This window comes from Hypanus sabinus, chromosome 13 (assembly GCF_030144855.1).
Source record: "Hypanus sabinus isolate sHypSab1 chromosome 13, sHypSab1.hap1, whole genome shotgun sequence".
Classification (NCBI taxonomy): domain Eukaryota; kingdom Metazoa; phylum Chordata; class Chondrichthyes; order Myliobatiformes; family Dasyatidae; genus Hypanus; species Hypanus sabinus.
This window is the reverse complement of record NC_082718.1, coordinates 51,996,667-52,068,755: the sequence shown is the minus strand read 5'-3', so window position 1 is coordinate 52,068,755 and position 72,089 is coordinate 51,996,667. Positions and strand designations below refer to the sequence as shown.

Sequence of the window (72,089 nt, the reverse complement as noted above, 5' to 3'; positions counted from 1 at the left end):
GGGTCATAATGGGGTGGATGTGAAGAGAGAGCATTCTTCCTCCTGTGATTGTGGTTTCTTCACACATTTAAGACAGAGGTGAGAATTTTTTTCTCACTGAGAATCATGATTCTCTGGAGAATTCTTCCTTAAAAGACAGTGGAGCAGAGTCTGACTATTTTAAAAGCAGAAATAAATAGATCCAGGATAGGGAATGAGATGTAAAGTTGCCTTGGGTAAAATAGAATTGCAGAGGAGAAATCAGAATAGTCACCATCTCCCTGAATAGTGGAGCAACACACACACACACACACACACACACACACACACACACACACACACACACACACACACACACACACACCTGGAGTAACTCATCAGGTTACGCAGCATCTATGGAAAGGAATAAAGAGACGTTATTTGGGACCGAGATCTGTCATGACCTGATGAAAAGTCTTGGCCTGAAACGTTAACTGTTTATTCCTTTCCGTAGATGTTGGCTGGCCAACTGCGTACCTCCAGCAATTTGTATGGGTTACTCTGGATTTCCTGCATCTGCAGAATTTTGTGTATGTATGAATGGTGGAGCAGACTGAGAGTAGAGATCTGTGGTTTATATGAAGCAGAGTGAAGAGTTTTAGACAATAGGTGAAAGAATTAGGAATATGGTAAATCTAAATGCCCTTAATAAACAAGCAATTGAAGCGCATGTACAGAAAAATGACATCTGATCTTGATTGCAAGGAAATGTTTTAAGATCTCAATACAGTTCAGACTTGCAGTGCTACATCAGGTAACTCAGTAACAAGGCAGGACAAGTCTGGAAGAAAGCTGAGTGAGATTCCCTGGAGGAGGGAGCCTCATTCTGGTTTATCTTAGAGTTGGTGCAGTATCCTGTTTCCATTCCAAGTGTGACACTGGTGTGAAACGGTTTTGACTTCACAATAATACTACACTTGCAGAATGTAGCTGCCTTTCATTTAATCCAGGACATGCTAGAAATAATACTAAGCACTCAGAATAAAATAAACTCCAGGATGAATTAAGCTAAGCTCCTTATACAGAGTATAATTATTTTCATTAATATATCATAAAAGTGGTTTAAAATCATTCCGTTGCAAATGTTTTCATGCTCATATCATGAAAAGACATTTTATTCTTTAACTCACAAGCACTTGACCTGTCTTGAATGCAACTGGTTGGCCAACCACAATAATTTTTGATGGTAACATTTTAATGTGTAAATCCCCTGTATGAGAATTGATAGTTGGGAAAGAGGATGAATCCACACTTGGCAGGTAAAATAGAGTAACATCTGTGCAATCAATCAGTCGAGACAGAAAAACACATAACCTTAATTAAATCGCATTACAATTATGAGGAATAAATGAGATATGTGGAAAGCACACCAAGCCAAACTGAAGGAATGAGCTTTCAGACAACTGAGGCAAATCATTTAGTATTCCATTTGCAAAATAACTCAAAGAGATGACTAATTCTATGCATTTTATGTCTTTCCCATTTTGAAATACTGTGAGTATGTTTTTAAGAGAATTTAAGATTACACAGTGCAGAGGTCTGTGATTGGCAAGGATTGACCAAAATAGTAACCGAGGAACCTGCCTACAATCAGAGGCACCAAATGAAATATTAACAGCATGATTCAGCAGCTCATGAAGAGCATTGTGTGAGACAAATGATTGTATGATATGTTGATAGCTAATTATATTATATGGTATGTTATCATATCAGAGGGTCAATCCTGAGAGCAGAACATGAAAAGGGCACAACAATACCTCTACTTTCTTAGAAGCCTTTGTAGATTCGGCATGTCATCTAAAACTTTGACAAACTTTTATAGATGCACAGTGGAGAATATCCTGACTGGTTGCATCATGGCCCAGTATGGAAGCACGAATGCCCAGCAACAGAAAAGTCTACAGAAAATGTTGGATACAGGACAAACCCTTGCCACCATTAAGCACATTTACAGGGGGCACTGCCACAAGAAAGCAGCATCCAACATGCCCCCCCCCTCAAACCCCACCATCTAGGGAGGCCATATCTTTTCTCGTTGCAGCCATTGAGCAGCAAGTCCAGGAGCCTTAAGTCCCACACAACCGGGTTTAGAAATGGTTATTATCCTACAAACATCAGGCTCATGAAACAACATGGATAACTTCATTCACCACAATTCTGAACTGGTTCCCACAACCTGCAGACTTACTTTCAAGGACTCTAAAATTCTTTCTCAATATTACTTATTTTTTCATTTACACAATTTGTCTTTTGCACATTGGTTGTTTCTCAGTCTTTATTTATTCATAGTTTTTCATAAATTCTACTGCGTTTCTTTATTTTCTTTTAAATGCCTGGAAGAAAATGAATCTCAGCATAGTATTTGGTGACATATATGTACTTTGATAATAGATTTGAGTTTACTTTGACTTTATTTGTATGAGCTAAATTCACCTAATTCCTTGTGAATTTTTGAGGAGTGTATCAGTAAATCAGCGTTTGCACTGTCACTCAACAGTAGTTTCTGAGCAGTGCTAATAACAACTGGATATACAGCAAGAAGTTATCTGTAACATTAATGAGGCCCTCCGGTGTTTGGGTCAACCATGCATGTAGTGTCCTAGCTGCCTATGAGATATTCAAGCCAGGGCAGTATATGGAGAGCAAGCTATTGCCCATGCAGCTGGCTCCCCCTCTCCACGCAGCCAATGAATCCAAAGGAATGACAGAAACTGATACATTTTGGCTCCAGTGGCATCGCAGGAGTTGCCAGTCAGTGTTGAACTCAACGTAGGATAGCCTTGGAGACTCCAGTTCTGGGTTTTTGCTCAGGGTTTACTCCCGAAGATTTCTCCATAAGTGGGTATAGCCACAAGGTAATGGAGGATTGAGATCAGAGTTTTCCTTCTCCTAGATGAGCTGCCAACCATGGCTGATGAGTCTCATCTGCCCTAAGTGATTAACTTTAAGATGCCGGTAACCTGCCTTTGCCACTTCTGTCCGTAGAAATGGTTCTGCTCGGCTTAGTAACTAGGCCACATGTGAAAGCCAGGAGCTAGATTTGGTTGTCAGAAGCTATTTGAGATGCACATCATTGCTAGGTTTTTAATAGGTAGTGGGAGATTATCCGCATTACCACCCCCTGGCTATGCCAACCTTAAGAAACCAACGTCTATGATGCATTACATAAATTAGTTACAGTTTTCTGAAATGCAGATTAATGATTGGGGAGCAGGGCTACACCAATTAGGGAGGGAAAGAACACACATGCTGGTGATTCAGCCCATCTTGTTATTCATGCAGTATGAAAGAACAATTCAGTTCACCACACTTCCCCTGCCCTTTCTCTATGGATTAATAGTTTCTCCTTCAAAATACTTACCCGATTTCCTTTTGAAAACTGCAATCGAACCCACCACTGCATCCATATCAGGCAACTTATTCTAGATTATAAGCTTCAAAATGATAAAGTGATCACAATGTCTTGGTCACTGTGTAAAACCTAGTTTCAGCACTGGAGATAATAATTCATCCAACAACAGTGTGATGCAGATGAGTGAAACACGACAGAAGCAAACAGTTTGATCCAATCAGGTCAGGTTTGATTGCCTGCTCAATAGTCAGTAGCCAGCAGGCAGATAAGCATCACAAATCTCTGAATAATTCTGCTTGCTGCTGCCATCAGGAAGGAGGTGGATGAGCCTCAGGACTCACACCACCAGATTCAGGAACTGTTACTACCCCTCAACCATCAGACTCTTGAACCAAAGGGGATAACTTCACCCAGCTTCACTTGCCCCATCATTGTATTGTTCCCACAACCTATGGACTCACTTTCAAGGACTTTTCATCTCATGTTCTCAATATTTATTGCTTATTTATGTATTATTATTACTTTTTTCTTTATTTTTGTATTGGCACTGTTTGTTGTCTTTTGCTCACTGCTTATCCACCCTGTTGGTGCAGTCTTTCATTGATTCTATTGTGGCTTTTGGATGTATTGAGTATGCCCACAAGAAAATTAATCTCAGGGTAGTCTATGGTTACATTTATGCACTTTGATGATAAACCTACTTTGAATTCTGAATTATTTGCTTTGCTTCTACATTAATCATTCACAACTATCAGCTGACCTTCAAGCCCTCTGTGAGTTTTAACAAGGAGCTGGTACTTAATTATTGTTACGAATGTGCCACAGTTCTGAGGGGCCGAAGGGTGCGGGGTAGCCCCCTCCTTTGTGAGAATTGAAAGATCACTATTAAGTCAGTTCAGGAGACCCAGGAAATGAGAGAAAGACATGCAGAATCCACAAAGAGCTTGGAATGTGTCCAGGCCTCCGAAAGGCAGAACCATTGATAACGGCTATTGTCTCTTGGAGACGGAATTGTGTATTGAATCCTGTACGATGTATCGAAGCCCCCAGGCAATGAACTGAGGGGAGGTTGGTGGAGGGATTGCATCATCCCAACCTGATTGACATCTGAGACCCTGTGAGTCAGGATAAAAGAGGGTCTGTGGGAACAGCCCCTCAGACGCACCAGAAGAAACGCTAGCGATCCCGTAATAGCAAAAGCTGGTGGGAAGGCCACGTGTGTCCGTTTCCATTTACCCCAGAATCGGTGAGCCTTTACCACGGAAGAACGGTCTTTAGCTAACAAAGGGGAAATCAACTCCCAACGACTCTCAAAGGATTGATATCATAAAAGGAATGGGCAAGTTTTAACCCGTCTTTCTCTCCAACCAGAAAGCTGCAGCTTGAATGAACTAAAGTGACTTTTATATTTCCATCGGACAATACATTATCCCCTAGACAACGATAGAGCTATTTCTTATTGATTATTATTATACCCGCGCTTTTAGATTTAGTATTGACGACGTATATTATCTGTATGTTTGCATTGATATTATTTTTATCAATAAGTACTGTTAAAAATAGTACCATCAGACTTCAATGGACCTCTCTATCTTTGCTGGTAAGTCACCCAGTTACGGGATACGTAACAATTGGGGTTCTCGTCTCAGGATTTGACAGCAAATTGGGAGGCCAGTGAATCGGGCTTGTAAGTCCAAACTTGGATCTGGTTACGCGGGTAGCCAGACGGGAAACCAGCAAAGATGGACGTGGATGAATTTATAGAAAACCCAACTCTAGAGGCGCTAGAGGCAGCCACCAAATCAGACTTGATAAGTTTGGCGAAGGGGTTAAACCTCGCAGGGGTGAGGTTGTCAATGAAAAAGTGGGAGGTGCAAAGGGTAATAACTCAGTATTATATTGGGAAGAATGTGTTTGCAGCTGAGGTATTGGAAAATATCCCTGAAAAGGTACCAGCTAGTGGGACGGCTCAGTTAGAGTTGGAGAAATTAAGGTTGGAACATGCAATTAAGTTAAAGCAGCTGAGAAGGAGAATGAAAGAACCGAGAGAGGGAGAGGGAGAGGGAGAGGGGGAGGGGGAGAGAGAGAGAGAGAGAGAGCTGAGAAACAAAGAGAGCACAAAATTCAGTTAAAACAGCTGGAAGCAGCTGAAAAAGAGTAGGAAAGGGTTGAGAAGGAGAAGGAAAGGGCCGAGAAGGAGAGGGAGAGGAAACATGACTTGAAGATGGAGAAGTTAAGGCAAGAGCAACAAGTTCAGGGGTCAGACCGAGAGGAGCGGTTTCATGTTAGTTGGGAGTTGAGGTTAGTACCTCCGTTAGAGGAGACGGATGTTGATAGTTATTTCTTGCTTTTTGAAAAGGTGGCAGTGAATCAGAAGTGGCCCTGAGATCAGTGGGTGGCATTGTTACAAAGTGTGTTAAAAGGGAAGGCACAGTGGGCATATACGGCGTTGTCCATGGAGGAGGAAGAGGAAGAGAGTTATGACAAAGGCGGCCATTCTCCAGAGTTATGAGTTAGTACCTGAAGCATATAGACAAAAGTTCAGAAATTTAAAGAAAGGGCGGAATCAGATGTATACCAAGTTTGCCTATGAGAAGGGTGTGCTCTTGGACTGTTGGTGTACAGCAGAAATAGTGGACAAGGATTATTGGCGTCTCAGGGAATTAATTCTGATTGAGGAATTTAAAGGTTGTGTTTCGGAGGATAGCCAGATGTATTTGAATGAGAAGCCAAATAAGTCCATCTCAGAATTTGCTAGGTTTGCAGATGAATATGCCCTAACCCACAAGGCAAAGTTTTCCTCAAATAAAAGTTACCCGAGAGACCGTGGGAACGGTAGAGAAAGCCCGCCGGCTAAGGGAGAAACTCAGCCGGGAGCTAGCGGTAAAATTGAGGAGGAGAGGCCAGAAGCCAGGAGATTTCCTGGCTTGACCTGTTTTAGTTGTGGAAAGGTGGGTCATATTGCATCTAAGTGCCTTGCTCTGAGGAAGGAGCCAGGAAAAGGGAAAGCAGCTATCCCTACAGGCTGTATTGCATCGATTGGAAAATCGATGAGAGAGCCCCTGGTAGATGGAGTACAGGAGGGGCGTGAGACGTTTCGTTCAGAAGGAACCGTGTCTGTGAGAGAGGGAGGCACACCAGTTCCAGTACGGATCTGGAGAGACACGGGGGCTGAGCAGTCATTGATTAGCAGTAAGGTGCTAGATTTTGGTCCTCAGACGGGAGAGGTAGCCCTGAGAGGAATAGGAAAATGGACCGAAGTGGTGCCCTTGCATAGGGTCATTCTGAATTGTGAGCTGGTATCTGGACCAGTGGAATTGGAGGTACTGTCGGAATTGCCGGGGGAAAGCGTGGACGTCCTTCTTAGTAACGACTTAACGGGTGGAAAAATGGGTGAAGCCGTGAAGCTGACAAACAAGCCTGTGAGGGTTGAGGCCCCGCCCCTAGATTCCAAGATCTATCCCACATGTGCGGTCATTCGCAGCATGTCGAGAAAGGCAGCTGAGACCCAGAGCAGTTTAAATCAGGCCAGTATCGATTTAGCCGAGATGTTTGTGCCGATTCTGTACCAACGAGGGTTAGAGGGGGGTAAAACGGAGAGTAGGGAGGAAAAAGAGAGTAAACGGGAGGAGGTAGATCTACCCTTAGCAAGAAGAAAGTTTGTGCGAGAACAGGAAGGTGACGAGGAGCTGGCAGCATTGAGAGAGTCAGTCCTTTCTGAGACCGAGATTGAGACAGAGCCCGAGGTTTACTACCTGAAGGAGGGTGTGTTGATGAGAAAATGGAGGCCCCCCGCGGTGCCGGTCGATGAGGACTGGGCGGTGGTACATCAGATAGTAGTCCCGAAAGTGTATCGGGATGAAATTTTGAACTTAGCTCATAAGGGACCGTTAGGTGGGCATTTGGGAATAAAGAAGACAGTGGATCGGGTTATGAGAGAGTTCTATTGGCCAAACCTGAGAAAGGATATTACTGAGTATTGTAAAAGGTGTCATACATGTCAGGTGGTGGGTAAGCTGAACCAAGTTATCCCTAAGGCACCCCTCCGACCCATCCCCGCGTGCGAGGAGCCTTTCTCCCGAATCATTGTGGATTTTGTGGGTCCTTTACCTAAAACTGTGAGTGGATGGCAGTACGTCATGACCCTGATGTGTGCTGCGACATGATTTCCAGAGGCTGTGCCTCTGGGGAATATTAGGACCTCTGTGGTGGTAAAGGCCCTCATTAAATTCTTTACCACAGTGGGGCTGCCTAAGGAGATACAGTCAGATCAGGGGAGTACGTTTACATCCAGAGCATTTCAGCAGATGATGACCCAGCTGGGGGTCAAACAAATTTTAGCTTCTACATACCATCTGGAATCCTAAGGAGTGTTGGAAAGATTCCACGCTACACTCAAGACCATGATTAAAACCTATTGTCAGGAAAACGTTCGAGACTGGGATGATGCTTTACCCCTTCTGTTACTTGCAGTAAGGGATACAGTTCAGGGATCTCTGGGGTTCAGTCCGTTTGAGCTCGTTTTCGGTCACAGGCCCAGGGAGCCTCTAACCCTACTTAAAGAGAAGTGGTCTAGCCCGACCGTTCAAGTCAGTGTGGTCGATTATGTTCTGAAATTCCAGGAAAGGCTGCATAAGGTATACACCTTGGCAAGAGAAAACCTTAAAGACTCCCAGGAAAAAATGAGCCAGTGGTATAACCCAAGAACGAGAGAGCAAGAGTTTTACGTAGGCAACAAGGTTTTGGTCCTATTTCCAGTAGTTACCCACCCCCTTCAGGCGAGGTTTCAAGGACCTTATACAATGTGTAAGAAAATAGACTCGCTGAATTACGTGATTGAAACCCCCGATAGACGGAAACGACCCAGTTAGTTCACGTAAACATGATGAAAGGGTACCATGAAACAACCCCCGCGGTGGTCAGTGCAGTCCTGAAAACCGATGAGGTAGAGGGGGGTGGTAAGGAGGAACCAGAGCAGCTTGAAAAGGTAAGTATAGTACCCACCAGATTGGAGAACTCTGCTATTTTAGCAAGCCTTGCAGATAAAGTTAGTCACTTAGAGCCTGAACAGCGGGAGCAGGTAACACAGCTCATGAACCGGCTTACAGACTTACGTCCAGATGTCCCAAGAAGGTGTAGTGGGACAAAACATGATGTGATAGTTACCTCGACACCGCCTATTAAACAGGCCCCTTAACGGATGAATTCCAAAAAGAGCCAGCTAGTAGGAAAGGAGATTGAACATATGCTAGCTGCTGGGATAATCCGCAAATCCTCTTCTGCATGGGCTTCTCCTTGCGTGGTTGTCCCAAAACTGGACGGTACCATAAGATTCTGTACCGATTACAGAAAGGTAAACGCTGTCACTCAGACAGACGCTTACCCTGTCCCCAGGGTGGATGATTGCATTGATAAACTGTGGAAGGCGAGGTACATCACTAAAATTGACTTGTTAAAGGGGTACTAGTGCGTTCCTTTAATGGACAGGGCTCGGGAAATTTCAGCGTTCGTCACCCCATCTGGATTGTATGAGTACAATGTTATGCCGTTTGGAATGAAAAATGCACCAGGGACATTTCAGCGGATGATAGACGCAGTGATAAAGGGGTTAACCCACACCAAGGCTTATCTTGACGATGTGTTAGTTTGGAGTGACACCTGAGGGACATGGAGGCTGTAGAAAATCTGTTTAAGAGGATGTCGGCAGCCCACTTACAGTAAACCTCACAAAGAGTGAATTTGGTCATGCCACGATCACATACTTGGGGTATGTGGTGGGAGAGGGGCAGTTGGCTCCTGTGCAGGTGAAGGTACAGGCTATTTCTGAGGTCCCTGTACCCTCCAATAAAAGGGCCCTGAGGAGGTTTTTGGGCATGGTGGGATACTATTGGAAATTCTGTAGAAATTTCGCGGATATTGCCCTCCCACTTACAAAACTCCTACGGAAGGAGGAAAAATTTGAGTGGGGCCATTCTTGTCAGAGTGCTTTTGAAAAGTTAAAAGCCATATTGTGCCATCACCCTGTGGTAAAAGCACCCGATTTGTTAGCACCCTTCTCCCTGGCGACGGACGCGAGTGATGAGGCTGCAGGAGCGGTCCTCTTACAGCAAGCAGGGGATGGAGTGGAGCACCCGGTAGCATATTTCTCTCAGAAGTTCAATGTACACCAGAGGAATTACTCTACTGTGGAAAAAGAATTGTTGGCCCTTGTTTTGGTGATACAACATTTTGAAGTGTACATTTGTCCAGCGCAAAAATCCATAATTGTTTATACAGATCACAACCTGTTGGTATTCCTGGCCAATATGAAAAATAAAAACAGGAGGTTATTGAGTTGGAGTCTGATGCTGCAAGAGTTCGATATTAAGATACAGTATATTAAAGAAAGTGATAATGTGCTCGTGGACTATTTATCTAGATGCTGAATTGAATGTATACCTGTATTACTCTATAGAAAAAAAACTTTGGTGTGGTGTTAGATTCCAAAATCCTGTAAGACTCTGTACTACTTCGTTTTCACCGAAACGCTTTGAAGAAAGGGGGTGTTACGAATGTGCCACAGCTCTGAGGGGCCGAAGGGTGCGGGGTAGCCCCCTCCTTTGTGAGAATCGCAAGATCACTATTAAGTCAGTTCAGGAGACCCAGGAAATGAGAAAAAGACATGCAGACAGAATTGTGTATTGAATCCTGTATGATGCATCGAAGCCCCCAGGCAATGAACCGAGGGGGAGGTTGGTGGAGAGATTGCATCATCTCAAACTGATTGACTTCTGAGACCCTGTGAGTCTGGGTAAAAGAGAGTCTGTGGGAACAGCCCCTCAGACGCACCAGAAGAAACGCTAGCGATCCCGTAATAGCAAAAGCTGGTGTGAAGGCCACGTGCGTCCGTTTCCATCTGCCCCGGAATCGGTGAGCCTTTACCACGGAAGAACGGTCTTTAGCTAACAAAGGGGAAATCAACTCCCAACGACTCTCGAAGGATTGACATGATAAAAGGAATGGGCAAGTTTTAACCCGTCTTTCTCTCCAATCAATAAGCTGCAGCTTGAGTGAACTAAAGTGACTTTTATATTTCCATCAGACAATACATTATCCCCTAGACAACGATAGAGCTATTCCTTATCAATTATTATTATACCCGCTGTTACGTACCCGTGACGTGACAGTGAGGTACTTGTCACGTGACTGGGGTTGAAGCTATACTGGACTTGAGGTAATGGTCTTGTGATGGTGGAGTTACGTCATTTTCCCGCTAGTAGAGATCATGTGACAGGTTTTTTTTTACAGGGTATAAAAGGAGGACCCCTCCCTGTGAGGAGGGGCAGTTCGTGGCTGGATTTGCCATGTTGACTTCATGCCACTGTGTGATTTAATGTTATGACGCAATTTAGTTGAAAGATGAAGTTTTATCTAATGCCTAAAGTTTAAAAGGTCATTGCCAGCAGTTTCTTTACAATACTGTTAGTTGAGAATCAGTGGAGAGTGAAGATCAGAGTTCGGGAGTTAAAAGATCGAGTTTAATCGATTTCGACGGTAAAACCGGTTCGACCTTGTTTGATCCTCATTCAGAAGGAATTCGTTGACTGTTCTCATGTTAATCCCTGTGAAATAGCAGAAAGGATTGGGAACAGTTCTGTAAAGGAAAGGTCAGTGCCGTTCCATTTGTCTATCTACGTAAATTCTTCATGGGAAAAGCTCGATTTGGGAACCAAACAACACGACTTGAAAGAGAATTTAAATCGTCTTAAAAAGTCTCTCCCTTAAACGGACTGTGAGCATTTTGAACTTTTGCAATACTACTTTGAAGAACTGTTGTTGCAACATTGCTTTAAGAACTGTAAGCTTCATTGCTTTAAGATCTGTTTAAGCTGCCGCACAGCAGCTGATTTCTGGTTACGTTAGTGATTTTGGGGGGTTTGTTTTCAGTGTTTAATAAACATGTTATTTGTTATAAAAACCCCTGCCTAACTCATATATTTATTGCTGCCTGAATCTGTAACACCGCGCTTTTAGATTTAGTATTGACGACGTATATTATCTGTATGTTTGCATTGATATTATTTTTATGTATTTTTATCAATAAATACTGTTAAAAATAGTACCATCAGACTTTAACAGACCTCTCTATCTTTGCTGGTAAGTGACCCAGTTACGGGGTACGTAACAGTTATGTAAGGCGTTTATTTTTGGAATAAAAGTAAAGTTTCTTCAAGAACAACTGAAACTGCAGTCATCAAAAATGTCAAGATGTGCAATAACGTTATACATATAAATCACAAAATGTTGTATCTAAAATGCATGAGGTGTTTTTTAACAAGTTGAATGAATCATCAGCACAAATGTAATTACCACTGTGGAGATATGGCTGTAAGAGCTCAAGGCACACCAGTGGCTCTACTTACTAAGAAGACTAAAGAAATTCAGCAGGTCTCCAATGACTCTTACCAATTTTTTAGTGATTCACCACAAAAAGCATCCTATCTGGATGCATCACAGCTTGGTATAACAACTGTTCTGTCCAAAAACTGGAAGAAATTGCAGTGAGCTGTGAGCGCAGCCCTGTTGTGCCTTCCATTGACTCTGTATGCACTTCAAGGATCCTTCCCAGCATGGCCATCTGGTATACTCCCTTCTCCCAGCGAGCCGGATCGGATTCAGGATTATTATCACTGACATGTCGTGAAATCTGTTTTGTGGTTGCAGTACAGTTCAACACCTAAGAATTACTGTAAGTGACAAATAAATAAATGGTGCAAAACCATGAATAATGATGTAGAGCTCATGGGTTCATGTACCACTCAGAAATCTGATGGTGGAGCTATTCTTCAAACATTGAGAGTGAGTCCACAGGCTTCTGTACCTCCTCCCTAGTGGTAGTAAAGTGAAGCCACGTCCTGGAAGTTAATGGTCTTTATTGATGGATTGCTGCTGCCTTCTTAAAGCACCCAACCTTTGGAGATGTTCTCAACAGCTGGGAGTGTGGTCCCTGCAATGGAGCTGGCCAGACCTACAATCCTCTGCAGGCTCTTACAATCCTGAGCATCAGATTTCGTTGCACTTGAATGATGTATGTAAAAAACAGTCTGGCATAAAAATACAAAAAGCATAAGCAACTTAATCATGGGTAACAAAGGTAGTTAAGGATTGAATTAGTTACATCAAAGGGTCATATAAGATTGCCTGACAGAGCCACACGCCTGAGGATTGGGAGCAGTTTAAACTTCAGCAAAAACAAACAAAGAAATTTATTGTGAACAAAGATGCATGGAACATAAAAATGGATTTTAAATGATTCTGCATGTACGTAAAATAAAAAAAGACTGGATACATTAGGTATAGTCTGCTTACATTCAAAATAGATGAAGTCCAAGCCTCTTCCCTGTGGTACCCCATTAGTCACCGTCTACCACTTGGAACAAGGTCCATTTAGGAAATAGCAAAGCAATTAAACAGATACCTTGATTCTGCCCTCACAGAACTTATTACCAGAAATGTTAGGGAACCAAAGGTCCGGCGAAAGTGAGTAACTGAAGGAAATCAGAATGACTAAGAAAATAAGATTGAATAGTTACTGGCAATGTCAGCTGGTAAATCCCCAGAGCCTGATAATTTGCACGCTTATGTACTGGAAAATGTAATTGCCCAAATCGTGGATATACTGGTTCTCATTTTCCATAATTCTGCGTGTTATGGAATACTCCCTGCAAATTGGAAGATGGTAAATGGAATCTTACTGTTTAAAAAAAAAGGAGCAAGAAGACAGGAAACTGGAAATCAGCTAGACGAACATCAATAGTGATGAAAATGCTGAAACCTAATATCAAGGACAAGATATAATAGGACACTTGGAATTATTGAGAGTCAACATTAATTACGCAAAGTGAAATAATGCTTGACAAATCTTTTGATGTAAATGACAGAATAGAGAAGGGTAAAACAGTTGGTGTCGTGCATTTAGATATTCAGAAACCTGTGTGCAAATTTGAAATAAAATGCAATGCTATGGATTAAAGTTTAGTTGACAAACAGGAAACAGAGAATAGAAATAAACAGGATGTTTTTGGAGGATGGCACAGACTAGTGAGGTCCTGCGGAGATAAGATGAGGGCTGATGAGTTGGGTGCTCTTCTACACGGAAAGCAAATGTGCAGGTGAAGCCAACAGTTAAGGCAGCTGGCCTTCATTGCAAGAGGATTTAAGTGCAGGAGCAAGGGATTTTTGCTGTATTTTTCAAAGCCATGGCATGTTTACTCCTAGTGGACCAAAGAAAGGATATGGAAGCTTTGGAGAGAATGCAGCAAAAGATTACCAAGCTGACTCCAATGATGTTGAGCCAGTTGTATAAAAGGAGATTAAGTTGACAAGATTTATATTCATTAGAGTTTAGAAGAATGAGAAGAGATCTAATTGTAACATAAAAATTCTAACCTGGCAAGACAACCGGAATTCAAGAAGGATAATTCCACTGACTGGGTTCAGGTTACAACACAAGAGAGTCAGAACTGATTTCGGAAGAATTTTCTTCACCCAGATGGTGGTGAGCTGTGGAACTTACTCCCACAGACGCTATAGAGGGAAAGTCACTGAATATACTTGGGAAGGCAATTTCTACACACAGAAGGTATCAAGAATGAGCAGTAATTATCTTATTCAATTCTGGTGCTACTGATAGGGTCTCTCCATCTGAATCATCCATTCTCTTCTTTATGAGTGTTCAATGAAGGTTTGAGGTTTCACCCAGAAGTACCCATCTATGATGGCAGCAGAGTAAACATCCACAGCGCCACATCCAATAATGCACAAACGCATCATCATAGAACATAGAGATCACAGCAAAGGGAACAGGACCTTAGGCCCACAATGATGTGTCAAACTAATTAAGCTAATGATATCTAATTAAACTAATCCCTTTTGCCTGTTCATGGTCCATTTTCTGCATATTCATGTGCCTATGCCACCTGTGCTAATGTAATTAATGCACAGAATTGCACAGATCAGTTTCCCAGTTATGTAAACTTCACACAGAAATGATTACCAGCACCATTTGTCCTGAGTAAAATAATTTTTATGTATGAATTGATTTTTGAAAAAAATGAAGGGAAATGGATCCAGTTTCTGGGTTTTTACATCCTACTTATTATATTTAATTGATGTTCAAAAACTATTCCCAAGGAGATCTGGGAATAAAATATTTAGTCTACCATTTTTCCACGGCTAATCAGTAGTTCCAAACTACCCAGGGATCAAGGAAATAATGCAATGCATCTAGTTTAAGTAGTTAATTAAATGTTTATCCAAACGTGGTTACAAGTCTGTAATGTGGAAGCACAAAAAAACTTTCATTTCCGTCAACTGCAACATCTAGTAGAAAATGCCAATCTAATTGGACTGCATTTCAAAGCAGTTCTTTGGTTGTGAATTACTTTAGAGTGCCCTTAAAAGTGTGATTTATTGGTACATAATTATAAATTCTTGTGCAAGCTTTTAGTAGAGTTGTTTTAATGTTGTGAAAGGTTCCAACTGATCTCCAGACTTGTTAGTAGACAGACATTGAAAGAAATAGAAGAGCCAGAAATGGTAGCAGGTCAAGCAGCTTCACAAGATCACAAGACAAAGGATCAGAAGCAAGCTATTCGGCCCATCAAGTCTGCTCTGCCACTCCATGAACTAAACTATTCTCCCGTCTAGTTCCAATTTCCGGCTTTTTCCCATATCCCTTGATACCCTGACTAATTAGATACCTGTCAATCGCCTCCTTAAAAACCCTCAAGGATTGGGCTTCCACAGCTGTATGTGGCAACAAATTCCATAAATCCACCACCCTCTGGCTAAAAAAATTCTCCTCATTTCTGTTTTGAATGGGTACCCTCTAATTCTAAGACTGTGACCTCTTGTCCTGGACTCACCCACCAAGGGAAACAGCCTTTCCACATCTACTCTGTCCAACCCTTTCAGCGTTTAAAATGTTTCTATGAGATCCCCTCTCATTCTCCTATACTCTAATGAGTACAATCCAAGAGCCGACAAATGCTCCTCATATGTTAGTCCCTGCATTTCAGGAATCATCCTCGTGAATCTTTGAACTCTCTCCAACATCAGTACATCCTTTCTAAGATAGGGGGCCCAAAACTGCACACAGTATTCCAAATGGGGTCTCACCAGTGCCCCATAGAGCCTCAACAACACCTCCTTACTCTTATACACTATTCCTCTTGAAATGAATGCCAACATAGCATTCGCTTTCCTTACTGCTGATCCAACCTGGTGGTTAACCTTTAGGGTATCCTGCACTAAGATCCCCAAGTCCCATTGCACTTTCAATTTTTGAATTTTCTCCCTATCTAGCTAATAATCTGCCCGATTGTTTCTTCTTCCAAAATGTACAACCGTACATTTCTCAACATTGTATCTCATCTGCCATTTCTTTGCCCACTCTCCTAAACTGACCAAGTCTCTCTGTAACCTTTCTGTTGCTTCAACACTTCCTGCTCCTCCACCTATCTTGGTGTCATCTGCAAACTTAGCCACAAAACCATTTAATCCATATTCTAAATCATCGATATACAGGGTAAAAAGAAGAGGACCCAACACCGACCCCTGCGGAACACCACTAGTAACCAACAACCAACAGAATAGGATTCCTGTATTCCCACTCTTTGCTTTCTGCCTATCAGCCAATGCTCCACCCATTCCAATATCTTTCCTGTAATTCCATGGGCAGCCTCTTATTAAGCAGCCTCTTATGTGGCACCTTATCAAAGGCCTTTTGAAAATCCAAATGCACAACATCCACAGCCTCTCCCTTGTCAATCTTATTCGAGATTACCTCAAAAAATTCCAATAGGTTGGTGAGGCAGGACCTTCCCTTCATGAAACCATGCTGAATTGGGCCTATTTTGTCATGCACCTCAAGGTAATTCATAATCTCATCCTTGAGGATCGACTCCAATAATTTTCCAACTACCGATGTCAGACTAATAGGTCTGTAATTTTCTTTTTGCTGCCTCCCTCCTTTCTTAAACAACGGAACTACATTTGCGACCTTCCAGTCCTCCGGAACCATGCCAGAGTCAACTGATTCCTGGAAGATTATTTCCAATGCCTCCACAATCTCCAAAGCCACCTCCTTCAGAAACCATGGATGCACTTTGGAGAGAGAAAGAGTTAATGCCGTAGGTCAGTAACTTCACCAAGACTACAGGGCAGAGATATAAGATTAGTGGGGAGAGATTTAAAAGAAACATGAGAGGTAAGTTCTTTACGCAGAGGGTAGTGAGTAGCTGGGATGAGCTGACAGACAGATGCAGGTACAATTGCAACACTTGAGACATTTAGATAGGTACGTGGAGGGGAGGGCTTGGAGGAATGTGGATCAAATGTGAGCAAATGGGATGAGCAGGGAGGATGCTGTGCCCAGCATTGACAAGTTGGGTCAATGGACCTGTTTCCATGCTGTATTACTCTTTGATTAAGTGAGAGAAGAAATGTGATTTAATTTTAAGACAGGTGTTGGAGAATGGGAAGAACAAAGGAAATTAAGGGGTGAAGATGAGGGTTATTCCATAACACAATGGTTTTAAAGCTGTTTAACCTTGGTCTTCACCCTATTGCAGATGTTCACTTTGTCATCTCCATCCATTCCTCTCTCTCTCTGCCTCTTGCCCGACAATTTGATCTTTATTCCAGCTCACAGAGAAATTCTATTCCCAGTTAATTTTAAACTTAACCTATTTCCACATGTTCCCATGCCATCCAAGGTAGGGAACAATTTTTAGTGGCTGAACCTATCATTGTTGGACCATGGGAGGAAATTGAAGCATTTGTAGGAAACCTACACCATTACTGAAAGTGTGCAAACTCCACACAGACTGCACTAGAGGTCACTGGTGCTATCTGTCAGCAGCTCTATTAATAGGCCATCTGATGAAACATTAACATTACTTCATGCTTTCCACTTCCCAGCATTTTTGATTTTCTCTTTTCCATTTCCAGTGTGTGCAGCCTTATCGATTTTTAATTTACATTATAAAGCAGAACTGACCTTTTTTATTTTCATGAGGTCATTTTAATCAAAAACTAATCCCTCATATTTTAGAACATATTAGAGTACAGCACAGTACAAGCCCTTCAGCCCACAATGTGGTGCGAACCTCATAACCTACTTTATTGGAGAAATACAAGAGAACGTATGGGAGATCCACTCAGGGTTCCTGGGACAGAACATTTCATTCAGAGGAGAGACTGCTTAGACTGGGTTTGTTTCCCTTGCAGCAAGAGGTTGATGGGAGATTTGAGCTCAAAGAACAACAGCGTGAAATGGCAATTAAAGGCGCCTCCACTTTGAGGTCAGATGCTTGCACGTGACTTCTGCCCAACCTCAGTTTTCAATCGACAGGGCAGTAGAAACTGTATCGGTGGTGTCACTTCACAAATCACATTCACATTGTATCTGGACTGCATGTTGCAGCCGGTGGTCCTCTGCAGAGACATTGGGCCACAGACAGCTTGGAGTGTGTCTGAATACATATCCCTGTCTCTTCCTTGAACAATATGAACTCATAGTCTTTGTCCTATAAATTCCAACTTCTCTTTGCACAGATTTTGCCTGAGTGTTGTGTGTAGGTCAAGGACGCATATCTCCAAAGTGTCACTAAGTGAAAGTTGTATATTATACATTTTATTCATCATTGCTAGGTCATTCCATAAAACACTGCAAAGCTGACTAAAAATTTCCTGTTGCAAATTGAACATTTAACATCAGATGTGCAGTAAATGAGATCATTACCTCCACCAACAACAATCCAGTTTTTCTTGTACATCGCTCAGCAATGACTCCACTAAGGTATGATCCTCCTGTCCTTCAGATGTACCCTCCACATCTTCTCAACCTGGGGTCCACAGATGCCTTGGCTAATTGAAAGGGTCCAGGGCATAAAATAAGGTTGAGTACCTTGACCTAAATGGATTTCATGGATTCCTCACTGCTTCTTTAATCCTTTGCACCCCAAAACCCTGATTGCCCATGTCCAGAAAACAAATTTTAGGCCAAAAGGGACTTTGGGACTTGTTTTGATGTAGAGTGACTCAGTATAATACAGGAATGGATTCTTGTTGCCCGGGACTATTGCCATCATAGGATACATAAATTTTGACCTATCCACAATGCTCGAAACAGTCCTCTGATCCCTGAAGTACAGATGATCTCAATCACTCTATCCCAATGCTGATTCAGTTTATAAACTCCAACCTAAGCTCTTTATCTAGGGGTGAGAACACTGGGCCTCAGCAGCTGGGCTTCTCTTTCCCTTTCCTTTTCCACTGCCTGTCAGATCTACAGATCTATAAGACCATAAACCATAAGACATATGAGCAGAATTAAGCCATTCAGCCCACCGAGTACACTTGACTATTCCATCATAGCTGATTTATTATCCCTCTTATCCCCATTCTCCTGCCTTCTCCCTGGCAATTTCAATTCAGACTTCAACCCACATTGCAACTGCTCCAAGTGTGTGAAGGGAAAAATGCAATGTGGCAGCAGTGATGTTTGCAGTCAGGACCAATGATAGAATTAGGCAGTAGCTTCCTACACAATATCCTTTTTGCATGCCCTTCCTTGTGTAAAAACACGACTATGCTTTAGTATTTTAACAGTATTTTAGTATTTAGCCATTCCTGTTGAGCCGGAACTGTACCATGACCTGGACCACAATTCTGCGGTCCCCATTTTGGTATGAAGTTATGTTTCAGTGTTCAATTCCCATCACAGGCCCTTCCACACCTTTAAATCTGGCTTCTAACTGTTTACAGTGGGGAAAACAATGCATGTACAAACTTCTTTTTCAGTGACAAGTACCAACAGCTCATTGTTAACCACAAATCCCGCACCAAAGTAATCCCTGGGATAAACAGTGCTCCAGGTGTTTTCAGTGTGGGACTCCGATCTCGAGACTGGGCCTTTGTCAGACAGCGTTCGACCAACCAAGCAGTCATTATATTAGAATAGGACTCTTCAGCTGTGAGGAACAATTCTACTTGGAATGAAATGAAATAGAAATTCTCTTCAAATAGCAGTTAACACTGGGTTAATTGTCAATTTCAAATCTAGGAATTGGTCCATAGAGTTAGATCAGCTTTAACTGGCTTTAACTCCAAGGCTTTGTTTGACTCAAGTTATGATTTTTGCTAATAGTGTGAAAAATGCCTATTTATAAATGCAAGGCTCACTAAGTAGAATCAGCCAACCTGCAGCTACCTGAATGACAAATGGCAGCACTGTGGCTGAATTCCTGGACAAGTATATAGAGTCCTGGACTATAGACATTGAAACAGGAGTTCCGAGACCCACCTGAGTAGTTGTAGAATATAAATTCAATTAAAGTAACCAGAAGTAAAAAGCAAATGATAATAAACCTGCTAGATCATCTCAAGCTCCATCTGGTTCGTTAATGTACTTCAAAGAAGAGTCAACCTTCAAGGAAGGTCACAAATCCACAAAATAGGTCCACATGCCCCACTGTTCAGAGGCAATTAGGTAGTAAAAATGCTGGGCTTGCCTGCAAATCCCACATCAGTGTATGACCATTAAAGAAAGTGCAATGACTCACATGTACTAAATACAGAACAATGTATGCATTGCCCATTTCCTGTGTGCTATGTTATGGTTTCATGAAAGTTATTCAGATTATCAACACAGATGATCTTTGATTAAAAATCTGTTCCACCCATTGGCACAAAGGAAACAGATGTAAGACCACAGCAACACACACAGAATGCTGGAAGAACTCAGCAGATCTGGCAGTGTCTATAGAGAGGAATAAACACTCAATGTTTCAAGTTGAGTGTGTGGAGGAGGGGAAGGAGTACAAGCTAGCAGGTGATAGGTGAAACCAGGTGAGGAGGTGGTGCAAGGGTATGGGGCTGGGGGGGGGAATATAATGAGAAACTGGGAGGTGACAGGCGGAAGAGGCAAAGACCAGAATAGAATGGAAAAAGAAGAAGACAGAGGAAAAATTTACCAGAAGTTGGAGAAATTGACCTTCATGCCATCAGGTTGATGGCTCCCCAAGTGGATTTTGAGATGTTGCTCCTTCGACCTGAGTGTGGGTGTGGCCTCATCATGGCAGTAGAGGAAGCTGTGGAACAACATTGCAATGGGAATGGAAAATTGAATTGAATTGGGTTGCCACTGAGAAATCCCACTTTTTGTGGTGGAAGGAGTGAAGGTGCTCAATGAATTGGTCCCCAATCTACATCAGATCTCACCTATGCAGAGAAGGCTGCACCAGGATTACTGGATACTGTGGATTACCCCAAAAGACTCACAGGCAAAGTGTCATTTATAGTTCTTCCCACCTCCTCCATTTTTTTCCATTCTCTGTTCTGTCTCCACTCTTCTCCTCACCTGACCCTCTGGTGCCCTTCCTCCTTCACTTTCTCCCATGGTCCATTCCTTCTTCTTCAGCCCTTTATCTATTTCACCTATCACCTTCCATCTTCTTTCTTCAATCACCCTCCCCAAAAGTCCCATCAACTGGTTTCACCAGCTTGTATTCCTTCTTCTCACCTCCCATATGTTCTTCTTCTGGATCCCCCACCCATCCTCCCTCCGCCCCACCTTTCCAGTCCTGATGAAGGGTCTCGGCTCAAAACTTCAGCTGTCTATTCCCCTCCATAGATGCTGCCCAACTTGCTGAGTTCATCCGGCATTTTGTGTGTGCTTCTCTGGATTCCCAGCATCTGCAGAATCTCTTGTGTTTAGATCTAGAACCAAGTTAGGGCATGGATAAGTAAGGAACTGCAGCAAGCAACCCATACTGTAAAGGAACGCTTTCTAAAAGCAAGCAATATTTTTAAAGCAAAATATCAAAATGACTTGTGATGATCAAAGTTGGAGTTATGCAAGCCTAAAAGATTTCTTTCTTTGGCTGGAGATAAGCAAGAGTACTTTGTAATCTCACAGGTAAAGAGAAGTGCTTATCCTTTGATTTTAGATAAGTATTATTTTTCTTAACATTATCATGTCATGTCATTTTCCTTCGCTGCTGCCTCTAGGTACATCAGGCCTGGTTTCTGAAAACTGTTCTTTAATTATATGCCATGTGTCTTCTTCCCTGTAATATTCTGTGAAATGCATCTTTTATTCCTCAGTTTCATTCATTCTGATGAAAAGTCAGCTTTGTTTTTTTTCCACTGGTGTTTCCTGACTTGTCTCTCTTTTTATCAGTTTATTTTATTCCTGTGCCTTTTTTTCATTTTCCAAAATATCCGTGCAAAGGTACCTTGCTCTCTGCCAAAGAACTGATTGAAATAAAGAGATACTGTTTCTCAAGATTAAAGAGACTCGGCACTGTCTCTCGATATAATTTTCCTCTCACTCCCACTCCCATACCCATCATACTGCATTATCAAGCATCATGGAAAATAAACCATATTGGCTGATTGGCTGGAAATAGAACATAGAACAGTACAGCACTGGTACAGAACACTTAGCCTATGATTTTGTGTCAATCTTGATGTCAAATAAGACTACGTGTCCTCTTCCTGTGAATGATCCCCATTTCTCCATTTTCCCCATACTATCAACCTGTCTGCTTCCACCGGTACCCTGCTAACCCATTCCAGGTACCCACCACTCTCTGTGTAAAAAGAAATTTGCCTCCCATATCACATTCAAACTACCCTCATCTAACTCTAAAAGCAGGTCCTCTTGTGTTCTGCACTTCTACCAGGTGGAAGATTTCTGTCAGACGACCTTATCTACGCCTCTCATAATTTAAAAAAAGGCTCTATCAAGTCGCCCCTCAGCCTCCAATGCTATAGAGAAAACAACCCAAGTTTGTCAAGCCTTTCCAGGTACTCATACCTTCTAATCCAGGCAACATCCTGGTAAATCTCTTCCACACCTTCGCTACATCCTTCATGTAATAGGGCGACTGGAACTTCACACAATACTCCAAGTGTGGTCTGACTGAACTTTTATATACTGTAGCTGCTATGTGACTTATACACAACACCCCAACCAAAGCCTTCTTTACCAGTTTACCCACTTGCATAGTCACTTTCAGATCCTTCTGTACCTCAGTGCTATTAAAGGGCCTACCATTAACTGTATACTTTCTCCTTTTATTTTACAACCCAAACTGCAACACCTCATATTTGCTTGGATTGAACATTTCTTTGACGGTATCTGTAACCAATCTATACTGTGCTCTATTCTTTGTTAGGCTTTTATGTTTTTGACAATTCCACAAATTTCAGTGTCATCTGAAAACTTACTAATCTACTCATCCACAATTTCATCCAAAGCATTGATATCACAAACAACCAAAGTCCTTGCATTGATCCTTCAGGAACACCACAGGTCACAAACCTTCAGTCAGAATGACATCCTCTCACCCCTCCCTTTGTCTTCTGAATCAAGCCAGTTCTGAATCCAAACTTGCAACTCCACCTGGATCCCTTGGATCTTTATCTTCGGAATCACCCTATTGTGAAGGACCTTATCAAGTGCCTTAGTAAAGCAATGGAGATAATATCCACTGCTTTACCCTCATCAAGCACCTTTGTCACCTCTTCAAAACATTCAATCAAGTTGGTAAGACATGACTTGACACACACAAAGTCATGCTGATTGTCCCTAAGCAGGCCATGCCTTTTCAATAAATCATATCTCATAGTAAAATCTCACTAGCTTCCCAAACACTGATGTGAGGCTCACTGTCCTATAATTATGTCGATTATTCCTATTTCCCCTCTTTAGCAAAGGTGCAATAATTACTATTCACCAGTCCTATGGGTTTTGGAGGTCCAATCAGCGGAGGGAGCAGATCACAGCATCGAGGTTTCTCGCAGGTCAGCGACACCTGTTCAGAAGGAGAGATCGCAGGAGTCTGGGCATTCCAGAGTTCTCGCAAGCCGGTGACACTTGTTTAAAAGGAAGGAGTTGCAGACATTCGCACATTCTAGAGGCCCTGTCAGCAGTGCGAGTAGAGCACAGTATTGAGTTTTCTTGCAGTTCAGCGATGTTTGTTTAAAAGGAGAGCTTCACAGGCATTCAGATATTCCGGAGGCCCGATCAGCGGCAGGAGCAGAGCACAGAGAATTAAATAAAAGTACAGAAGGGACAAGCGGGGTGGCCATTGTTGGGAATAGGCCAGTGGTGAGAGTAGGAGTGTCAGGCCTTGGCTCAAAGGAGGCTTCAGCTTGAAGAAGATGTTGGCTCTGGGTAACTTTCTGTTAGGTTCCCTTTTTCTTCTCTGTCTTGCTGTACAGTGTAGTAACTGGCCATTGTGTGTTCTGCATGCTGGATGCTGGTGTCCTGGGAGATCCAAAGCCTTCCATGGAACTACAGCTGTGTGAAGTGCATCCAGCTGCAGCTCCTTGAAGACCGTGTTAGGGATCCGGAGCAGCAGCTGGATCACCTTCAGTTTGTACAGGAGAGTGAGGAGATAGTCAATCAGAGTTACAGGGAAGTAGTCACCCCGAAGTTGCAGGAGGCGAGTAGCCGGGTGACTGTCAGGAAAAACGGAAATGCGAATCGGCACTTAGCGCAGAGCACCCTTGAGGTTATTCCCCTCAAAAATAAGTATACTGCTTTGGATGCTGTTGTGGGGATGGCCTCCCAGGAGAATGCCATGGAGACTGGGTTACTGGCATTGAGCATGTGCCTGTGGTGCAGAAGGGAAAGAGGGAGAAGAGGGGGGAGTTAATGATCGGGGACTTAATAGTCAGAGGAACAGACAGGAGATTCTGAGGACATGAACAGGACACCCAGATGTTATGTTGCCTCCCAGGTGCCAGGGTCAGGGACATCTCAGATCGTGACCACAGCATTTTAGAGAGGGAGCAGGAAGCAGCCAGGTGTCTTGGTACATATTAGTACCAATGTTGTAGGAAGGAAGAGCAATGAGGTCCTGAAGAGAGATTTTACAGAGCTAAGCAGAAAGTTGAGAAGCAGGACCTCCAGGATAGTAATTTCTGAATTGCTACCTGTGCCACATGCTAGTGAGGGTAGAAACAGGATGATTTGACAGATAAATGTGTAACATGCTGTAAGGTTTCACTGCTAATGTAATGGTTCCTCTGTAGCAGCAATGTCTGGGTATGACTAGAGATAAGGGGGGCTTTGGAATGTGTGCCATCCAATGAGAGGCATGTTGTTTCTTTCTTGTGGGGCTGAGAGCAGGGACTCACGGGCTTTTGTTCAGCAGAAGATGGAGTGAGAAGATACCAGAATGGGGAAGTCATAGACTGCAGGACTGAATGGACTTGGAATGGGGTCAGGAGTCAATGCTCGGGCAGAAAATTGAGGGAAGACGGACCAACAGGAAAACTGTGAGCTCCAACATTGCAAAATAGACTGTTTCATGAGAATTGGCCCTTTTTTTGTTTCTTTACTAACCCTACTGTGAAATTAAGAATTATAAAGCTCAATTGTTTAATTCCATGTTGTGTACTGTTAGTTATTTTGTGGTACTGATTTGTAACAGGCTAACACATCATGTAGCATCCACTCAAATGAGATTTTTTTAAGTTTGGCTGGGCTAGAGGCTGTCTTTCCAGAGAGTAAACCACGAGCTGAACCTGAGGGTTACAACTGTGAGGGCTCATCTGGAATTGATTTTGTTGGATTCTGAGCATTGGACCTGTGGAGTAGATACTTGTACTCTGGATAAATTGTTAATTCACCTGTTAAGTACTGTTAAAGTTGCAATTGTAGGCGAGGTTTGATAAAATGGCCGGTGCAGCTCTCGTTTTAATGCAGACCAGCGCTGATGTAGCAATGGTGGAGTGGGCTGAATCACAAATTGAATTTCCCGTAGCTGGGGCCAGAGAATTCAAAGGCAGGGTTCTATCACTTTTGAGGAAGGAGTGGTCAGATTTGGAATATCTAATTAGTCCCCGTCCCTAGGGAAGAGTGAGAATTCTGAGGTAGTATCCGTCCTTACCTCTGGTGAATAAATTAAAAAATGCCCAAGTTTAAAGTCCCTGCTATGGTAGGCTCTACCTATTCTCTGGACTAACACCCACCCCTAAAGGGGGAGAGGACTATGAGACCTGGGCAGAGCAGACCTCTCAGTTGTTAGATGAGTGGCAGTACTCTGATAATGTTGGTTGAGAGTTTGAGTGGGCGGGCTGCTGGTGTTGTGAGAGCCACCAGGTTGCAGTTTCCACTAGGAACCATGAGTGATTACCAGCGAGCACGGGAAAGCTGTTTTTGCCCGACAGGAGGCCCAATGGGGCACATGGGGGAGTTGCGGAACATTCATCAGGAGGAGGGGGAGAAGCTTTCTGCTTTTATTTTTTGGCTAGAGAGGCAGCTAAATTGCTTGTGGCGCAGAGGGGTCATTCAGGCAGCTGAGGTAGATCAGTTAATAATAGACCAGGTAACCAAGGGCACCCAGTCCCGGGAAGTGATTGCTGTGGGTCTCCGACAGTCTCATAAGATGAGCGATACCTTTGTTATACCCTTTGTTTTATAACCATTATCTGAAGCATCTACCATTGACACCATTCAGGGCACTGGAGATCTGGTGTCTCAGTGCCGGTGATCATCCATACAATCTGACTTCCTGTCAGATCACTGGTAGGGTGGTAAGAGTGGGTCCCTCACTCTGCCCCTCTAACCCTCAACACAGATGCCCCTCAGGGCTGTGTCCTGAGTCCCCTCCTTTACTCTCTGTATACCCATGACCGTGTCGCCAGTTTGCTAACTAAACTTGCTGATGACACTACACTGACTGGCCTAATCTCAAATAATTATGAGGCAGCCTACAGGGAAGATGTCATCACCCCTACACAGTGGTGTCAAGAAAACAACTTCTCCCTCAATGTAGCAAAAACAAAGCAGCTGGTTGTGGACTACAGGAGGAATGGAGAAAGGCTAATGCCTATTGGCATCAATGGATCTGGGGTTGAGAGGGTGAACAGCTTTAAGTTCCTCAGCATAAATATCACTAAGGATCTCACATGGTCTGTACACACCGGCTGTGTGGTGAAAAAGGCAGAACTGTGCCTCTTTCACCTCAGATGGTTGAAGAAGTTTGGTATGGGCCCCCAAATCCTAAGAACTTTATACAGGGGCACAATTGAGAACCTCCTGACTGGCCATCACTGCCTGAAGGAACTGTACTTCCCTCAGGACTCTGCAGAGAGTGGTGTGGACAGCCCAGCGTATCTGTAGATATGAACTTCCCACTATTCAAGACATTTACAAAGGCAGGTGTGTAAAAAAGGAACATTAGGGACCCCAGTCACCCCAACCACAAACTGTTCCAGCTGCTACCGTACGGGAAATGGTACCGCAGCATAAATGTCAGGACCAACAGGCTCCGGGACAGCTTCTTCTACCAGGCCATCAGACTGCTTAATTCATGCCGACACAACTGTATTTTTATGTGATATTGACTATCCTGTTGTACATAATATTTATTATAAATTACTGTAAATTGCACATTGCACATTTAGACAGAGATGTAACATAAAGATTTTTACTCTTCGTGTATATGAAGGATGTAAGTAATAAAGTCAGTTTAATTCAATTCAATTCTTCTGTTTATAGACAGCAAAGTAAGATTGCAAGATAACTTTGGAGGTTAATAGTGACAGAAAATCAGGCTATATCCACACTAGACTGGATAATTTAGAAAACGCCAGTCTCGTGTAAAAGCGATGGGCATCCACACTAGGTATTTTTAAAAATATCTCTGTCCACATTGAAATGGATATTTCAGCGAATCTCCTCCTACTGCGCATACGCAGGACACATCTACCAAAAACAAGTGACATGTTTGGTGTCAAATCTCGCCGTGAAAGACTTTGTTTTTGCGTTTGTCCAGTTACAGACTAGAAAAACTTAAATGACGGGTAACTGCTGGCTCTCACGCAGGAGGACTTAAAACTAAAAAAAAAACAAATACTGGAGCATATGGAGGCAACCGACAAGGAGCTCCTGGATAGATTGACCCAGCTGACGATGAATATTGAAAAACTGACTAACTCTTTTGATTTAATAAAGTCCCTTGTTAAATGTGTAAAACATGTCTGCATCAGTGTTATCTTGTATTTCCATACAATGTCACATTAGGCTGTTACACATCTATTGTCAGAGAAGTACTTGCATAAATAGGTAAACCACCTTCATATGAGCAAGGACAGAAAGCAGGGCAAAGTGAGTATACTTATTTTTTCAATAAGTTATGGTTCAAAGTATTTGGTGAGTACGTTTCTAATTCTTCTGACTTCAGTCTCGTTGCTGTCTGTTCCAAAATTGTTAGGTTCAAGAAAACAATGGCGCGCTGCCGTCAGCATTTGTTCCGGCACATCATGACAGCATTTTTAGATTTTTCCAGTTACCCCATCCACACTGTTCTGGCCAATCCGGCATTTTCAAAATTACACGCTCTGGAGAGCGTTTCTGAAAATCACCATTTTCGGGGGAGGAAAATGCCATACTAGTGTGGACGGAGGGTAAAAACGAAGAGAAAAAGCTTTGGTTACAGATTTATCCAGCGTAGTGTGGCCATAGCCTCAGCTGAAGGAGAAATGGACCTAAAAAGTAAAGAGGAACAGCAGTATTAACAATCTTTGGTCTGAGTCATTGTCCTAAAAGGGAATGAGTAAATTAATTAGTTTTCAGATGCAGAGAAGGTGGCAAAGGGATGAGTAGAACAAAGAGAATATTTCTGATGGGGGCGATGGATTATTATGGCAGTTAGAAGCAGATTATGCTTCTTTGTCTGTGTTAAACTTGTACCACAGAGGCAAAATTAATAAGGGTGAAGAATGCAGGACTGAAGGTGCTGTATTTAAATGCATGTAGCATTTGCAATAAGGTGGATGGACTCCTGGTGCAATTAGAGATTGGTCAGTATGATACTGTGGGCCTCACAGAATCTTGGCTGAAAGAAGGTCATAGTTTGAAGTTTAACATCAAAGGACATACTTTGTATCAAAAAGACAGACAGAAAGGCATAAGTTGTGGTGTGGCTCTATTGGTAAGAGATGGAATTGCATCTTTAAATAGAGGTGACATAGAATAAGAGCATGTCGAATCTTTGTGGGTGGAGTTAAGAAACTGCTAAGGTAAAGAAATACCATTATGGGAAACATACATAGGCCTCCAAATTGTAGCCAAGATGTGGGGTTAAGATTGCAAAGGGAACTGGAAAGGGCATGTAATAAGGGTAATGTCACAATTGTAATGGGGGACTTCAATATACAAGGGGATTGGGAAAATGAGTTTGAAGTCGGATTGCCAAGAGAGGCCATTTGTTGAATGCCTACAAGATAGCTTTTTAGGGAAGTTCATGCTTGAGCTTACTAGGGGAAAGTCTATCTTAGGTTTGGTGTTGTGTAATAACCCAGATCTTATTAAGGATCTTAATGTAAAGGAACCCTTAGGAAACAGTGATCATAATATGATTGAATTCAATTATGATTTGAGAGGAAGAAGCACAAGTCACATGTATCAGTATTGTGATAAAATAAAGGGAGACATGAGAGAGGAGCTTGCTCAGGCAGATTGGATAGGGATACTAGCCGGGATGATGGGGGAACAGAGATGGCTGAAGCTTTTTTGAATGGCTCACAAGGCACAGGATAGATATGTCCCACAGAAGAAGTTGTTCTCAAATGGCAGGTGCAGGCTGACAAGGGAAGTTAAGGGCTGCATAAAAGCCAAGGAAAAGGGCATAGAATTTAGCAAAAGAGAGTGGGAAGTTGGATGATTGGGAAGCTTTTAAAATCCAACAAAAGGCAACTAGAAAAGCCATAAAAAGGGAAAAGATGAAATACTAGGGCAAACTAGCTGATAATATAAAGCAGGATACTCAATGTTTTTTCAGTTATATAAAGTGTAAAAGGGAGATGAGAGTTGATACTGGACCACTGGAAAACGATGCTGATGAGGTAGTAATGGGGACAAAAGAAATGACAGATGAACTTATTAAGTACTTTGTTTCAATCCTTACAGTGGAAGACGCCAGCCAAATGCCAGAGGTCCATGAGTGTTAGGGCAGAGTAAGTGCCATTGCTATTGCAAAGGACGTGCTGGGCAAACTCAAAGGTCTTAAGGTGGATAAGTCACCTGGAGCAGATGGACTACATCCCAGAGTCCTGAAAAAGGTTGCTGAAGAGATAACAGACTCATTGGTCATGATCTTTAAAGAATCACTTGATTCTGGCATGATCCTTGAGGACTAGAAAATTGCAAATGTCATGCCACTCTTTAAGAAGAGAGGAAGACAAAAGAGGGGAAATTATAGGCCAGTTAGCCTATCCCCAGCGGTTGGGAAAAGTATTGGAGTCCGTTATCAAGGGTGAAGTTTTGAGGTACTAGGAGATTAAAGATAAAATAAGTCAAAGTCAGCATGGTTTTAACTAAAGAGTGGTGGATCTGTGGAATGCTCTGCCACAGACTGCAGTGGAGGCCAAGTCCATGGGTATATTTAAAACAGAAGTTGATAAGATTCCTGCTTGGTCAGGAAATCAAAGGATATGGTGAGGGGCAGTTGTATGGGGTTGAGTAGGATCCGGGAGTAACCTTGATGAAATGGCAGAGCAGACTCAATGGGCTGAGTGGCCCAATTCTGCTCCTATGTCTTATGGTTTTACTTAATGGATTTTTGGGCTGCTAACCATGAAAATCACCATGAAATTTCCCTATCATGTACTTTTTTTTTAATTGTCAATATTTGTTGTTTCAATTTATAATTCAATTCAGATTAACTGATACCAAGTTCATGGAAGGCATTTTTGTTGGTCCACAAGTCAAACAGATCCTCAATGAGAGGCAATTTGAAGAACTTGCAATGCGACTGGAAAAAATTGCATGGATTGCCTTCTGGGATATTGTTGAATCTTGGCAACTACAGAGCACCAAACTACGTGCAACTGGTTGACAATATCCTTCAAACATACAAAACCATGAAGTGCAATATGTCACAAAAAAATTTATTTCTGCATTCCCATTTAGACTTCTTCCCTGCAAATCTTGGTGCTGTTAGTGATAAACATTGTGAAAGGTTTCAGCAGGATATTGCGGTCATGGAGAAACGGTATCAGGACAACTGGAATCTATCAATGCTGGATGATTATCATTGGACGTCTAAGTGAGAAGCCTCGGACACTCAGTACAAAGAAAAATCAACAGAACATTTTTAGCTTAGATGAACTATTGCAAAGCATCAGCACCATTATGCAATTGAACACATTATATTCATGAATAAACTCCTCTCGGGCATCCAGCCAAGTACAGGTATCGATTTTAACTGATGCTTCTGTCGGAACTTTGTGCATAAGCGTCTTATTTCCTCATGGACACTCTCTAGATCCAAAATACTTTTTGTATGGTTAATCAAAGTAGAAAGAACCGCTGTATGTTAGGAGAGCAGACCCAGAGAGTCTCCTCAAGGAAATAAGACAAATACACATGGCAATCCTACAGAATGGCTACAAGGTGAAGGAAATTAATTGGGCCCTTAAAAGGGCCAAGAGAAAAAACAGGAAACCTAAAATTGAGAAGGAACCTGATGCAACTGCCTGTCTTCCCTATATTTCCATAGTTTCAGGCAGGATCGCAAGGATCCTGAAGATATACTGGATTGATACCATCCACAAGCCCCTAAGGAAGCTCAAGTTACAACTTATGTGGGTCAAAGATGACACAGGACTCAGGACGGCTGGTGTTTACAGGATCCCCTGTGAATGTGGAGCAGTCTATATGCGTCTGACAGGACACACCATGGAAACCTGCTTCAAGAAACACAGGAGGTGTATCCATTTGGGTTACCTGGAGAAATTGGCAGGAGCAGAACATTGCATTTGCAGTGGCTATAGATTGACCTCAATTGCACTAAACTACTGTGCTGTTTCATTGGCTTTTGGGAGGACCACTTGGTGAAGGATGTCGTTGAAATAAAACTATAGGAAAAGAATATTAACAAAGGCAAAGGTCTCGCTCACAGTAAGAACTGAAATTCAATTGTAAGCAATGTGGGGACAATGGAAACCTGATTGGATAAGGACTAGTGATTCAGGAGCGACTGACAACACGGGTACAACTGGACTAGACATGCCCAGGCATCATCCCTGATAAAGATGTCAGAGTTTGTCATGAAAACATTGGTTAAAATCAGTACTTGTACCCGGCTGGAAGCCTGAGAAGGGTTTACTCATCATATACGGTGCGAAAGCAGCAGATCATTTTTCACATTACATTAAAAAAAAATTAATTTCCTGTTTCTCCAAATTCCTAGTGATACAGGTAGTCTGAAATTATATTTGTGTTCAGCTTCAAGCCGTCTATCATAAACAAAAGCAATTTTTGAGGAAGCGACACTTTGGCAAAAAATGGTTGTTCAGTGTAATTACGGCACTTCAAAGGGATTTGGACAGGTACAAGGATAGAAAAGAAGCATGAGTATAAAAGACCTAATGTCAGCAAACAGGATTCATGTGGCTAGTTGGTTTCAACAATGTGAGCCATGAGGGTCTATTTGTGTGCTGTATGATTCAATAATTCTGTAAATGTTGGGTTTTCTGGATGGCCTGCCAAGCCTTATTTGCCTTTAGCCTGATTTTCCACCCAGTATGATTGAGATCACTGAGGGAAATCTAAAACATGACCCCTACAGTGAAAATTAAGGTGGTAGGAGGAAGGTATAGAGAGTTATCAGGGGTAGATTTTTGACACAGAGAATGGTGGGTGTCTGGAATCCACTACTAGGGTTGGTGGTAGAGGCTGATACATCAGAGACATTTAAGACACTTGTTGAGATACAAATGGATAGAAGAAAAATAAAGGATTTTAGGCTGTGTGAGAGCAAAGGGTTAGAATGAAAGGTTGGCACAACATTGTGGGCTGAAGGGCCTGTACTTTGCCATACTGTTCTATGTTTTATGATGCTGGAGGGTGAAAGATCAGCCTGGATTCAGAATATTATAGCAGGTGGTCAGGGCCAAAGGGCTTATTCCTGATAATGTGAATGGAGGGCCTGCGCATGGAAAAGATCTGCACTTCCTTCAAGTGCCGACATTTATTTTTAAAAACTACTTAAAAGAAAGCAAGCCACATTTATAGAGTGTCTTTCTTGAATTTATCCAAACAATGCTAATGATTTTTATTAAGCTGCCGGGAGGTGTAGTCAAGGAGGCTGTGAGAGACTCTGAGCTTATGGTATGTACTGGTGGATAGTTTACGTCCTGAGATAGAGACAGAGATTTCATAGGAAGTGCCAGTTATAATTAATAGTGGCTCTTCTAGGAAGCTTTCCCAGTATTGCTCTTTCTTTTCAGAAACCATCTTCAACAAAGAATGTTGGAGGTGTGAAAATGGTTTAATCATTGTTTTTTGAATCAGTGTGTTATTAATACAACTGATCATTTTTTAAATGGCGACATAAGTATAGCCACACAGATGCTGTCCATGTCACAGTCAGTTCCATTACTTTAAACGGCTCCAGCACATATCTTCGTGCTCCCAAAAATAGGAGATTCAAGCAGCCCCCGGGTCTGCAGCAGTGGGAGTTTTTAAATCAGAAGCCCAAACTTCGCATCTGCTGCTAGACTCTCTGATGCAGACAGATCAACGGATGTGAGTCGGTTCAGCAAGGAATGGGTGTCTCCTGCAACAGGCATTTACTTGAAAAGTTTTTAGACAAAGAACAGCCAGCCACAATAATACATACCCAGGGAAATCATTTAATCTCTGGAATGAATTAATTCACCATAGAGACATAAAGATCAACCGATATGCTCTCCGCATTTTGTTATGATTCCATGACATCAGATTGAATCACCAAGTCCCAACACTTTGAAATGTTTTCTTCTAAAAATCCTGTTTTTTTCCTTCAACAGTTATGCATTCATTTTTAAAGAGTGTTATTATTTATAGAGATACAGCATTGAATTGGCCCTTCTGGCCTTCCAGCAATCCCCCAATTTAACCCTAGCTTAATCCCAGGACAATTTATAATGACTCATTAACATAACAACCGGTACGTCTTTGAACTATGGGAGGGAACCAGAGTGCCTCAAGGAAACCCACGCGGTCACAGGGAGAACGTACAGACTCTTTACAGGCAGCAGTGGGATTTCAACCCAGGTTGCCTGTACTTTAAAGCATTGCACTAACCACTATGCTACTGTGCCATTCCAATGTATCTAATATTCTTGAAAAAATATATGCCACAATAACCATTGTTTAACATTAGGAAGTAATCATCACAATATCCTTATAATACAGATGACTATACTAGTGTGAATTCAGCTTGTTTATGATAGGTTTCATGCTAGTTTCCTCCCATATTGCATAAAGCTTAATTGCTTCCAGTTAAGATTGGTGTGAGAAAGGAGAAGGTGTGACAGAGAAAACACTGTAGTGAAAGAAGTGAGGGAATGGTTCTGATGGGATTGCTCTAAGGGCTGGCATAGACTCTGTGGGCTAAGTAGCCTTCTTGGAGAAACACAAGACTGCAGGTGCAGGAACAGCAGGTTAGGCAGTGTCCATGGAGTGAAGTGGTCAGTCAGCAATTTGCGTTAAGACCCTTCAATTGTCCAGATCAAAGGTTTCAACCCGGAACATCAACTATCCATTCACTCTCCTCAGATGCTGCCTGGCCCAAGGAGTTCTTGTCAACAGCTTTCTTGTATGCTGTAAACAAGATGTCGAATGTGTGAAAACTGCTGAAATCTAATCTGCTCGGTACATGAGTAACTACAGTTGACTATTCTAAGGTGAGGTTCATAAGCTTATAAAATTCTGCCATTCCTGTTTCATTTAACAGAAAAGTTGGTATTACCATTAATTAAAGACTTCATTCCTTCTTTCTTATTTGAGGAAAACTCCTCTGGAACAAGCAATGGCAGATCTTTGGGATACTTTAGAAACTTAAATAAGCATATGGATGATAGAAAATATGGAGGGCGATGTCAGAGGGAAGTGTTAGATTGATCTTAGAGTAGGCTGGGAAAACCTCAAGGGCTGAAGTCCTGTAATGTGTGCAATGTTCCATGTTCTATCATTCCTTAAAAATCTTGGGAAAGCACTATATTCCTGAAACAAAAAAAAAACTCCATATTTCATTATAAACCTTGGCGGACAAAACAAATGTGGTTATCATATCTAACAATCAAACAGAGAAAACTTATTCCTGGAAGTAACAATATCAGGGTAGAACTTTGCACTCTCTTGCCAGATGTGGAAGATTACTGTTGAAAGCTTTTAGATAAGACGAGCCCAGCCTCTTCAGTCATTGGTGAGATGAACGAGCAACTGCAGTGCACCTATGGTCCTAATGCACCTGAATATTTGGTTTGAAGCCATAATCTACTGCTTGTGTACATCTCACCCACTTTTACGACCAGACCCTTACTTGCAGAATGGAATAGCCCAGACAGATCTGTGAATTTATATACCAAAATCTTATACCTTGCAAGAAAAAGTTCAAGATAGTTCAGTAGGAATTTGTTTATAGGAAAAATAAGATCAGACTTGCATGTTAAGACTGTAATTTCTTAATCAGAAGCTGGTCATGAATCACGAACGAAGAGGTAAATATTTACCTTTTAATACACCGTGAGGAGGAATGAAAACATCACTCATGATGCTGGAAGTTCAAATGATGGACAGTCAGAGAAAGGATATTTCCAAGGGAAATACAAGACCCAGAGTGGTCAGCAGAACAGGGAAACTTTTCATAAATAACACAAAAAGTGCTGGAATAACACAAAAGGTCAGGCAGCATCTATAGAGGGAAAAAGGCCACAGAAGCTGCCTGACCTGATGAGATTGTGTGTGTGTGTGTGTGTGTGTGTGTGTGTGTGTGTGTGTGAGACTCCAGATTTCCAGCATCTGTAGAATCTCTTGCATCTCATATTTGTTAGTATTTGCCATGAGGCACATGGTGGCAACAAGATTCAAAGAATCCTTCCTGCCCAGTTGGAATGACACTCCCAATGCTCTCTGCCCTCGGGCTGACTGCAGTGAGGATGAGATGGCTGACTACTGCTTTGTGGACACGCAAAGTAGGTCTGGAAAAGGACGCAAGGGCCCTTCTCCAGATCTACCCTAAGCAGCTGCTGATCTACCCAAGAGTGCGTCAAGAGACTGAGACAAGCAGGAAGTGCAGGTGGAAAGACTCAGGTGTGCACTGCCCACACCTCGTTACTACTCCAGTCCAACAAAATGCTGCTGACTGGCACATTCTAGACTGCTGGAGTATGTGCCGAGGTATTCACTATTTTAACAAATGCGAAGTTTTTCTAGGGATGAACTGCAGCTCACTAGAAATTAGACCCTGTATCAAAGAGCTTTGAATACTAGAAGTCTTGTATTATCTAAAGAGGGCCATCGGCGTAAGTAGACTCACACTACAAATATGGCAGAATGGTAGTAGAGCAGTTAGTGCAACTCTTCACAGTGGCCAGCTTTAAGATTGGAGTTCCATTCCTACCACTGCCTGTAAAGTGTTTGTACGTTCTCCCTGTGACCACGTCGATTTCCTCTGGGTGCTCCAGTTTCCTTCCACATTCCAAGTACGCACTGTTATGCTTAGTGAGTTGTGGGCATGCTAAGTTGGTGCCCTAAGCCTGGCAACACACGCTGGATGCACAGCACAATCCTTGTTGATTTGATTTGAAACAAAACAATGCACTTCACTGTAAGTTTCAACGTGCCTGTGACAAATAAAACTAATCTTTGATCTTTAAATACATAGACTTAATAACACTGTGAATGAAAGAAAATGTAAAGAAAGCCAAGCACTGTTTTGTATTTCTTGTACATATTTTTACAAAAAATAATTAATTTTGAAATAACTGCTTGTATCCATCACTGTGGCTTGGGCACAGGAACAGTGCACATTGAGATCATGGTCAATAAGGTAGGACAGAATGGTTTGTTCAAACATGCCAAGAGCTATGGTTTCTGCCTCCCACTGCCCACCTTGCTCTCCCTCAGCTCCCAGCAGCCATTAAGGGACTGGCACAGCCTCTGCATACTCTTGCCAGCATGAAACACACAGGTAGCATTTTAATGAAGGGGAAAGTGAAATGTATTTGCACTCTTGGAGCATTAGAGTTAACACAAGACCCAGTTAGTGAAACTAATTACTGCACAATGATGCAACTTGTAGAATGGCTGCCTTATGCCATTCTCTGACGTGTTCAATCCTGACCTTTGGGTTTTTCCTATGTGGAGTTGTCAGGACATTACAGCAGGGATCCAATTGCAGATGCAATACCATGCACACAGTGATATTAATTGAGTAACAAATTCCACAGTGCAAACAAAGTCAGCATCAAAGTTCAGGCAGAGATCAAAACATCCAGAGAAATCCAAAAACCAGAATCGGGAGTAGGAGCAGGGACAGAAGCACATGACAATATGAAACCACAGACTGACAGCTAGAGGGAAGCACACAAAAAGACAGAGTTCAGCTGGAGGTACTGACAGGAGTTTACATGTTCTCCCTGTGATTGTGCGTTTTCCCTTCAGATTGTGCGTTTCCACCTTCTTCCACTTCCCTAAGATTTACGGGTTGGTAGCTTCATTGGCTGCTGTAAGCTGTTCCTAATGTAGCTGAGTGGTAGAATCCAACGAGATTTGATGGGAATGTGAGAATAGGTTAGAGGGAAAATTATTGTTGTTTGGGATTGCTCTTTGAGCTGGCATGAACTCAAAGGGCCAAATGGCCTCTTTCCATTTCATCAGGAAATCTGAGAGGGAAATTTTTCCCAGGTGCCGCATGTTAAACAACCAAAGCAATAGTGGCACACAAGCTGACGGGTTCTCCACTAACTCAGCGTACTCTTTTCGCTGCCTCGGGACAGCAGTCAACATAATTCAAGCCACCCCCCACCTCTTGCACACACCAGGTCAAATCTTCACTCAACTAAAACCTCTGTGAGGGGAATTAATGCAATGGAAAAGAGCAGGAGGAATAAAGAGCAAGGTGCCTGCTACATTATACTGTAATACACTTGTAGAGACTCACTTGCAGGAGCATTTGGCAAAGCATCACTGTACTTGCCTTCCAGTTTCCATTAATTAATTTTATTTATTGGAAATTACAAAAAGCTCAGTGTTTATTTCCAATATGTGATGGTTCATTTGGCAAACACACATTTGAATTTCTTCTCCTTAGGCCCATCACCACATTTTTTACTGAGGCATAGGCCACTGACAGTAGCTCACCGGAGTCCTCTATCCTGGGCCAGTCTTTCATTTGGGTGATAAACATTCAACTGGCCCTGTGTCTCCTGTGGGCTTGCGGCTTTCACCACACGACTTTATGTACCTTCTAGGCGAAGATCCTTCCTCTCTCTAGGATGAGGTCTTTAGAGAGCTTATGTTGACATTTTTTGTGGCACTGCGTTTTTAAGAGAATAGGTTTTATAGCCCCATATCCAAATCTTCTTTCACAGCCAGGCTTGGGACTGTCTGTGGCGGCAACACATTTAAAATGTTGTCCTCTAATGTAAATTATTAAATTTCTCCAAATTGGTGGGTTAAACAAAGTTAAAAATAACTTGGTGGTGTAAAATATTTTAATTGCACAACATTGATCACAATTGAAGTAGAAAAAATAGAAGGAATATAGAATGATTAGTTACATATATTGATACAATAGGTATTATGATTTACAAAACTCTCACATATTTACACAAACTGTATGACAAACCCAGGTTTATTTTTGTACGTTTGTGTGCACTGAACACATATTACAGATATCAACCCTTGTCTAAAAGAGCAATCGAGGTCAATTTTGGAAAAACTTTCTAAGTGTAGACAAACTATTATTTTGTACAGATCAACCTTAATATTCACGGATGATCTCACCAACAGTTTGATTACACCTAACACTTATCAAAATATAACGTTCAGATCTGACTGCACAATTAGACTTTACATTATTTTATACCAATATGTATGGAAGTCATTGAAAATAAATCAGAATATCATAAATAGCATTAAAATTAGTGCTTTCAATAAAGAGTATTTTTTCAAGAGGCACCAAGATTTTTGAACAGCAAATCTAAAATAGTTTTAAACTACATTATTCGCTACATACTGACTTACGTCAGGAACGCCAATAATAAAAACATTTATTCATTTTACATTTTCATCCAAAACAAAAACAGCTGGTAAGAATTTGCTTTCATTATTTCTCTATTGATCTGGAATCACTAAGAAAGTGGGAAACATTGAAGGCCTTACATTTGTTCCTACATAGGCATCAGGGGAACTTGCATTATATTACACAGATTTTCTTCTTTTACCAAACACGTTATTAATTAATTTAGCCATTGACTTTGAACCGCTGGGTCGCCTTCTACGATTTCCACTTGCATTCCTGATGGCCTTTGAAAACATTGTTCCTACCTCCTGGTGATCTTCAGCCACTGACAGTTCACAAAAGTGGCATTTGTTTTCTGCAGCTAGGAGCAGCCCCTCCTCCTCTCTCACTTCTCTCATGTGGCACAAGTCCTGCTTGTTGGCAACTAAAAATATCACTGATGTAACATCCCTGATTGAAGATAAATTTAAGTGGTTAGAATAGGCAGCAAAATCTTAAACCTTTTAACTAGATATATATTTTCTGCAAAGCCAAAAGATATACATTTTCAAGTATAGCTTCATAATTATTCATCTACAGTCCCAGAAACTCAGTTTCCAGAACATGGTTTTGTTCAGACACAGTCCCTATGCCTCATGCAAATCTCTTCTAATAATATTTCCAATTTCAAATTCAGACCTTGTCAGACAGCTATTCATGGTGGGCACCTTAATTATATGTGATGTTCATCAGCTGTTGCCTGCTGTGGATAACCACTGGGAGGAATTTGTCATTGGTCACACAAACAGTTGACCATGTTCCTCTCCTCCTAACCTCTGACTCCTCCAAAATCGACAGGATGACTGCATATAGCTGTGGGTGCATTTACAGCTCACAACAAGGGAGAAATTGATCCCTTAAAGCTTTTTGTTTGTAATCAGTTTATTATTGTTAAATGTTCTGAGGTACTGTGGAAAAACTTGTCTTGCATAGATTCACTGCAGTCTGCCTTTCCCAACAAAAAAAATCACACTTTCTTAAAAGTTTCTTCCACCAGGCTGTTAATCTGATCAACCATTCTAGTTTATTCCCTCACCCTCTCTCTATTAGCCACTTCACTGCATTGTAAACACACTAAACTGCTTTCTATAAAGCTACTTACACTGCAAATACAAACTGGTATACATGTATTTGTGCACACTCTGTTCCATATCCACACTTAAACCTCTAATTTTATTTTTACACAATTCTTTATCATTGTTGAATGTTGATTTTTGCTGCAAGTCGCAGCAAACAAATGATGTAAATGTGTATGGCCAATTAATCCTTGACCATGGATTACAGAGTGCATTGAGCTAGTAGAAGGTAAAACAAGAGCTCAGTACAGAATAAAGAGTAACAGCAACGGAGAAAGCTCAGTGTAGGTAGACAATAAGCTGCAAGGTCATAATGAGGTAGAATGCAAAGCCAATAGCCTGTCTTATTTATGTAGGGAAGCATTCAATAGTCACATAACAGAGGGATAGAAGTCATCCTTCAGCATGGTGGTACGTGGTTTCAGTACTTTTAGTCTTTCTACAGTGGACTTGTGCTCATGAGGAAACGGCCAGCATCACCCCTCAGTTTTGTATCAAGTAGGTAAGATATCCTGGGTCACTTAGAGAATGGACCCAATGTTTATAGCAGACTGCTTTGTGTGTAATACATTGGCTCGGTATGTAATATTATGGAATGTTGTAACAATGTATACAGTGGGTTGGATGGGACTGTCCAAACTTCCTGTTGCCATGGAAAAGCAAGAACCTCTCCATTATCTCTTCTCCCCCATTTGTCAGACACGAGATGCAAAAGGCTAAGAGCAGGAACCACCAGTCTCAAGAGCAGCTTCTATCCCACTATGATTATCCTCTCTTGCACACAAAAGGATGAGTTCTTGAATATTTGATCTCCAAATCGACCTTGCCATCATCCTTGACACATCACTTGTCTGCCTGCACTACACTTTTTCTGTATCTATGGCAACATATTCTGCATTATTTTCTTTCTACTACCCTCTGCGACCCAAATGGAGCAGCACATCAGCATAGTGATAGCACAGTGCTTTACAATATTCGCGACTGGAGTTCAGTTCCTGCCGCTGTCCGTAAAGAGCTTGTACTTTCTCCCCATATCTGCATGGGTTTCCTCCGGGTGCTCCAGTTTCCTCCCACAGTCCAAAGACGTACTGGTTGGTAGGCTAATTGGTCATTGTAAATTGTCCCGTGATTGGGAATGGGTTAAATCCAGGGTTGCTGTGGCTCAGCACAAAGGGCCTACTTAGTGCTGTATCTCAATAGATAAAAAAATAAATAAAATTTGATCATGTCTCTGTGGAGTTTGCATGTTCTCCCTGGCTTTCCCTGGGATGGTCCAATTTCTTCCCACATCCTGAAGACACAGAGGTTAACTGGCTGCTGTTAATTCCAGGTAGGTAGCAGGAGAATGGGGGAAATTGATAGGTATGTGAACAGGAACAGATTCCAGGGTCAAAATGTGCAGGAATGGAACCAATCCCTCTGGGTACTTACATAGACTTGATGGGCTAAATGACTTCTTCTACACCACTGAGAAACACAAGATATATGTATGAAGTATCCAATGTAAGTTCTGCATGACCTTTCCAGTTCAAGTTCTGAATACCCTGGAATTAGTATCTAAAATTGGTTAATCCTCTCCTAAGTCCAGATATTACATTTCTGGTGTGCTATAAACCATTAAAGAACTGTTCTATTCCAATAAATGTGGAGTCTACAAATAAACTTGAAAAAGTGAACATTTCTATTTCACCTTATTGAATGCTTAAACTGCTTTCGAAAGTAATATAAATTATTTCACTTAACACTAATTTGTTGGCAAGAAATGTTGTTAACTCTTCCAGGTAATACTATTACTGATACTGAAATGCTACTAATATTTGCTTTGGCTGATCGGAAATACAAAACAAAACTATATCAAGGAGCTATGAAGAATACCACAATACTAAACAATTGTGTCATCTGAGACGGCCTGGATTAATTCCAGGAAAAATATTAGTGAAGTTTTTTTGCAATTTTTTTTATGATCGGTAATTATAATGGCAGATATGCTGTTTTTAAACAGAAGACTCTAATTATAATGTCATTAGTAGGAACTACAATCAACCAGTCAGCAGGGACTGGTGATTAAAGTGATCATTCACAAAGCATGGAACTTTCACCACTTCTCAAATCACTTCACTGACTCACCCCCCTTCCATTATGAAACAAAGCCACCATTACAGATTTTTGTAATCACAACAACAAAATTTTATAGTTAACCTTGAAAGCTAATGTGCTGTACAAGTTACTGCTGAAAAACAAGTGAGATGACTAAGTGTTTTATTTTTGGGATAAACATGCTGAGACCAGTTTAAATCATCACTACAGGGGCAGCACAATGGAAAATCTGGTCAAACTCAAAGTTCCAGCGACCGTGTTCAGTTCTGTCTTCGGTGTTCTGTGCATGAAGTTGACCCACTCTCATATGTGGGCCTCCTCTGGGAGTTGTGACTTCCTCCTGCATCTCAAAGATGCAGGTTGCTAAGTTAGTTGCCATTTTATGTGGTTGGTAGAATCTGGTCAGCAAAGGGTTAGTGGATTAAACGGCAAGTTTCTGTGCAGTATGATCCTTCAACTAAATTTAAAAGAGGGGCATCTTCAAATATAATTTTTTGAAGGAAAGTTTTGTTTTAGTCCTTCCTCTCAGATAGCTAGGAATATTTATTCCAATAATTACAGCATTAGAAGCCCAAGGAAATAAAACTGTTGTCAACCAGATTTCACAAAGAGTTCAGCTAAAGCTGATGATACTTGTGAAAACAAATGATTTTAATCACATCAGCTCTTCACATCAAAAAGTTCTCAAAATGTTTCTCCTCGACCCAACTTTTCTCCCTGCCACCAGAGTGCAAGTTTTGAATTAAAACACCTGTTTTTACTGGGTGCACACCACTTTTAACTTTAACAGTCTGAAAATCCAGTCTATGCATTGGGCACACAGCCCAGAAGGATCATTTTATTTCCTTAAGAATTGTGAGATTTACAGTTTGCTACAGAAAGAAAATCACTTAAAAGTGCATAAAATTCTGGATTTTATAGCCCATGTGAAAATGAGCTTAGGTCTTCTGATCAATGTTCATCCATCAAAAAAGGCAAGGCAATAACATTTGCACATTTCAACTGCACGAGCAATGCATTGTATAATCTAGTAATCCAACCTTTTACAAATACCACCCCATTTACAGTAAACTTTTGCAATATTTATGTTTGTAATTTAGTCTTTGCACTGCTGCGACAAAACATCAAATTTCACATCATGAGGTTCAGTAATAAGAAAGCCAATTTTGATTCTTAAATAGAGGAGGATCATTTTTCAACTGCTTTATAAAATTGGATATATTTGTAGGGTAAGTGTGAGGTAAAATCTATAGTATAATAAATAAAGAGCTTTGAAAATTCAGCCTGTGTGTTCATTTTTTAGTATCAGTATAATTTATTATTCTTCAGTATTCAGCAAGTAAAATTAAAGGAATGCAGTTATATGACAGTAGGAGGCATCAGTCCTTTAATGCTCCAGTCCACACACACTTCAATTTGCTCTCAGCCTATGCTGCTGAAACTTCCTTCATGCATCACTTTATATGTGCACACACAAGTACTGGTTTTCCAGCAACTCCTCACACACACATGCACACAGCAGATACAATGGCCCAAGGCTAATGTAATTATTATAAACACAAGCAAATCTGTAGATGCTGGAAATCCAAAGCAACGCACACAAAATGCTGGAGGAACTCAGCAGGTCAGGCAACATCTATAGAAGAGTAAACAGTGTTTTTTGGGCTGGGAGCTTTCATTAGGATTGATAATAATATTATTATTCTTTGCTGGTGCATATTTTATTCCCCTATCCTGCAATATTCTCCCCTTTACTCCTGCATCTCATGTGGGGCAGTTATTTCAAGGATGGCAACACTATTTTTGGCACCAGTCTCACATATTGAGGAGGGAATGAAGCTTCCTGTACTTCCACATCAGCTATAAACACTTGGTCAGTGTGTAACACTTCACCATAACCAACAATGAGAAAAAACCTTCAACAGAGTGCCCACTGGGCTTCACACAAGATTGGCTGAAGAAGGCCACACAAGCTAATTGCAGGACTGTGGAGAGTAGAATTTTGGATCTATATCCTAAATGGACAAAACACAAGCACATCTGCAGTACTGTGCACACATTTACATTGGCATGCGAATGTCTGGGTCAAAATTTCTGTTACTGTGAATAGCTCAGCGAGTAAAAGATGACCTGATCTCCAAAAGGCATAAAGTTAAAGATGACACATTTCTTTAATATTTTAAGCAAGATTACTTTTTTTATTTCCATCTTTTACAGTTTCAAAATAACAAAAAAATTAAAAGAGCCCAAAGCAAAAGTTTGGGCACCCTGCATGGTCAGTACTTAGTAACACCCCTTTGGCAAGTATCACAGCTTGTAAACGCTTTCTGTAGCCAGCCAAGAGTCTTACAATTCTTGTTTAAGGGATTTTTGCCCATTCTTCCTTGCAAAAGGCTTCTAGTTATGTGAGATTCTTGGGCCGTCTTGCATGCACTGCTCTTTTGAGGTCTATCCACAGATTTTCGATTATGTTTAGGTCAGGGATCTGTGAGGGCCATGGCAAAACCTTCTGCTTGTGCCTCTTGATATAGTCCATTGTGGATTTTGAGGTGTGCTTATGACTATTATCCTGTTGTAGAACCCATCCTCTTTTCATCTTCAGCTTGCTTTTTTTTTCTTCCCCCCACACAATGTTATGTTTGCTTCCACAATTTGCTGGTATTTAATTGAATTCATTCTTCCCTCTACCAGTGAAATGTTCCCCATGCCACTGGTTGCAACACAAGCCCAAAGCATGATCGATCCACCCCCATGCTTAACAGTTGGGAGTGGTGTTCTTTTCATGAAATTCTGCACCCTTTTTTTTTCCAAACATACCATTGCTTATTGCAGCCAAAAAGTTCCATTTCACTTCATCAGTCCACAGGACTTGTTTCTAAAATGCATCAGGCTTACTTACATGTTCCTTTGCAAACTTCCGACACTGAATTTTGTGGTGAGGACACAGGAAAGGTTTTCTTCTGATGACTCTTCCATGACGGTCATATTTGTGCAGGTGTCGCTGCACAATAGAACAGTGCACCACCACTCCAGAGTCTGCTAAATCTTCCCGAAGGTCGTCTGCAGTCAAACGGGGGTTTTGATTTGCCTTTCTAGCAATCTACGAGCAGTTCTCGTGGAAAGTTTTCTTGGTCGTCTAGACCTCAACTTGACCTCCACTGTTCCTGTTAACTGCCATTTCTTAATTACATCACAAACTGAGGAAACAGCTACCTGAAAATGCTTTGCTATTTTCTTCTATCCTTCTACTGCTTTGTGGGCATCATTTATTTTAATTTTCAGAGTGCTAAGCAGCTGTTTAGAGGAGCCCATGGCTGCTGATTATTGGGACAAGGTTTGAGACATCAGGGTATTCATAAAGCTTTGAAATTTGCATCACCTGGCCTTTCCTAATGATGACTGTGAACAAGCCATTGCCCTAACAAGTTAATTAAGGTCTAAGACCTTGGTAAAAGTTACCTGAAAGCTCAAATCTCTTGTGGTGCCCAAACTTTTGCATGGCACTCCTTTCATTTTTTTCACTCTAAAATTGTACAAAACAAAAATAATACACTAATCTTGCTTAAAATGTTGAAAACAATGTTTCATCTTTAACTTTATGACTTTTGGAGATCACTTCATCTTCGACTCACTGAACTATTCACAAGGGGTGCCTAAACTTTTGCATGCCACTGTATACAGTAGCTAGTGTGCCTAAGACATTTACACAGTACTGTAGTAATTTTATGTATTTCACTGTACTGCAGCTGCTGCAAAAAAAAAAACAGATTTTATGACCTGATTCTGATATGGGCCTCCATTGTGGACTGAGAGTGGGAAGGGGTCAGGGAGAGGGGAATCATGATTGGGAGGGGGAGAGAACAGGAAGCAGAGAAATGTTCTGTAGTGATCAGTAAACCAATTGTTTGGAATCAAATGACCTTGCTTAGGTGTCTCAGGGCTAGGTATGCAAGTCTGTGAAGAACCAATAACTGTGACAGTCTGGTACAAAGCAGTAAATGCAGACAACACTGTGCAGGTCAGGCAGTATCTGTGAAAAGAGATGGGTCCTGGACCTGAAGTGGGACTCTTTTCCCTTCAGAGAAGCTGCCTGATGCTTTCTGTTTTTCTTTCAGATTTCCAGCATCTGTGGTTTATTTCTGATTTTCAGTGACAGTCTGATATTGGTTTAAATGAGAGAAAATACAAGAATTTAAAAAGATCATTGTAAATGAGACAGCAGACAAACAACCAGGAAGATCCGAACTGTCTAGCTAGAGGGATAGCCAGAGCTGAGGAAAGCAACAAAGCAGTATGCACTTACCTTTTGCAGATCTCATTATTCACTTCACGTAGTTGCTGAATGAGAGTCTTCGCTGAGACAAAGGAAGATCGGTCACCGATATCATACACCACAATAAACCCATCAGCCCAGTTCACTTGATCAATCAGTGATGACTTATTCTCCAAATTCTAGAAATCAGTAATTTCAAAATACAGTATTTTTATCTGTGCTTTCATAAACTGTATTCAACTTATTAACTGTTAATGCCAATTTAGTTGTTACAATTATAATTTTTGACTGAATTAGTTCTTAAGGCCCAGTCGAAATGAAGAGGCATAACCTTTCGTGATTAAAAAGTGAGATCAGGGGTTGTAGAATACATTGATTAAAAGATGAATTAATTCATCATTAACAAGATATGAGGAACTTGTTTTATTCATAATTCTGATCTACTGATATTTTCCAGTGGAAGCAACCTCACCAAAGTTCTCTTCTTCAAGACTTTTGATACAGTTCTTTTTCAAATACCTTAAACATTTCAATTATATTTTTTGGCATGTCAGTCATAACACAATGGCAGTCTGTTACAATATTTTGTCCACGTTTGCTTTCTGATACTTAAACAAGTTATGTCCCTTGTCGATGATCTGTCCGTCACAGTTCACTACTGCAAATCCATCATGAACTTTCATAAATTCATTTTTATCTTTCAGATAGTTACAGAACATATAACATGCCCAAGGACATCAGAAAAAGAATCAATGCAAGTGGAGTCAATGGTGCCTTTCTGCAGATTTTACGTTGTTACAGTAAGAATTATCCCCTTATATGAACTAGTATGTGGAATGGTATTTGTGGAGTACTGTATGTCTAATACAGCCAGAGGTCAAATTGTCATTACAAAATGACACAAAATAAGCATTTTTTCCTGCCCCCAGCAATGAGTCATGTCTTCTGTTTCACATGAATTGAGAAACCCATTCTAAGGAAAGACTTACTTGAGAACATGGATCAAATATTTCTAAGTTAATTTGTCGGCCGTCTATAGATAAGCGTTTTTTGTAAATGCACTCTGCAAGAATAATCAGAGGTTTAATTAGATTATTACACAACAATATTAAAGCCCAGTCCCCACATCTGTTTCAAAACAATTTTCTGAGTAATTAAACACAGTTTAAAATGCTAAAACATTAAAAGCTCTTATACATTCTATTCTGAACTTAAACATGTACATCACATAAATATTGTACCTAAATTTATTAATTGCAACTTAAAGCTTGCATTTGAATAATTATGAACAAGTCGTGGTCTTATGAACACTTGAGCACATTGATCTGTTTGAGGACTTTCTTTTCCAGCATTTCAAGAATCTTTATTGACTGTGGTGTGCAGTTTCTGCTGTCCTGTACAAAAATATGCACAGTAAGATTCTACACTAAACATTTTTGAGTCACACATATATAGCACTGTGCAAAAGTCTTAGGCACATATAGAGTGCCCAAGACGTTTGCACAGTACTGGAGTAATTTTATGTATTGCACTGTACTGCTGCCACAAGAAAAACAAGTTTCATGACAAATGGGAAAAATGATAAAGCTGATTATGATGTGGGTCTCTATGGTGGACTGAGTGTGGGAAGGGGAAAAGGAGAGGGGAATCATGGTTGGTAAAATGGACAGGGAGAAGGAATCACCAGAGAGCAATTTTCTACTGATGAATAATCCAATTGTTTGCATTCAGATTACCTTATTTGGTGTCTCAGGGCTGGATGCATCTGTACCTGCCCCCACTTTGTCATTACTTCTCTGACAACTTTCCCACACCCCTCCTGCGACACTCCACCCTCACCATTCCCAACCAGCTCTTCAAACTCACTCTCCACTCCACAAATACAGTGCTGTGCAAACGTCTGAGGCATCCTAGCTACATACATGTGCCTCAGACTTTTACACAATGTTGTAGTTTAGGTAATTTGACAATTTTATGAATTCTGAAAGAAGACAGAAAATGCTGGATGTCCAACAAGTCAGGCAGCATCCAGACAAAGCGAAGCAGTCAATGTTTTCCTTTCAGCTTTCCAGCATCTGCAGAATATTAGATTGTTGTATCTGGTAAATCTGAAGGTTCCATGGCTGAACAATACCAATGTTGTTATTGCATAATGTTTAACTAAGATTTAAAGATAAATAAGCAAAACATTTTAAATTGTCCTCCTCACTGGACAGATTTTTAAGACACCACTATCCCTTTAAAATAAAAACAGAACATTCTGGAATCACTCAACATGTCAGACAGCATCTGTAGTAAAAGAAAGTCAACCTTATCCGGTTGGAATGTCATTAACCTAAAGCATTAACTCTGTTTCTCTTCCCACAGATGCTGCCTGATCTGTTGATTCTTCCAGCATTTCTTGTTTTTAAGTCTGATATCCTGCTTCTGCATTTCCGATGTCATTTACTCCTCTTGATGGTCTCCGCCGGCGATGGCATTTGGTTTTGCAAGTTTCCAAAAGCATAAATGGATTTAAGTGCCAAGTTATCACGTTCATATGATACTACTTATTCTACGCTTTCGGAAACGATTAGATTTAAAAATAAACGCTTTAACATTTTAAAATCCACGCATTTATCTGCGTGCAGCGAGCTGCTATTTCCGAGTTTCAAAAGCAGCACCGGCGTGTCAGCGCTTACCCGAACTGGACGCGTACTCGCCAATAAAGCGCCTGGTCAGAAAGCGCACAATCAGAGCTGTAAATACAAAAAAAGTCTTGTTACACGCGGGACTTCAGCGGAGGGTCCTGAAATATCTTCCAGGCACCAAATGTGAAAAAGCTCATTGAGAAATGACCTCAGTGGTGATATTCTCTTACCGGATTTCCCAACTCCTTCGGTTCCCAGCACAGCAATTTTGATTTCATTCATGCTGTCAGCGAGATTACCGAGTTCAGCTGAAACCTTCCCTTTGACAGTCAGCTATGGGAGTTCTCACATAGCGCTCGCCCGACCGAGACACAAATGCATCAACAGAGCCTTCGCCCGTTCGCCTGCACCGCGACCGCGATGTCCTTATGAAGGAGGAGCGCGTCTCGCCTCAATTGGACGCTACGGCTGTCGATCATCCTAAGGAGGCAGAGGTTCTCTACTTGGAAAGCTTGCGAGGGTGGGAGGTGCACTGATCCCTGTTCGGACCTCTGCGCCAGCAATTGGGGGGCGGGGGGATAGGGAAGAGATCAAAGCTAAGACACTCCTTTAAGTGATAAATAAAGAAGATGACAGGGCATTTCAAAACTGTCACGGCGGTATGGTGAATAAACCCCGGGCTGAGTAAAATGAATAAAACGATTAAAATAGCGCGTGGAGAAACATAAACAAGCGACACTGCGGGAAGATAAATCTACCTCAGAATGCTGTAGCCTGTGTGCTGGAAAACCAGCAAGGTGAAAAGGTGGAAGAAATACAGGATGCGACGGAAAGTAAAGGTGCGGGGCAATGGTGGGATGTTTATTTTGAAGTATCAACTGGAAATATATAATGCAAGAAATATATTTAATAACGTGAACTAGGCAACGGGGCAGATACTTTTGTGAGAGGGGAGGCCACTTTCCAAGTTGCCATTGTTGAGGTGTTGTATGATTTTGAACACTGAAAAATTAAACGTAAGATTCACCCACATAAATTAGGAGGCATCGTCTGCAGAATTCAGCACCAACCAACAATGGTAGTCTAACACGAATTATTATGCAATCCATCTCTCAGAGAAGCTTTGTTTCAGCCCATCCAAGTTCTGTGCGCAAACCAGCTGCTGCGTTTGCCAATGTATACAAAGTGATTGAAATATTGGATAATTAGTCCTGGGCCCACCACAGAGATGCAATCATAAGGAAAGCATGCTGGTATCTTTCTTAGGAGATCAGGCTTGTCTGAGTACTCTTAACAGACCTCTACAGATGTATGGTTGAAAGTATCCTGTCTGTAAGGCATTTCAAATGCACAGAAATGTGAGAAGTTGAAGAGACTCTCCCAACATATCAGAGGCAAATCCTTCCCCAGTATCTATAGATCTATTAAACTGTTATCAGAGTTTCCTGGCCTCAGGAAGGCAACACACATCATCAAAGAACCCCACCATATGGGCCAAGCCACCATCTTGCTGCTTCCATCCGGCAGGAGGTACAGATAGAGATACCACATCACCAGGTTCAAGAGCAACTACTTCCCTTCAACTATTTCATTCTAGAACCAACTGGTAAAATCCTAATCACTGCAGATTAGCAACACTATTACCACTTTGACCAACACTATGGCCACTTTGACCACTTTGCACTGACATAGACATTAATTTATTTTTGTTTTAATTGTGTTCTTTCATATAAAATTCAGTGTATATGCTTATGTGTTCATTGTGAATGCTGCTTATCTGATGCTACGTGCCTGTGATTCTGATGCAAGTAAGTCTTTTATTGCACCAGTGTGCACATATACTGGTGCATTTGACAATAAAGTTAACTTTGGATTTTCGAGGTGAGAAATTAATTGCAAAGTATTTTGAGAAAATGATGAGGAAATGAGAAACTGTAAGATTCCCCCCCCCTCTCGCCACCTCCGCCATTTTTAACTGAAGATTTTCTCTTGGTCAAACTAGCTTGAAAGAAAGCAGTTTAGATCTACAAAATGCTCTTTTTGCAAATGTTTCTCTGTGCAGATTACGTCTCTTTTTGACACAGATATATTAAACTGTGCTCAGAGTTTCAATATTTTAATATCAGTCAGTTTTGAAATAAAATGGCCTCTCTAATCCCTGCAATGGCATTTTCCCACAGAGATGAGAAAGGTAGCATCCTGCCCGACCCTACAGATCTCTCAGCTCCTCATTTACAAGGGGTGGTGAACAATATTATATGCAGTGTTCCCAGTAAGAGTTTGTTCCCAATCCCTTCACCCTGCCCCATTTTGCTAATACCGCTTGTATAAACTCTGATGAAGAAGAGGAAATTTGGTTACAATGAACCGCTACGCAGCTGAGGTCACATATGAAAGTTGGGTCAAGGGTCAATTAAATTTGAGGACAGGAGAGATGTCATTTGGTGACCTGTTGAGGGAAAGAATCAGGGCATATCAGCAAACAAACTGTCATTCATATCACCAAGGGTATCCTCCCCTTCTGAAGCCTAATATCGCAGTTGACTTTGAATAAAGAAATTCATTGTTATGTGTTTCTTTGAAAATGCCAACAGTCTCTTTTTTTCATTACAGACTTCAACTGAATCCTAAGTAAGTCCAATATCCTGGTAAGTTGCCTTTCAGTGTTGATGTAACATGTAAATTGCAGGTACTTTGTCATACAATGTTGGCAGCAACTTAAAGATCGCAATTTATTATACAGGGTTATACCAATTTGTCTTAGAATGCTGCAATTTTACAGACATAGTTTTAGGTGTCAAAAAATAAATTGCATTCTCTGTCAGATAGAATTTTATTAAAACCATCTTACACTTTAATTGAGTAATAAAATTACATTTTCCTCCACCTCTTTCACACAGATAAAATACATTTATAAAGTATGATTTTACCACTCAAGCATTATTATTTATGATATAAAATTAATGAGTCATGGCATGAATGCAACAGGTAATTGTCATGGCAAATGCTCTCGCTTTAAAGCAAAACCTGTAGAAGATGTCATATTCATCTTCTGGCCAAGTAGGCCATTATGTAGGATAGCATTGGATTTAAAATCTTTAGATTCAGTGTAATCCCATGAATGATCTTTAAGTCTAAAATTGAAGGAAGAAAAGTTATCCAATTACAATTTACCACTTTTCAAAAGCCTCTCTGGCTCTGTCAATGCTTGTCATGAGCCTGTTCTTATTGTTTTCCAATGTCTTCAATCTTGTCTACAACAAGGACTTTAATGACCTTATCACAAAGCTATTCACTAAAAAATGATACAAGTGATCCACTCCAATTTTCTTGCCAGCACAACAAGTCCACAAGAGATGTAATTTCATTGGCTCTTCACACAACCTCAGAACATCTGGACAGTAAAGATGCATACATCAGGAATCTCTTTATTAACTCCAGTTCAGCATGCAATACCATTATCCCCTCCAAACTAACCAATAAGCTTCAAGACCTTATCTTCAATAACTTCTTATGCAATTGGCTCTTCGATTTTCTCACTTGCAGACTCCAATCAGTTTGGATTGGCATCAAGTCTCCTCCATAATCTGTATTAGCAGAGGTGCACCACAAGACTGTGTTTTGAGCCCCCTGATCTACTAGCTTTATCCTGTGAGGCAAAGTGCACTTCCAATGCCATACTTAAGTTTGCTGGCAACCCCACTGTCGGTGGCCGAATCAAAGGTGGTGACAAATCATCATACAGGATTGAAATTAAAAATCTGGCTGAGTGGTGCCACAACAATGTCAGCAAGGCTAAGGAGTTGATTACTGATTTCAGGAGAAGGAAACTGGAGGTCCAAGAGCCAGTCCTCATTGAGAGATCACAGGTGGAGGGTGTCAGAAACTTTAAATTCCTCAGTGTTATTATTTCGGCAGACCAGCATGTAAGTGCAATTACAAAAAAATTACAGCAACGCCGCTACTTCCTTAGAAGTTTGTGAAGATTCAGCATGACATCTAAAGCTTCAGCAAACTTCTGTTTGGTGGAGAGTATATTGACTGGTTGCAACATGATCTAGTATGAAAACATCAATCCCATTGAATGGGAGATCCTACAAAAATTGGTGGATTTGGCCAAGTCCATCACAGGTAAAGCTCTCCACACTATTGAGCACATTTATTAGGGGCACTGTTGCAGAAAGCATAATCTATCATCAAGGACCCCCACCGACCACCCAGGCCATGCTGTCTTCTTGCTACTTCATCAAGAAGAAGATTCAAGAGCCTCAGGACCCATGCCATCAGGTTCAGGAACAGTTATTACCCCTCAACCAAAAGGATCTTGAACCACATGTGATAACATCACTCAATTTCACTCACTCCATCACTGAATTGTTCCCTAACCTATTGGCTCATTTTCAAGGACTCTTCATCCATGTTCTCAATACATACTGCTTATACTTTTTTTCTCTTTTGTATTTACAGTTTGTCTTTTGTACATGGGCTATTTGTCCTTTTGGGTGTGGTCTTCCAATGATTCTAATGTGTTTCTTGGATTTATTGTGTATGCCCACAAGAGATCAAATTTCAGAGCTGTCTATGGTAACAAATATGTTCTTTGCTAATACATTTACTTTGAACTTCGAAGTGTTTTGCTTCACACCATCATAAATAACTGTGCCAAGTAAGTCTACTATGTTAAATCATCTCTCCAGAAAGGCTCATTCTTTTTCAAAAAATAAAGCTGTAATATGTAGGTGGGTTCCTATTCTAAATGCATGTGATGCATTATTTTCCTGACAATACCAAGAGACAGATACTACTACAATACATTGTTGCTTGTTTATTTCACCCTCTCCAACCACAATATGCATTTGCTCGACCACAGACATATAGTATATCACTTATTTATATACACTGCCCTGATTCCTCCCAACTAAAAAAGTTATTCTGCCTCTCTGCAGAGTGCCTGAGTGCTCTTATTATTGGCAAATCCACTTCCTGACTTAAAGAAACTAGGACTTCTTGACCCAATTCAGTTAAATTCAGTTAAATCAAATGTTGTTCCTTCCACACTCTCCATTGCACCTGTTTCTGTGATATACAGCCCCCCCCCCCCCATCATATAACTGTTTGGGATTGCCTTTTGACATTTCTTGCAGGAATCAAGCTACTCTAGTCATCATTTCAAGTTTTGTCTCCTATTTTTACTAGATATCCCTTTTTGCCAGATACTTCAACTATTAACGAATATTCATTTCTGATTGTTAGATTGGTGTAGTGGCGTCCCTGTCCATGGCTTGAGTCATAGTTGTGTTTAGCCTCAGCTGCCTTTCTTTTGCACTCCCTTTAAGATTAACCTTAATCATGCTCAGAGTCTTCTTCACTTTAATGACTCAGATGTATGCAAATCTTTGTGGAATATTGCATTGTTCTGCAATTCAGCAAAAAATATGCTGATCAATGCCTGATTGTTAAAGTTTACCACTTTTGAATCTTTCAGTGCTTCTATCACAGAACTGTGTCTTTATTCGCTGTTCTTTGTACAGCACTATTTTACACTGAAGTAACAAGGTAAAGTAAGCTTTGGCTTCATTCCATTTTGTAACAATTGCCCAAATAGAAGTGAGTACAACTGGAACAAGTACTGAGTAACTCACGCAAAAAGCTGGAGGAACTCAGGAGGTCAGGCAGCATCAATGGAAAGCAAGAAAGAGTCAGCGTTTTGGGCCAAGATTTGGAAGGCAAATTTTCTACAGAAGGCATTAAAACTGTTTTATTATTGTCACATGTAACAAGATACTGAGAAAAGGTGGTTTTGCATACTGTTTATACAGATCGAATCAATACACAGTGTGTTGAACTAAAACAAGGTGAATAACAATGCAGAATAAAGTGTAATGAGTCCTGATGAAAGGTCTCAATCTGAAATGTTGACTCTTTATGCCTTTCCATAGATGTTGCCTAACCTGTTTGAATTCCTCCAACATTTTGTATGTGTTACTCTGGATTTCCAGCATCTGTACAATCTCTCGTGTTTAAGAACAATTATTGAGCTACCTTGGTATAACAAAGCATGAGAAAATGAATTTCAATTCTTCAACAATATATTCTGTGTAGTACAGGATCCAATGTGTTTCACTTTCAGGTGAAGGAGTCATTGAGCCCTTTCACACAACAATCTTGGGAAAGGTTCACAGATCGTTTCCTGATGGAAACAACATCTTCAACCCACCTCCATCCAATAAGACACGCTTCTGGCTTTGTTCCACAATATTTAATGTGAAACTCTTCTGTTATCTGTTTTCTAAATGTAATTAAAAGTTCAAAGTAAATTTATTATCAAAGTACATACGCATCACCATATACAGCCCTGAGATTAATTTTCTTGTAGGCATTCAGAGAAAATACAAGAATCAATTAAAATGCACACAACAGAGACAGACAATCAAAACTAAATGCAAATACAAAAATAAATTTAAAATAATAATAAATAAATAAGCAATGAATATTGAGAACACGAGTTGTAGAGTTCTTAAAAATGAGTCCATAAGTTGTGGTATCAGTTCAGTGTTGGGGTGAGTGAAGTTTTCATCTCAGGTTCAAGAGCCTGTTGGTTGAGAAGTAATAACTGTTCCTCAACCTGGTGGTGTGAGACTTGAAGCTCCTTTACCTCTTTCCTGATAGCAGCAGCGAGAAGTGAGCATGGCTTACATGGTGGGGGTCTTGATAATAGAGGCTGCGTTTCCACGACAGCGCTCCATGTACTCCTTATTAACCAGTCTGAGCTTTACCACTTGGCTTGAGCACACTCAATTTTCACTTCCTCCTGGGTGGCATGGTAGCATAACGGTTAGCAACTCACTTTACAGAATCAGGTTTAGTAACACCGGCATATGCTGTGAAATTTGTTGACTTTGCAGCAGCAATACAATACAATAATTGATAATAGAGAAAAAAAGTTAAATTTTTAAATAGTTAAATTACATAAGAAGTGCAAAAATAGAAATAAAAAAGTAGCAAGGTAGTGTTCATATGTTCAATGTCCAGTCAGAAATTGGATGATAGAGGGGAAGAAGCTGTTCCTGAATCACTGAGTGTGTGACTTCATGTTTCTGTGCCTCATTCCTGATGGTAGCAATGATAACAAGGCACGACCTGGGTAATGGACAACCTTATTGATGGATGCCAGCTTTCTGAGGCACTGCTCCTTGAAGATATCAGGATCAGATTCAGATTCAGATTCAGTTTATTGTCATTTATAAACCACAAATATAATGCAGTTAAAAAATGAGACAACGTTCTCCGGAATGATATCACGAAAAAGCGCAAAACAGACCACACAAGAAAAAAATACATAACATTTGGTAATCCCCAATCCAGAGTCCGGAGAGGCTGCTGCGTATCGATATCGCGCTACCGTCTTAGCATGTTCCCCGGAAAGGAACTACAAACCCATCAGACAAACCTAAAGCTACAAGACCTACACATATAGTTACATATAGTTATACTTAACATATAGTTTCAACAGTGCAGACAATACCATAATTGATAAAAGACTAACTGACAAAGACCACATAATTATAACACATAGTTTCAACAGTGCAAAGCAATACCGTAATCTGATAGAGAGCAGTCCATGGCACAGTTTAAAAGAAAGTCTCAAAGTCCCGACAGCCCACCATCTCACACAGACGGTAGAAGGAAGAAAAACTCTTCCTGCCGTGAACCTCCAGCGCTGCAGCGTGCCGATACAGCACTCTGGGAGCTCTGACCACAGCCAACTCCGAGTCCGTCTGAAAACTTCGAGCCTCCGACCAGCCCTCCAACACCGAGCATTGAGCACCATCTCTGCTGAGCGCTTCCACCCCGGCACCGGCTGCCAAGCAACAGGCAAAGCTGAGGATTCGGGGCCTTCCTCCCGGAGATCTCTCCGATCGCACAGTAGCAGCGGCAGCGAAATAGGCATGTCAGAAATTTCACCAGATGTTCCTCCGTGCTTCACACGTCTGTCTCCATCAAATCAGGATTGTACACGGCCCCTACTTACAGATAACAGATATTCATTCCTGGAGTGGCTGCTGTGCGCTGCGTCACGCCACCATCTTGGAGTTGATATCCTGGATACTATGGAGGCTAATGCTCACGATGGAGCAATTCTAGAGATCGGAAGATCAGGGTTCGTTCTGGCTGCTGTCTGTAAGGAGTTTATATGTTCTCCCCATGACCATGTGTGCTTCTTCTGGGACCTCCATTTTCACCTCAGATTGCAAAGACATATGAATTAGGGTTAGTAACATGATCCAGCTGTGTTCCTGCTGGAAGCATGGTGACACACCTGAGCTTTCCCCAGCACATTCCCAGGTTGTGTTGTTTTTTCAATTCAAATGGTGCATTTCACTGTATGTTTTCTGTATGTGACAAATAAAGCTAATCTGTAATATTTATCTCTATCACCAATGTATCGTGTACCATGAACAGCATACAGAGCAATTAATCACCTTAGCTTCTCTTACTGCATCCAGCACCCCTTCCACCCTGCAAAATCACATCTGCTATCAAGAAGAACAAGGATAGCACTGTGCATAAAAACACGACCACCCATGGGTTCTCCTCCAAGTTGGATGCCATCCTGGTTTGTTGTTTTTTTTAGCATGTTGCACCAGTCAGTCAGCCATTCTTGTCTGGCGCATGGTGTCAGGATTGGTCTCCTTTCAGATTAACCGGGTCACGATATGAACGTTCCTGACTCAACCCTTGTATTTTTACAAGGCCACGTGGCTAGCTCGACACTCAACCCAGAACTCAGCATGCTTGGGAGTGGCCTGACTTGGATTCGAACTGGGGAGCCTTCGATCCGGAGTCTGGCGCTGATGCCATTGAGCCACCAGCTGGCCACCATCCTGGTCAGGCAGCATCTATGCAGGGGATAGTCAATGTTTTGTCCTGATCCTTCCCCTACCCAGCTACCTTCCCTCTCATTTGGTTTCAACTATCATCTGCCAGCTTGTACTCCTTCCATTCCCCACATCTTTTTCTCATTCTGGCTTCTTCCCCCTTCCTGTCCAGTCCTGATGAAGGGTTCAGCAGAAGTAGTTTGCCATTGCCTTCTTCTGGGCAGTGTCTGTACAAGATGGGTGACCCAGCCATTAACAATACTCTTCATAGATTGTCTGCCTGGCATCAGTGGTCACATAACCAGAACATGTGATATGCACCAGCTGCTCATATGACCATCCACCACTGCCTCCCATGGCTTCACTTGACCCTGACTAGGGAGCTAAGTAGCTACACCTTGCCCAAGAGTGACCTGCAGGCTAGCGGAGGGAAGAAGCACCTTATACCTCCTTTGGTAGAGATATATCTGCTTTATGCCTGCATATGCCTCCTGATAAATACTATGAGGCTGACAGTTCACATGGTCTGTGCAAATTGAGATAACAGGACCATTAGAGGTATTAAAATGGTTTGGTCTGGGTTTCTGCGTATAACACTTAAATTACAGTGGCAAATCTTAATGCTCCCTTCAAGCTGCCCTCTTGAGAACTATCACTTTCACCTATCTGCATTAATAGGATCACTCATCCTTCTTTGTCAAAGCTTAATGGCTATACTTTGCACCAATGGCAGAGAATTGTTCTACTGCACCAAGAATGGACTTCACCTTATCGTGGTCTGGTCTTTTGGTGCAGGCTGTCACTGCCTGAACTCACTTCTAACAATGGGCAGGAGGAGAAGGAGCCTTAGGTCACACACCACTAAGTTTAGGAGCAGTTACTATCTTTTAGCCATCAGGCTTCTGAAGCAGTGTGGATAATTTCACTCACCTTAACACTGAGCTGACTCCACGATCTACAGACTCACTTTCAAGGACTCTACAACTCGTGTTCTCAGTAGAATTTATTTATTTTTTTTTTATTTGCACAAATTATTTTCTATTACACTTTGGCCATTTTGGTAATTCTTTTTTATGCATTGTTTTAATAAGTTCTACTGTATTTATTTAGTTTTTTGTAAATGTCTGCAAGAACATGAATATCAAGGTAGCATATGATGACATATATGTACTTCGATGATGTTTTCTTTGAAACTTTGTATTTTCAAGCCTAGCATAACAAGAAAACTTTGCAGAAAGTATCAGTGCAATACTTATTAATCACACTTCACATTCAAATATTTCCCTCTCCCATCAAATACTTTACCTTTTAATCTATTGCTACTGTTAGTTGATGGAAAGAGAAAGAGAAGAATTCATTCATCATATATGCTGGGAAAGTCCGGATCCTTTTTTTAAACACAAAGTTTTAAAAATTTAAAATAAAGTATCGTAATTATTGTCATTTACTTCTTGTGCTGTTTACCTCCCGATATCCTTTGTAACCTCTGAACCCAGTGCAGGCTTGGCCGAGTGTGGAACCAAAAAGCCAATACTTCTGTGTAAACCAAGGAAACCAAGTTGGGCTTCACTGATGGTCTTCATGTATAGTCCAGTGGTGGAATTTAAAAATAGATGTGGTGTCATCTGTTCCATAGTGAATCTCAGAGATCTGCAGTACACGGACAATGCAAGACTTACTGAAATTTCAAAGCCTATAAGGTTGAACCCTGGTTTTCAGCGCAATAACATTCACCACAGCAGGAAGGTGAACTTTAACCTTTTCTGTGTGACACAAAAATGCACTGAGGTTGTTCAGTACAGATGGGACCTCAAGAGGAGCCAATGTACAACACAAGAGATTCTGCAGATGCTGGAAATTGAGAGTAACACACACAAAATGCTGGAGGAGTTCAGCAGGTCAGGCAGCATCCATGGAGAGGAATATATAGTCAATGCATTGTGCTGAAACCCCTTATCAGGATTAGAAAGAAAGGGGGAAGAAGCAGAATATGAAGGTGGCGGAGGGGAAAGAGTACAAGCTGTCAGGTAATAGGTGAAACCAGATGAGGGAGAAGGTAGGTGGGTGGGGGAGGGTGCTGAAGTGAAAAGCTGGGAAGTGATAGGTGGCAAAGGTAAAGAGTTGAAGAAAAAGGAATCTGACAGGAGAGGACAGTGGATCATGGGAGAAAGGGAAGGAAGATGCGCATGAGAGGAGGTGATGGGCAAGTGAGAAGAGAAAGGGTTAGAGAGGAGCCAATGTGGAGAATGGAGAAAAAGAGTGGGGGGGGGGGGTTGAAAAATTATTGGAAACTAGAGAATTCAATGTTCATGTCATCAGATTGGAGGCTATCTAGATAGAATGTGAGCTGACACTCCTGCAACTTGAGTGTGGCCTCATCGTGGCAGCAGAGGAGACCACGGACCAACCCATTGGAATGCGAATAGGAAGTAGAATTAAATTGGGGAGGGGCAGTGGGAAATCCTGTCTGTTGTGGCAGATGCAGTGAAGGTGCTCGCTCGAATATAAAATTAGTGCCATATTAATGTCATAGTTTATAGTAGTGAGGATAATAATTGCTATGGTTAGCACAATACTGCAGAACTGATCACAGCTACAGAGCAGAGCATATACTGATGTAACTATTCCGCAGGAAAGGACAAATCTGATCCTACACTTAGAAGAGAAATGTACATTTTAATTTACAGTTTATTCCACGTCTCTGCACACAATTCCCCCTCCTCACCTTGTCTTTCACCATCACTCTCAGTTTGCTCCCTAGCCCAAGAGCTGTCAATATAATTCCAATATTTCACTAGCATTTATCTGAAATCGGTTATTCCAAGTTACAAGATAGGAAACTCCTGGCCCACAAAGCTCACATCCACACTTCACATTTAGTTATTCATTATTTCATCCAAAGTCTACAGATCGTTTATGTTGCCATTATTGATCTACTTCTCTTCAAAATATTACGGATACAGGAAATGTGTCAGATCTGTGCATCAACAGGAATTAAAATCATTTTATCTAGGAGAAACAAATATATATAATTAACAGTGTACAGTGGCTATGTTGATCTCCGAATGTTTTACAAAATAATTGCTTACAGTTCTTAACAAATGTTATGTTCATCAGGGCGCAGAACCTCAGAAAGCAAGTTTTCACTTTAGAACAGAGATGGGGAGGAATCTCTTTAGCCACAGGGTGGAGAATCTGTGGAATTCATTTCTACAGATGTCTGTGGAGGCCAAGTCATTGGGCATATTTAAAGTGGAGGTTGATAGGTTCTTAATTAGTAAGGGTGTCAGGGGAGATGGCAAGAAAATGGGGTCGAGAGGGATGATAAACCAGCCATGATAGAATGGTGGAGCAGACTCGATGGGCTGGATAGCCTAACTCTGTTCCTATGTCTTATGGTCTTATAATTTTCAGAATTTAATCAACCATGAACTTCATAGATAAGCATTCAAGTTAAAATATATTAAATTACTGTATTCATTAAAATAGTCAATATTGAGAGAAGAAGATGTTCCTTTAAGAGCTATGACCATGATATTTCTATATATACAGCACAGTCCATTTTTAAATGTCATCTCTCTGGCAGGCAGCAAATTTATGTTCATCTCCTCAAAATGGAAAATTTCAGCCTTCAGAAGTTGAGTTCTAGACATCTTAGACATAGCCTAATAAGACACTGTTATCAGTGGTTGTAAATAACTGCCTATGCCCATAAAATCTCACAAACATTTCACTGAGCAACAGAAGGACTAATGCACGGATTGAAGCAATTAAGCATTAGAAGTCAATTCCAAATTCTTCTGTGCTCTTAAAGTAGAAAAATGTTCCTTTTTAGGTTTCGTTGACCTTGAAGGCAGTGGAAAATCAGAAGACCACAAAATCAGAATTAAAATTTTCATTAAAATTTATTTGTCTTCATTAGTTTATCTTTTCTCAGCAAGTGGTGTATTATGAATCACATGCAGCAAAAATGTTCTGCTTCACCTACCTGGAAATCCATCACTTTGTGCTTGTCAAAATGCCATTATTTATGGGAAATTGAATTCTTTCCATCAAGCGGATCCAATGGAGATATACAGTGGCTCCTACCTGGGAATCTGATTCTGCCGTCCTCTGGACTGGGTAGAGATTTTCCGGGTTAGCTTCATTACTAGGTCTCAGAAATTAGAGATCCAACATGCTTCCTAATTCTTTCATTTCATTGGTATTTGCTCAAAGTAATGCAATAAAATTCCAATTATCTGATACCATTGGTAGTTTCAGACCAGCAGATTTTCAAGATTAGTGGATGTTCCTTCCGTAAATATGTTACAAAACATTGCAATAAACTACTCAGCGTACCTGATGAGTTTAGAGGGAATGAGACATCTACAGACATGTCACCTTCCCACCTATTCTGGCACCTGGTGTTCCGGACTCTAGTCCTGTGCGGATGGATCATCAGCTTTGCCTGCACACCTCAATGGCACTCTAAACACCCTGGCTCACACCTGAGTGAGGCAGGTGCCAGACCATGGATGCCAGAGTATCAGAGTTTTACTGCACTTCACATTTGTGCAATACCTTGCACTTGCCACAACCTCCAAAGCAATTGTTTAGAGACAAGACAGACTTATATGAAAAAGGAGATTGAAGATAAATAATACAAAATCTGTAGTTTTTGCAGCCCCTGATATGCACTGCTTTAAAGGATTTTCCGAAGGCAATTTGCATAGTTTAACCTTGAATTAGTATGGACATACTTCAATTTATTTTCTTTAAAATGTGGAAAAGAAGAATTAATTTGTGTCATTTTTCATGTTCAGTTTATCAAGTATGCTTCAGAACCTTCATTATAATCCCCTAAAATGAACTTCATCTGATTGAGAAACAAAGCGATAAAAAGTGTGACACAATACATAAGTGTCTAACTCATTTAGTATGAAGTAACTTGAATTAGTCATATTATAAGATTGTCTGGGCAATGTGAATTTTGTGCAATTGGAAAAATATCTTACATTCAGCTGCTGTATTAAAGTATCTTGGCCATTGGATCTCACTGTTGATCTCATCTGCCCAGTCCACTGGAGCTGACTTCAAGTGCTAGGCCAGGCATGTTCCTATTTCACTGGGGCATGAGGTCTGCCAGCTGCTCACCTGGTTTAGCCCACCTGTTGAACCTGGTATGGCTGCTGTCACATGAAAACAGCTACTTGGAGCCACAGTTGAGAACTGAGTGTCCAGTGGGGATCAAAGTTGAGCAAGCTGCCCCAGAATGAACACGACAAGCCCCTTCACCAGCGGTGCTATCCCCTCCCTGGACACCCCACCCATGGCACCATACACTAGATGAATTCCTCGGTTCATTAGGATAACTATTAGGAACTAATACACAGTTTTATAGTAGTACTGTAGTACTATTGGTAGTGTTCTAATTTGTTCTGTATTTCATTTAAATTCATAATTTATTACTCGGTTAACTGTTAGTTTGTCTTTTTTATACCTTTATAACTATCCGTATCTATGAAACTTTGGTTAATTGGGGCAGCTGCTTAATTGGCCCAGAATGTATATATATGTACTGTTGATTCCTGTTAATTGGACCATTGATTAATCAAAGCAGCCGCTTATTTGGGACAATTCTTAAAGAACAAATACCAATCAAAAAGTAAGAGAAAATCTGCAGATGCTGGAAATCTGAACAAAATGGCAGGGTTTCAGCCCAAAGCATTGACTGTACTCTTTTCCTAAATGTTGTCTGGCCTGGTGAGTTTCTTCAGCATTTTGTGTGTGTTGCTGACCAAAAAGTTGCCAGATTCCCATTACTTATTTGGGACACTATGCCGCTTAGTTGGGCCAGGAGACTGCTGCTGAAGATTCTAAGTAGTGTCAGTCGTGTGCACTTGTGTGACCATTAGAAGCAACAATGTGCTTAAAGTGAACAGTTTTTAAATAATGCCATTTGCATATGTTTGTATTCAAAAAGCAGTGCTTTTTGTCACAGATAGTTGACCAGCAATAAGCAATAAAACAACTCAGAACCGTTTTGCTCATTGCGGTTTCAAGCATTCTGGCTTGTAGTTGCCGGAAACAGCTAGGAGTGAAAATGAAATGATTTCACTACTTCAACAAGTTGGAAACTATGAAAAATTTGAAGGTTTTGACAATCATCTTGATTGTTACAATGAAAATAAAGAGTTGGAGGATGTAATCATTGAACATATTTTATGAAGGCAATCCATTATCTGCACTAGGTGCTTGCACTAATATTTTCATTGTCAATCAAAAGAACACAGTAACATACACTGTGGATGAATTCCTCCATTGATTAGGATGAGGATCTACAGTTTTATCACAAGGTCTTCTGTAAGCTCTAGAGACTGTTCTGCACAAAAATCTCAGGAGATCGGCAGTTCTGAGATACTCAAGCCACACCATCTGTCACTAACAGTCATTCCATAGTCTAAGTATGGATCACATTTCTTTCCTATCCTGATGTTTGGTCTGAACAACAACTGAACCTCTTGACCGTGTCTGCATGCTTTTATGCATTGAGTGGCTGATTAGATATTTACATTATCAAGCAGGTGTACAGGTGTACCTAATGAAGTGTATCACTGTATACTATCCTGAGATTTATTTTCCATACAGGGAAGTACCACAGCGGAATCAATGAAATACCACACACAAAGACAGACAAACAATCAATGTGCAAAAGATAATTAATTTGTGCAAATGCAAAAAGAAAAACCTAATAATAAAAATGATGATGATGATGATGATGATCAATAAATAAATAAATAATATTGGGGACATGGGTTGTAGAGTCTTTGGAGGTGGGTTGATAGGAATCAGTTCAATGATGGGCTGGGTGAAGTTATCCACTCTGGTTCAGGAGCTGGATATTTCAGGGATAATAACTCTCCTGCCTGATTTTGTAAGACCTAAGGCCTGTACCTTCTTCCCATTGGCAGCAGTGAGAAGTGAGCATGGCCTGAATGGTAGGAGACCTTGATGATGGATGTTGCTTTCCTCCAAAGTGCTCCTTGTAGATGTGCTCAATAGTTGGGAGGGCTTCACCTATGATGGACTGTACTGTATCCATTGCTTTTTGTAGGCTTTTTTTTTCTGTGCAAAGACATTATTGATTCCATACCAGGCCATGATGCAACCAGTCAGTTAACTCTCCACTGTGCAACTACAGAAGAACTTTTATCAAAGTTTTAGATGACATGCCAAATTTTGGCAAACTTGCAATTCCGCCTGCAGTGTTTAAGGAGTTTGTACTTTCTCTCCATGACTGCTTGGGTTCCCTATGAATGCTTTGATTTGCTCCCACATTCCAATGATACGCAGTTCAGCAGGTTAATTGGTCTCCTAGGTGTAATTGTGCGGCTCTGACTCTTTGGGCCGGAATGGCCTGTTACTGTACTGTATCTCTAAATAAAAATAAAGCATAAAGTCATCAATGTTTGAGTTGGATTCATCTTGTCTTCCTGCTGTTGTGCATGAACATCTGTCCCCAGCAGAGCTGCCGAAGTAGCTCTCGTATTTGTGTTGAAATAGTACTACATGTGTACAGGCACCCAGCTCCCTGTAAAACAGAATCACCACACCTGACCCTTTCACAATATTTGCCCATGCTCCTCTTTGAGGAATGAAGCTCACCAGCCATGAGTGGAACCTGCAAGCTGTAAGCCTTCTCAGAAGGAATGTTGTCCTCTGGAGAAATGGACTTGGTGGAGTTCTCCCAACAAGCTCCTTCCAGTACACAGAACTAAAAACAAACTACCGGAGGAACTCAGCAGTCCAGGAGGTAGCATCTGTGGAGAGATATGAAAAGTTTTTGGCAAGTTGAAGGCTTTTCTGTCCACAGATGTTGCCTGACCTGCAAAGTTCCTCCAACAGTTTGATTGTTGCTTTGGATTCCAGTATCTGTAGCCTCTTGTATTGCCACCTGAATATAATAGAAAACACTAGAAACGAAAAAGAATATAGACAAATATGGAACACAACAGTATAGTACAGGCCATTCAACCCACAATGTCGTGCCAGCCCTTTAACCAACTCTAAGATCAACCTAACCTTCGTCTCTCACATGGTCCTCCAGTTTTGTGTCATTCATGTGTCTATCTAAAAGTATCTTCAATGCCCCTAATGTATTTGCCTCTACCACTGCCCCTGGCAGGGTGTTCCATGCACCCACCACTCTCTGTGTAAAGAACTTATCACTGATATACTTTTCTCCATTTACCTTAAATGTATTAGCCATTTATTAGCCATTTCTGCCCTGGGAAAAGGGATATGATTTAATCAAGATAAATTTAAAATTGTCATATTCAATTTTCTTTAAATCCAGCTGTTGCTGAAGTGAGGTCAAGATGCACAGTATGTTAGCAATATTTTTGTGAATTCAACATGGATGAACATAGAGACACAGTGCCATTCCACCAGCAACAAACTCCCTCAGCACCCAAAAATTATTTAAAATTAATGCAGGGAAATGGGTGTACAAATGCACATTCTCCTTGCAGCAAGGAGGGTGGAAGCAAAGGCCTTGCACTTGCTTGGTGTAACTTTTTCCTAGCTGTTTACAACTCCTCATTTTGCCCTGTTACAGCAAAAGGGCTTCTGTCATCCTGTGAGATGGACTATCTGGGAAGGACCCCCTCCAGGTTTCTCCAACTCTATTTTGTTTTGTCCTTCACCTCTGAGAGGCAAAGCAAGTCAGCGTTGTGTGAGAGATTATTCATCTAATAGATGCCTTTGGTGAGAGTGACTCTGATGTTGTGTAAGGACGAGGCTGAATGTCAGAAGCAGATAGATAACTGACAAACTGTATAGAAATAAATGGCTTTAGATCCTGAAAACTGAGTAATTGAGAACACATGCCTTGTGAGTGGAAGGCTTGGCATCTTAAAGCACCGCACATGGCTAAATTACTAAGCATATTTTCTGTTTCTGACATGGTTAGATTATTAAACTGCTTCCAAAAGAACTAGTCACAGTATTCCTGCTGTTCACCTTGTTGGCTTTCTTGGTGAGACCTGCAAGAATTTGTTGCATCGGACTGCAGGACCTCACAGAGGATAGTAAAAACCACTGAGAGGATCACCGGGATCTGCCTCCCCACAATTTGTGACATTAACTGGGAGTGTTGTATACAAAAGGCCTGAAGCACGGTCGATGATCCCTACCACCCATCCCACATCTCTTTAATGCACTACATCAGGCAGGAGGTACCAGAGCATCAGGGCTAGGACTGGTAGTCTGGGTAACAGTTTCTTCCCTCAGTCTGTAGGACTGATGAATACACTGCCACCCAAGGGCTGATCGGCAGAACAGTGAGCTGTTTACTGCTTACTGTACTGTTTACCTGTGCTGCACACTGCATGCACTTTGAGTTATATTTTATTAACTTGTTTGTGGTAATAGTTTGTTTTATGTGCGGTGTTTTGTGTTTTGTGTTTTGTTATGTGTTATGTTTTGTGAGTGCACCATGGTCTGGAGGAATGTTGTTTTATTTGGTTGTTTACATGTACAGTCAGATAACAATGAACTTGAACTTAATTAATTATAGTCATTAGATCAATAATGGAAGTGAAGTACACAGAGTCAGAGAATTGTATATCATGAAAACAGGCCCATAAGCCCAACTCTTCCATGGCAACCAGATTGCATTCCTGAGCTAGTCTTATTTGGCCCATATCCCTCTCAACTTCTCCCATCCAAGTGCACTTGCAGATCTGCTGTTAGATGGCCTTTTTTTTAACTGACTTCAGTAAACATATAATTCATTAAATTTTGTGCATTTCCTAGAAACAATGTTGCAGGCATTGACCACCTTTTCGTTTCTGTCCTGAGGCTTCTCTGCGACTCTGGCTGCACAGGACCTCCTTCCTGGTGTTTTGGATTCAAAGTTCAAAAGTTCAAAGTTCAAAGTAAATTTATTATCAAAATACATGTATATCACCATATACAACCCTGAGATTCATTATCTTGCAGGCATTCTCAATAAATCCAAAATAGAATAATAATGAGAATGATTAATGAAAGATCACACCAATATGGGCACACAACCAGTGTGTAAAATACAATAAACTTTGCATATACAAAACAAAAGAAAGAATAATAATAATAATAATAATAATAATAATAATAATAATAATATGCCATAACAATTGAGAACATGAGATGAAGAGTCTTTGAAAGTGAGTCCATAGGTTGTGGGAATATTTCAATGATGGGATAGGTGAATTTACCCTCTTTGGTTCAAGAACCTGATGGTTGAGAGGTAATAACTCTTCCTGAACCTGGTAGCATAAGTTCTGAGGCTCCTGTACCTTCTTCCTGATGGCAGCAGTGAGAAGAGAGCATGTCCTTGGTGGTGGGGATCCTTGATGATGGATGCTGCTTTCCTGCGACAGCATTTCATCTCGATGTGCTCAGTGGTGGAGAGGGCTTTATCTGTTATGGATTGGGCCATAATCCACAGCTTTTAGTAGGATTTTCTGTTCAGGGGCATTGGTGGTTCCATACCAGGCTGTGATGCAGCCAGGCAATATACTCCCCACTACAAATCTACAGAAGATGGTCCAAGTTTCAGATGTCATGCTGAATCTTTGCGAACTCCTAAGGAAGTGGAGGTACTGCCATGCTTCCTTCGTACTTGCCCTTACGTGCTCGGCGCTGAACAGGTCCTCTGAAATGACGTGCAGCTCAAATGGGTTCCCTGAGAGATACAATGTTAATAGTGTCCAATACAATACACAGACAATGGTAGAATTATGATTAAATAAAACCAGAGCTCTGAACCATTCATTGACATGAGCGCAAGTCCCATCACAGCAGCTACAGAGAAACACTCACACACAGTGATGAAGTAGTTCGGCATCTGTGGAAGGGAATAAGCAGTCAGCATTTCAGGCCGAGGCTCTTCCTCAGGCCTGGAAAGGAAAGTAGAAGAAGCCAGAATAAGATGGGGCATGGGTACAAGCTGGCAGATGACATCTGAAGCCAGGTGAGGGGGAAGGTAGGTGGTTGGGGGAGTTGATAGGTTAGAAAGGTAAAGGGCTGAAGATGAAGGAGGAATCAAGTGGGAGAGGATTGTGGACTATGGGAAAAAGGGAATGAGCAGGGGCACCAGAGGGAGACGATGGACAGGTGAGGGGAAGAGAAGGGGTAAGAGTGGAACTAGAATGGAAAAATAGTGAAGGGGAATAGGAGAGAAATTACCAGAATTTAGAGAAGTCAATGTTAGTGGCTACCCAGATGGAATATGAGGTGTTGCTCTTACAATCTGTCACACATAGAAGTGCTGGAGAAATACAGCAGATCAGCCGCATTTATGGAAGGAATAAGTGGTTCATGTTTTGGGGCAAGACCCTCACCAGAACTGGAAAGAAAGGGGGAAGAATCCAGTGTATGCATTGCTCTGGATTTCTACCAACTGCAGAATCTCTTTATATGACAGCAGCTGCAGAGATTACATTCAAGTAGCTTAATAAGTAATGGATATTTTTTAGATAAATTAGTCTCAGTAGTGGTAGCCATGAAACTATTAGATTGTAAAAGCATTTACAATCACAGAAGTACTGGAGAGAGCTATGTCTCCAAGCTTAGCCTGTCTCACCAAAGTGGCAAATTTGTAACTGATGAAGGTTCTTGGCCCAAAATGTTGACAGTTTACTCTTTTCCATAGATGCTGCCTGGCCTGTTGAGTTCCCCAGCATTTTGTGTGTGTTGCTTGGATTTCTAGCATCTGCAGATTTCCTCTTCTTTGAGATTTGTAACTACCTTCTCAGCCCATGGGCATTTAGGAATGGACACTAAGTGCCACCATTGACTACACTGTCTGCATCCTGTGAATGAGCACACTTTAAAACGTTATTCTTATCAGCGGCTGCTGTCTTTCTGTTATCTCTGCCAGAAGCTGGTGGTGGCGACATTTGCCTATGTATGACAACATGGCTCCAGTATTCTCCTCTGAGTGGCTGATCAATCTTGTTTGACACATTAAGGAGACACAAAGTAGAGGTCAAGTACTTCTCACATCATTTGAGCATTCTGTCAATTAAGTCCCAGTGGTTGGTGACAACGGTCACTCAGCATGGGGGTTTGAAATAACTAAACAAAGATGAAAATCATGCCGTTTATTTTAAACAGAATTCAGTGATTGCTGCATGATATTTTATTTTATTTCACAATCTATGTTCCATTGCCTCTGTCGATTTCTAAATAAAAGGCATACATTTGGGTATTTTATCAGATCTAACTTCTAAGTGATCGATAGATTGTCATAGCAGCACTCGGCACAAGCTGCTGAAACATTTTAATGTACTGCAAATTATTGTGAAATATCTAATTAAAGCACATTGTGCAATTAATGTGGTAAAGTTCAAGGCACCAGAAGGGTTATTAAAGACTGCATCACTGCCAATAATCATATATTTAGATGAGCTAAGCTGTCACATTAGACAACCTCTCTCTATTTTTTATCCATTAAATCAGAAGAATCTAGCACACTTAAAAACATTATGTTTTCATAACAACATTAATGATATAGATTATTTTAATCAGAGAATATCCTTGAAATGCTGTGAAGTCTTGTTTACAGCAAAGATAAGCAGATACATATTTTGCAAATTCGGAGCTGGAAAGTTTTCAGAGTCAATCAAGGAGCTGCATGTTGGAGGAGTGATTCTTTCCAAGTTGTTGCGCCAGTTTCCATAGATCATTAATCTTTACATGACAGCCGATCAGCAAGGCAACCAAGTAAACATGACAGTGCAGACTCCTGGGGCCAAGGATTAGTCTGCTTTCCTCTGAATATTTTGTTTTGAAGGTGCATAATTAGACTCATTAAACCAGCACTGTTCTAATGGAGTGGTGTTATACTATTGTTTTTAAATATGTTTCAAAGACTGACTATCAACTCTTGCAGATTGCACACCTTAACTAAAAGCCGTTTGAGCCTTACTTTTGGGTACAGGTTGAAAAGGATAGCCTGTCAGGGATGTAATACCCAAGGGTCCTATTATGGAACATGAAAAAAAGTTATACAGAAATTTCGCAATTTATGTGTTTTTTATATAGTGCAACCAAATCTTTGGGTACATACGTTTGATTTACAGAGCTTCTTTTCATTATAATGCTACATCTATGTGTCAAAATATGTTATACCAGCATGCTCGCAATACCTTTCACCCAGCCTTTTACAAAATACAGTTGAACTAATTGCTTTCCAGCAAGTCATTTCCTTTCAGAAATCAATGGAGTATTGTAATGCAATTCAATAGGAAGATGTTTTGACAAAATAGAAAAAAAAATTTTAAAACCATGAAATGTTTACTCTGTTTCTCTCTCCAGCATTTTCTGTTTTTATTTGTATTACAATCAAATATTTGTTAAATAGTATTAAAAACATACTTAGGCTCTTTCAACATTCATTATAATCCAACATTTGCCCCTCATATTACTTGTACAATAAAAATATTTTTACAATAAATAATCCTTATATTATGTTAAAGATTGTTGAAAATTATAGATTGATATCCAGCTCTTGTACAGTTTTATTTCTACATTGTAGGAACAAATGCTTTCTTTGTTGTATTTATGGGATAATAGGTTATTTCTGATAAATATTTCCCCATGGAATTAAAATGCATCCCATTTGTGCAGAAGTTCTAATAATATACAAGAATGTCAGACAGGAATTCCATCCATCTCTGAATACCTTCTCAACAGTGTTATTGCTCAGGATCTTTGACCTCAAATGTTAACCCTTCAGCTACCCACAGTTGTCAAGTATTTTGCATATTCTGATTAATTTCAGATTTCTAACAGTTTGTCCTTGAATGGAAAGCTTATTTTCTTTAGAGAAATGGAATTGTAACAAGCCTTTCATCCCACCAAGCTCATCCTGCCCAATAACACACACGTGACCAATTAACCTAGTAACACATATATCTCTGGAACGTAGGGTGAAACTGGAGCACCCAGAGGAAACCCATGTGGCTATGGGGAGAACTTACAAACTCTTTACAGACAGTGGCAGCAATTGAACCCAGGGCACTGGCGCTGTAATAGTTTAAATTGTGACATGCTGGACAGATGTGGTCCAGAAGGGACAGAACTCTAAACAGTATATGATTCTGAAATTCCAAAAATAATGAGACATTTGAAAGGATTAACTTCAAGTAACTAATAGGGAGAGGTTAAGTACTTTCAACTTGGGAGGTTATTCAGTATTTTTAATAGAGCACATTAAAGGAGGAATACTGAACATGCAGTTCATTATTTGAAGAACCAATAAAAACAGGCAAATATAAAACAAAGATCATTGATAAACAATGCAAACTGAAATAAACAAAAGACAAACTCTTGGAAACCTATGCCGCGAAGGAGGATTTTCCCAAGACCAGGTGCAAGCCAGGTGTAACTCCTGATTATACCACCCTCTCAAAGACAAATGACAACAGCATTATCACACCAGCCATATTTTAGATTCTCTAGCAGCATTGCTTACAATAAAATTACAGCATATATTGGACTTTTCACTTGTTGCCTAACCTAATGACAGCTCAGGTGCTCCCTCGCTGCTGCCCCTCAATTGTCTCATACACTCCCTGCAAAGCTACTGCAGTGTGACTAGAGAATCATTGTG

At 41.0% G+C, this 72,089-nt stretch overlaps 1 protein-coding gene across 1 annotated transcript; it reads right to left on the bottom strand.

Moving 5' to 3' along the window:
- Positions 1–37,919: 37,919 nt before the first annotated feature.
- On the bottom strand, positions 37,920–48,970 carry rergla (RERG/RAS-like a). Its single transcript, XM_059986896.1, has 5 exons — positions 48,797–48,970; positions 48,618–48,674; positions 46,926–46,999; positions 45,967–46,115; positions 37,920–38,901 (listed from the first exon to the last, which is right to left on the bottom strand). The coding sequence occupies exons 1-5, from the start codon at positions 48,846–48,848 to the stop codon at positions 38,631–38,633; spliced, it is 603 nt and encodes a 200-aa protein (XP_059842879.1). The 5' UTR covers positions 48,849–48,970; the 3' UTR covers positions 37,920–38,630.
- Positions 48,971–72,089: the final 23,119 nt, after the last annotated feature.

What these genes read in the sequence shown, in the direction of transcription:
- rergla (XM_059986896.1), bottom strand. Translation starts at nt 48,848, where the DNA reads ATGAATGAAATCAAAATTGCTGTGCTGGGAACCGAAGGAGTTGGGAAA. An exon ending in TATTTGATCCATGTTCTCAA is followed by an intron (nt 46,116 to 46,925) that starts GTAAGTCTTTCC and finishes ACTGATTTCTAG; the next exon opens with AATTTGGAGAATAAGTCATC. An exon ending in AATAATGAGATCTGCAAAAG is followed by an intron (nt 38,902 to 45,966) that starts GTAAGTGCATAC and finishes ATCTTCAATCAG; the next exon opens with GGATGTTACATCAGTGATAT.